The 72,089-nt window shown below is 37.8% G+C and overlaps 4 protein-coding genes across 4 annotated transcripts; 1 reads left to right on the top strand and 3 right to left on the bottom strand.

Moving 5' to 3' along the window:
- Nucleotides 1–16,401: 16,401 nt before the first annotated feature.
- LOC125170233 (olfactory receptor 6C4-like) lies at nt 16,402–17,331 on the bottom strand. Its single transcript, XM_047866639.1, has one exon. It carries the CDS (start codon nt 17,329–17,331, stop codon nt 16,402–16,404), a length of 930 nt encoding a protein of 309 aa, XP_047722595.1.
- Nucleotides 17,332–40,212: 22,881 nt separating this feature from the next.
- Nucleotides 40,213–41,138, bottom strand: LOC125171020 (olfactory receptor 2AP1-like). Its single transcript, XM_047868050.1, is given in 4 exon segments — nt 40,213–40,259; nt 40,262–40,456; nt 40,459–40,511; nt 40,513–41,138. Coding segments are annotated over 4 exon segments (921 nt in total).
- Nucleotides 41,139–47,252: 6,114 nt separating this feature from the next.
- Nucleotides 47,253–48,191, top strand: LOC125170752 (olfactory receptor 6C2-like). The gene has a single exon (XM_047867467.1). It carries the CDS (start codon nt 47,253–47,255, stop codon nt 48,189–48,191), a length of 939 nt encoding a protein of 312 aa, XP_047723423.1.
- A 9,009-nt stretch (nt 48,192–57,200) lies between these two features.
- LOC125170260 (olfactory receptor 6C4) lies at nt 57,201–58,127 on the bottom strand. Its single transcript, XM_047866709.1, has one exon. It carries the CDS (start codon nt 58,125–58,127, stop codon nt 57,201–57,203), a length of 927 nt encoding a protein of 308 aa, XP_047722665.1.
- Nucleotides 58,128–72,089: the final 13,962 nt, after the last annotated feature.

Here is a 72,089-nt window from a genome sequence, read left to right as displayed (position 1 = left end):
TGGAATATAAAAACAAAATAGTGCACCAAATTCATAGAAAAAAGGATCAGACATGTGGTAACTAAAGGTGGAGGGTGAGGGATGTGGGTGGGAACTGGAGGAAGATGATCAAAAGGTATGAATTTCCATTTATATGATAAATAAGTACTAGGAATGTAATGTACAATGTGATGACTGTAGTTAACACTGCTGTATGTCATATAGGAAAGTTAAGAAAATACATTCTGGGATGCCTGGGTGGCTCAGTCAGTTAAGTGTCCAACTCTTGATTTTGGCTCAGGTTATGATCTCATGGTTTGTGAGTTTGAGCCCTGTGTTAGCACAGAGCCCGCTTGGGATTCTCTTTCTATCCCTCTCTCTCTGCCCCTCTCCTCTCACTTAAAATAAATAAGTAAATTAAAAATAAAAGAAAATACATCCTAAGAGTTCTCCTAAGAAGTAGAAAAAGGTTTTCTTTTTGTTTCTTTTATTCTTTTCTTTATATTGTATTTCTATGAGATGAAGGACTTTAGTTGAATCTATTGGGATATACATCACACAATATATGTGAAATTTGATTAAATTTTATTTGTGATATTTGATTAAAATCATCATGCTATACACCTTAAACTTACACAGTGATATATACCAACTATTTATCCATAAAACTCGAAAAAATTAGACACCACAAAATAGAACCACACAGAAATCCTGAGGCTAAAAATACAATGAGAGAACTGAAAAATTCAATAGAAAGCTTCAACAGTAGACTCAGTCATGCAAAAGACAGAATCAGTGAATTCAAAGACAGGTTATTTGAAATTGGGCAGTTATTTGAAACAAAAATGAAAATGAGTGAAGTAAGCTTATGTGATTTGTAGGACACCAACAAGCAAAGTAACATTCCCATTAAGGGAGTCTGAGAAGAAGAGGGAGGGAAAGAATGCTTATTTAAAGAAATTACAGCTGGGGTGCCTGGCTGGCTTAGTTGGTAGAGCATGCAACTCTTGATCTTTGGGTTGTGAGTTTGAGCCTCACGTTGGGTGTAGAGATTACTTACAAATAAAATCTCAAAAAAAATTATAGCTGAATACTTCCTAAATCTTAGGAAGGACATGCACACCAGGTACAGGAAGCTCAAAGAACCCCAAGCAAGATCAACTCAAAGAATACTCCAAGACACATAAAAATGTTAAAAGTCAAAGACTAAGAGAATCTTGGAAGCAACAAGAGAAAAATAATTCATTACATATCTAGGAACCATAAGGTGAACAGTGGATTTCTTTGCAGAAAACTTGTAGGCCAGGAGTGAATGGGTTGATATGTTCAAAGTGCTAAAAGAAAAAAAACTGCCAATAAAGAATGCTATATCTGGTAAAATTGTCCTTTTGAAATGAAGGAGAGGCATTTCCAGACAAACAAAAGCTAAGGGAATTCATCATCACTAAATGGTTTTTATTTTGTTTTGTTTCATTTTTTTTTTTTTACAAGGAATGCTAGGAGATATTTAAGTTGAAATGGAAGGACTCTAAGTAACAACATGCAAACATATAGAAGTATAAAAATCATTGGTAAAAGTAAATATATGGCCAATTCATAATACTTTAATGCTATAATTGTGGTGCATAAATCACTTTTATCTCTAGCAGTAAAAGATAAAAGATAATAATATTAAAAAACAACTATAGCTACAATAACATGGAGTGTTCTCTAAATGTCAGTTTATATCCAGTTGATTGACGGTGTTGTTCAGTTCTGCTATCCTTGCTTATTATCTGTCTACTAATTATACCTATTACTGAGAGAAAGTATGAAAGTTATCAATTCTAATTGTGGATTTTCTCTTTCTTCTTTGAGATTTACAAGTTTTTACTTATATAACTGTGTTAAGTACATATACATTTAGGATATCTTTTTGGTGAATTGACTTCATTATGATTATGAAACATTTCTCTTATCCTTTGTATTTTCTTTGTTCTGAAGTCTATTTTGTTGTTATTAATATGGTTATTACAGCTTTCTTTTGATTAGTGTTTATACTTTTTCCCATTCTTTACTTTTAACCTACTAACTATAATATTTGAAGAGAGATTATTGTAGACAGCATGTTATTAGGTTATTTAGAAAAAATCCATTCTGACAATCTCTATTTAATTAATTAATTATTATTATTAGTTTTTAATTTACATCAAAGTTAGTTAGCATATAGTGCAATAATGATCTCAGGAGTAGAAACCAGCGATTCATCCCCTACTTATAACACCCAGTGCTCATCCCAAGTGTCTTCTTCAATGCCCCGTGCCCATTTAGCCACCTACGAGCCCTCCAGCAACCCTCAATTTGTTCTTGATATTTAAGAGTCTCTTATAGTTTTGTCCCCTCCCTGTTTTTATATTATTTTTGCTTCCCTTCCGTTCATCTGTTTTATACCTTAGAGTCCACATGAGTGAAGTCATATGATATTTGTCTTTCTCTGACTAATTTCACTTAGCATAATACCTCTAGTTCCATCCACCTTTTTGCAAATGGCAATATTTCTTTTTTTTTTTTTGATTGCTGAGTGATACTCCATTGTATATATATACCAAATCTTTTTTATCCATTCATCTGTCGATGGACATTTGGGCTCTTTCCATACTTTGGCTATTATTGATAGCACTGCTATAACATTGGGGTGCACATGTCTTTTCAAACCAGCACACCTGTATCCCTTGGATAAATATGTAGTAGTACAATTGCTAGGTTGTAGGGTAGTTCTATTTTTAATTTTTGGAGGTACCTCCATATTGTTTTCCAGAGTGGCTGCACAAGTTTGCATTTCCACCAGCAGTGCAAAAGGTTTCCCCTTTCTCCACATCCTCACCAACATCTGTTTTTCCTGAGTTGTTAATTTTAGCCATTCTGAATGGTGTGAGGTGGTATCTCAATGTAGTTTTGATTTGTATTTCCCTGATGCTGAGTGATGTTGCGCATTTTTTCATGAGTCTGTAAGCCATCTGGATGTCTTCTTTGGAGAAGTGTCTATTCATGTCTTTTGCCCATTTCTTCACTGGATTATTTGTTTTTTGGGGGGTGTTGAGTTTGATCAGTTCTTTATAGATTTTGGGCGCTAACCCTTTATTGAATATGTCATTTGCAAATATTTTCACCTATTCTGTTGGTTGCCTTTTAGTTTTGCTGATTGTTTCCTTCGCTGTCCAGAAGCTTTTTTGTACTGATGAGGTCCCAATAGTTCATTTTTGCTTTTGTTTCCCTTGCCTCCAGAGACGTGTTGAGTAAGAAGTTGCTGTAGCTGAGGTCAAAGAGATTTTTGTCTGCTTTCTCCTCTAGGATTTTGATGGCTTCCTGTCTTACATTTAGGTCTTTTATCCATTTTGAGTTTATTTTTGTGTATGGTGTAAGAAACTCATCCAGATTCATTCTTCTGCATGCCACTGCCCAGTTTTCTCAACAGTATTTGCTGAGACACTGTCTTTACCCATTGGATATTATTTCCTGCTTTGTCAAAGATTAGTTAGCCATACGTTTGTGGGTCCATTTTAGGGTTCTCTATTCTGTTCCACTGATCTGAGTGTCTGTTTTTGTGCCAGTACCATACTCTCTTGATGATTACAGCTTTGTAATACATTTTGAAGTCTGGGATTGCCATGCCTCCAGCTTTAGTTTTCTTTTCAGGATTGTTTTGGCTATTCAGGGTCTTTTCTGGTTCCTTACAAATTTTAGGATTGTTTGTTCTAGCTCGGTGAAGAATGTGATAGGAATTGCATTAAATATGTAGATTGCTTTGGGTAGTATTGAGATTTTAACAGTATTTATTCTTCCAATCCATGAGCATGGGATATTTGTCCATTTTTTTGTGTCTTCTTTGATTTCTTTCATAAACTGTCTATAGTTTTCAGTGTATAGATTTTTCACTTCTTTGGTTATGTTTATTCCTAGGCATTTTATGGTTTTTGGTGCAATTGTAAATGGGATCAATTCCTTGATTTCTCTTTCTGTTGCTTCATTATTGGTGTATAGAAATGCAACCAATTTCTGTACATTGATTTTATATCCTGTGACTTTGCTAAATTCATGGGTCAGTTCCAGCATTTTTTTGATGGAATCTTTTGTGTTTTCCATATAGAGTATCATGTCGTCTGTGAAGAGTGAAAGTTTGACTTCCTCCTTGCCCATTTGGATGCCTTTTATTCCTTTGTGTTGTCTGATTACTGAAGCTGGGACTTCCAATTCCATGTTGAATAACAGTGGTGAGGGTGGACATCCATGTCATGTTCCTGACCTCAGAGGGAAAGCTCTCAGTTTTTCCACATTGAGGATGATATTAGCAGTGAGTCTCTCATATATGGCTTTTATGATCTTGAGGTATGATCCATCTATCCCTACTTTCTTGAGTGTTTTTATCAAGAAAGGATGCTGTATTTTGTCAAATGCTTTCTCTGCATCTGTTGAGAAGATTGTGTGATTCTTGTCCTTTCTTTTATTGACGTGATGAATCACATTGACTGATTTGTGGATGTGAGCCAGTCTTGCATCCCACTTGATCCCACTTGATTGTCATGAATAATTCTTTTAATATTGTTGGATCCTGTTGGTTAATATCTCGTTGAGGTTTTTTGCATCCATGTTCATCAAGGATATTGGTCTGTAGTTCTCCTTTTTAGTGGGGTGTTTATCTGGTTTTGGAAGATAATCTCTATTTTAAATGGCATGTATGGATCAATTACTTTTTTTTAATCAATTACTTTTAATGTAATTATTGGTGTGTTTTTAGAAGTAACTCCAAGCATATCAATAATTACATTAAATGTAAATGTAATTATTTACATTTGTTTCCTCTGTTTTAGTCCTTCACTTCTCATTTCATGCCTACTTTTGCATTATTTGAAAAATTTTTTAATATTCCATTGAAATTCATTTATTTATTATGTTTTGACTATGTCTTTTTTTCAGATTTTTATTTAAATTCTAGTTAGTTAACATACAGTGCGATATAGCTTCAGCAATAGAATTCAGTGATTGATCAATTATATATAACACCCAGTGCTCATTATAAAATGTGCCCTCCTTAATACCTGTTATCTACTTAGCCCATCCCTCACCCACTTTCCTCCATAAACCCTCAGTTTGTTCTCTATCTTTAAGAGTCTCTCATGGTTTGTATACCTCTCTCTTTTCCCCCCTCCCATATGTTCATCTGTTTTGTTTATTTAATGCCACATATAAGTGAAATCATGTGGTATTTGTCTTTCTCTTACTGACTTATTTCATTTAGAATAATACACTCTAGCTCGATCCAAGTCATTGCAAATGACAAGATTTCATTCCTTTTGATGGCTGAATAACATTCCATTGTATATCTATACCACACCTTCTTTATACATTTATCAGTATGTTTTTCAGAGTACAGATCTTCAACCTCTTTGGCTAGGTTTATTACTAGGTATCTAATTGTTCTGGTGCAATTATAAAAGGGATCAATCCCTTGATTTCTTTTTGCTGCTTAATTATTGATATATAGAAATGCAACCTATTTCTGTACATTGATTTTATATCCTGTGACTTTGCTGAATTCATGGATCAGTTCTAGCAATCTTTTGGTGGAGTCTTTAGGTTTTCTGCATAGTGTATCATGTCATCTTTGAAGAGTGAAAGTTTGACTTCTTCCTTGCCAATTTGGATGCCTTTTATTTCTTTTTGTTGTCTGATTGCTGAGGCTAAGACTTCTGTATCTCTTTGTTTAATTAAAAATTAAAAAAAAAGATTATTTATTTTTGAGAGAGAGAGAGAGAGACAGAGAGAGACAGAGCATGAGTAGGAGAGGGACACAGAGAGAGGGAGACACAGAATCAGAAGCAGGTTCCAGGCTCTGAGTTGTCAGTGCAGAGTCCAATGTGGGGCTCAAATGCATGAGCTGTGAGATCATGACCTGAGCTGAAGTCAGATGCTTAACCGACTGAGCCACCCACGTGCCCATCGTTGTTTAATTTTTTTAAAGTAAGTTCTGAGAAATTACAATATACATGCTTAACTTTTCCTGGGCTACCTAGAATCAAGATCTTACCACTTTAAATAGATGTGGATACCTTAACATCATATAGGTTTCTTTGTCTTCTCCACTTTACCCTTTGAAACACTAATCCCTTGGCTTCCCAGGGGAATTCTACCAAGCAGTTAAAGAAGAGTTAATACTTAATTCTTTTGAAATGCAATTCTTCTGAAACAGTTCCAAAAATAGAAATGAAAGGTAAAGTTCCAAACTCATTCTATGAGGCCAGCATTACCTTGATTCCAAACCAGATGAAGGTGTCATTAAAAAGGAGAATTACAGACCAATACCCCTGATGAACATAGATGTAAAAGTTCTCAAAAAGATACTAGCATATCGAATACAACAGTACATTATAAGAATTATTCACCACAATCAAGAGGGATTTATTCCTGGGTTGCAGGTCTGATTCAATATTCATAAATCAATCGATGTGATAAAATTAATAAAAGAAAGTATAAGAACCATATGATTCTCTCAACTGATGAAAAAAGGCATTTGGCACAATACAGCATCCTTTTTTGATAAAAACCCTCAAGAAGGTAGGGGTGGAAGAAACATACCTCACCATCATAAAGGCCATATATGAAAGAGACCCATAACTAATATCCGCAATGAGATAGATGAGCGGCAAGATGGCGGCTCAGGAGGACGCTGGGCTCACCGCACGTCCTGCTGATCACTTAGATTCCATCTACACCTGCCTAAATAACCCAGAAAACTGCCAGAGGATTAGCAGAACAGAGTCGCCGGAGCCAAACGCAGACGAGAGGCCCACGGAAGAGGGTAGGAAGGGCGGCGAGGCGGTGCGCGCTCCACGGACTGGCGGGAGGGAGCCGGGGCGGAGGGGCGGCTCGCCGGCCAAGCAGAGCCCCCGAGTCTGGCTTGCAAAAGCGGAGGGGCCTGACGGACTGTGTTCCCACAACAAGTGCGACTTAGCGTCTGGGAGGTCATAAGTTAACAGCTCTGCTTGGAAAGCGGGAAGGCTGGAGGACAACCAGAGGGAGAGCTGCTGAGCCCCCTGACAACAGAGCTCAGTTTGGTGGGGAACAAAGGCGCTCGCCAGCGCCATCTCCCCCGCCCATCCCCCAGCCGAAATCCCAAAGGGAACCGGTTCCTGCCAGGGAACTTGCTCGCTCCGCGCAAACACCCAACTCTGCGCTTCTGCGGAGCCAAACCTCCGGCAGCGGATCTGACTCCCTCCCGCTGCCACAGGGCCCCTCCTGAAGTGGATCACCTAAGGAGAAGCGATCTAAGCCTGCCCCTCCTGCCCCCGAGCACCTTGCCTACCCACCCCAGCTAATACGCCAGATCCCCAGCATCACAAGCCTGGCAGGGTGCAAGTAGCCCAGACGAGCCACACCACCCCACAGTGAATCCCACCCCTAGGAGAGGGGAAGAGAAGGCACACACCAGTCTGACTGTGGCCCCAGCGGTGGGCTGGGGGCAGACATCAGGTCCGATTGCGGCCCCGCCCACCAACTCCAGTTATACACCACAGCACAGGGGAAGTGCCCTGCAGGTCCTCACCACGCCAGGGACTATCCAAAATGACCAAGCGGAAGAATTCCCCTCAGAAGAATCTCCAGGAAATAACAACAGCTAATGAGCTGATCAAAAAGGACTTAAATAACATAACAGAAAGTGAATTTAGAATAATAGTCATAAAATTAATCGCTGGGCTTGAAAACAGTTACAGGACAGCAGAGAATCTCTTGCTACAGAGATCAAGGGACTAAGGAACAGTCACGAGGAGCTGAAAAACGCTTTAAACGAAATGCATAATAAAATGGAAACCACCACAGCTCGGCTTGAAGAGGCAGAGGAGAGAATAGGTGAACTAGAAGATAAAGTTATGGAAAAAGAGGAAGCTAAGAAAAAGAGAGATAAAAAAATCCAGGAGTATGAGGGGAAAATTAGAGAACTAAGTGATACACTAAAAAGAAATAATATATGCATAATTGGTATCCCAGAGGAGGAAGAGAGAGGGAAAGGTGCTGAAGGGGTACTTGAAGAAATAATAGCTGAGAACTTCCCTGAACTGGGGAAGGAAAAAGGCATTGAAATCCAAGAGGCACAGAGAAAGCCCTTCAGACGTAACTTGAATCGATCTTCTGCATGACATACCATAGTGAAACTGGCAAAATACAAGGATAAAGAGAAAATTCTGAAAGCAGCAAGGGGTAAACGTGCCCTCACATATAAAGGGAGACCTATAAGACTCGTGACTGATCTCTCTTTTGAAACTTGGCAGGCCAGAAAGAATTGGCACGAGATTTTCAGGGTGCTAGACAGAAAAAATATGCAGCCAAGAATCCTCTATCCAGCAAGTCTGTCATTTAGAATAGAAGGAGAAATAAAGGTCTTCCCAAACAAACAAAAACTGAAGGAATTTGTCACCACTAATTCCGCCCTACAAGAGATCCTAAGGGGGACCCTGTGAGACAAAGTCCCAGAGACATCACTATAAGCATAAAACATACAGACATCACAATGACTCTAAACCCGTATCTTTCTATAATAACACTGAATGTAAATGGATTAAATGCGCCAACCAAAAGACATAGGGTATCAGAATGGATAAAAAAACAAGACCCGTCTATTTGCTGTCTACAAGAGACTCATTTTAGACCTGAGGACACCTTTAGATTGAGAGTGAGGGGATGGAAAACTATTTATCATGCGACTGGAAGCCAAAAGAAAGCTGGAGTAGCCATACTTATATCAGACAAACTAGACTTTAAATTAAAGGCTGTAACAAGAGATGAAGAAGGACATTATATAATAGTTACAGGGTCTATCCATCAGGAAGAGCTAACAATTATAAATGTCTATGCACCGAATACCGGAGCCCCCAAATATATAAAACAATTACTCATAAACACAAGCAACCTTATTGATAAGAATGTGGTCATTGCAGGGGACTTTAATACACCACTTACAGAAATGGATAGATCATCTAGACACACGGTCAATAAAGAAACAAGGGCCCTGAATGAGACATTGGATCAGATGGACTTGACAGATATATTTAGAACTCTGCATCCCAAAGCAACAGAATATACTTTCTTCTCGAGTGCACATGGAACATTCTCCAAGATAGATCACACACTGGGTCACAAAACAGCCCTTCATAAGTTTACAAGAATTGAAATTATACCATGCTTACTTTCAGACCACAATGCTATGAAGCATGAAATCAACCACAGAAAAAAGTCTGGAAAACCTCCAAAAGCATGGAGGTTAAAGAACACCCTACTAACGAATGAGTGGGTCAACCAGACAATTAGAGAAGAAATTAAAAAATATATGGAAACAAACGAAAATGAAAATACAACAATCCAAACGCTTTGGGACGCAGCAAAGGCAGTCCTGAGAGGAAAATACATTGCAATCCAGGCCTATCTCAAGAAACAATAAAAATCCCAAATACAAAATCTAACAGCACACCTAAAGGAACTAGAAGCAGAACAGCAAAGGCAGCCTAAACCCAGCAGAAGAAGAGAAATAATAAAGATTACAGCAGAAATAAACAATATAGAAACTAAAAAAACTGTAGAGCAGATCAATGAAACCAAGAGTTGGTTTTTTGAAAAAATAAACAAAATTGACAAACCTCTAGCCAGGCTTCTCAAAAAGAAAAGGGAGATGACCCAAATAGATAAAATCATGAATGAAAATGGAATTATTACAACCAATACCTCAGAGATACAAACAATTATCAGGGAATACTATGAAAAATTATATGCCAACAAATTGGACAACCTGGAAGAAATGGACAAATTCCTGAACACCCACACTCTTCCAAAACTCAATCAGGAGGAAATAGAAAGCTTGAACAGACCCATAACCAGCGAAGAAATTGAATCGGTCATCAAAAATCTCCCAACAAATAAGAGTCCAGGACCAGATGGCTTCCCAGGGGAGTTCTACCAGACGTTTCAAGCAGAGATAATACCTATCCTTCTCAAGCTATTCCAAGAAATAGAAAGGGAAGGAAAACTGCCAGACTCATTCTATCAAGCCAGTATTACTTTGATTCCTAAACCAGACAGAGACCCAGTAAAAAAAGAGAACTACAGGCCAATATCCCTGATGAATATGGATGCAAAAATTCTCAATAAGATACTAGCAACTCGAATTCAACAGCATATAAAAAGAATTATTCACCATGATCAAGTGGGATTCATTCCTGGGATGCAGGGATGGTTCAACATTCGCAAATCAATCAACGTGATACATCACATTAACAAAAAAAAAGAGAAGAACCATATGATCCTGTCAATCGATGCAGAAAAGGCCTTCGACAAAATCCAGCACCCTTTCTTAATAAAAACCCTTGAGAAAGTTGGGATAGAAGGAACATACTTAAAGATCATAAAAGCCATTTATGAAAAGCCCACAGCTAACATCATCCTCAACGGGGAAAAACTGAGAGCTTTTTCCCTGAGATCAGGAACACGACAAGGATGCCCACTCTCACCGCTGCTGTTTAACATAGTGCTGGAAGTTCTAGCATCAGCAATCAGACAACAAAAGGAAATCAAAGGCATCAAAATTGGCAAAGATGAAGTCAAGCTTTCGCTTTTTGCAGATGACATGATATTATACATGGAAAATCCGATAGACTCCACCAAAAGTCTGCTAAACTGATACAGGAATTCAGCAAAGTTGCAGGATACAAAATCAATGTACAGAAATCAGTTGCATTCTTATACACTAACAATGAAGCAACAGAAAGACAAATAAAGAAACTGATCCCATTCACAATTGCACCAAGAAGCATAAAATACCTAGGAATAAATCTAACCAAAGATGTAAAGGATCTGTATGCTGAAAACTATAGAAAGCTTATGAAGGAAATTGAAGAAGATTTAAAGAAATGGAAAGACATTCCCTGCTCATGGATTGGAAAAATAAATATTGTCAAAATGTCAATACTACCCAAAGCTATCTACACATTCAATGCAATCCCAATCAAAATTGCACCAGCATTCTTCTCGAAACTAGAACAAGCAATCCTAAAATTCATATGGAACCACAAAAGGCCCCGAATAGCCAAAGGAATTTTGAAGAAGAAGACCAAAGCAGGAGGCATCACAATCCCAGACTTTAGCCTCTACTACAAAGCTGTCATCATCAAGACAGCATGGTATTGGCACCAAAACAGACACATAGACCAATGGAATAGAATAGAAACCCCAGAACTAGACCCACAAACGTATGGCCAACTCATCTTTGACAAAGCAGGAAAGAACATCCAATGGAAAAAAGACAGCCTCTTTAACAAATGGTGCTGGGAGAACTGGACAGCAACATGCAGAAGGTTGAAACTAGACCACTTTCTCACACCATTCACAAAAATAAACTCAAAATGGATAAAGGACCTAAATGTGAGACAGGAAACCATCAAAACCTTAGAGGAGAAAGCAGGAAAAGACCTCTCTGACCTCAGCCGTAGCAATCTCCCACTCGACACATCCCCAAAGGCAAGGGAATTAAAAGCAAAAGTGAATTACTGGGACCTTATGAAGATAAAAAGCTTCTGCACAGCAAAGGAAACAACCAACAAAACTAAAAGGCAACCAACAGAATGGGAAAAGATATTCGCAAATGACATATCGGACAAAGGGCTAGTATCCAAAATCTATAAAGAGCTCACCAAACTCCACACCCGAAAAACAAATAACCCAGTGAAGAAATGGGCAGAAAACATGAATAGACACTTCTCTAAAGAAGACATCCGGATGGCCAACAGGCACATGAAAAGATGTTCAGCGTCGCTCCTTATCAGGGAAATACAAATCAAAACCACACTCAGGTATCACCTCACGCCAGTCAGAGTGGCCAAAATGAACAAATCAGGAGACTATAGATGCTGGAGAGGATGTGGAGAAACGGGAACCCTCTTGCACTGTTGGTGGGAATGCAAATTGGTGCAGCCGCTCTGGAAAGCAGTGTGGAGGTTCCCCCCAAAATTAAAAATAGACCTACCCTATGACCCAGCAATAGCACTGCTAGGAATTTATCCAAGGGATACAGGAGTACTGATGCATAGGGCCACTTGTACCCCAATGTTCATAGCAGCACTCTCAACAATAGCCAAATTATGGAAAGAGCCTAAATGTCCATCAACTGATGAATGGATAAAGAAATTGTGGTTTATATGCACAATGGAATATTACGTGGCAATGAGAAAAAATGAAATATGGCCTTTTGTAGCAACGTGGATGGAACTGGAGAGTGTGATGCTAAGTGAAATAAGCCATACAGAGAAAGACAGATACCATATGGTTTCACTCTTATGTGGATCCTGAGAAACTTAACAGAAGTCCATGGGGGAGGGGAAGGAAAAAAAAAAAAAAAGAGGTTAGAATGGGAGAGAGCCAAAGCATAAGAGACTGTTAAAAACTGAGAACAAACTGAGGGTTGATGGGGGGTGGGAGGGAGGAGAGGGTGGGTGATGGGTATTGAGGAGGGCACCTTTTGGGATGAGCACTGGGTGTTGTATGGAAACCAATTTGTCAATAAATTTCATAAAAAAAAATAAAAAATAAAAAAATAAAAAATAAAAACAGCAAAAAAACAAATAATATCCGCAATGAGGAAAAACAGAGCTTTTCCCCTAAGGTAAGGGATGTCCACTCTCACCACTGTTGTTCAGCATAGTATTGGAAGTCTTAGCCTCAGCAATCAGACAACAAAAAGAAATAAAAGCCATCCAGATCAGCAAGGAAGAAGTCAAACTTTCACTCTTCATAGATGACATGATACTCTATGTAGAAAACTCAAAGACTCTACCAAAAGATTGCTAGAACTGATACATGAATTCAGCAAAATTGCAGCATATGAAATCAATGTGCTAAGATAGGTTGCATTTCTATATACGAATAATGAGGCAGCAAAAATAAATAAAGGGATTGATCCCTTTTAAAATTGACCAAAACAATTAGATACCGAACCAAAGCAAAATATCTGTACTCTGAAAATTATAGAACACTTATAAAAGAAATTGAAGAAGGCACAAAGAAATGGAAAAGCATTCCATGTTCATGGATTGGAGAACAAACATTTTTAAGATGTTTATACTACCAAAGCAATCTACACATTCAACACAGTCCCTATTAAAACACCAACAGCTTTTACACAGAACTAGAACTAACAGTTCTAAAATTTGTATGGTACCAGAAAGACCCTGAATAGCCAAAGTAATCCTGAAAAGGCAAAGCAAAGCTGGAGGCATCACAATTCCAGACTTCAAAGTGTATTACAAAGCTGTAATCTCAAGGCAGTACTATACTGGCACAAAAACAGACACATAGGTCAATGTAACAGAATAGAGAACCCAGAAACGGACCCACAACTATATGGTCAACTAGTCTTTGAAAAAATGGGAAAGAGTATTCAAAAGGAAAAAGACAGTCTCTTCAACAAATGGTGTTGGGAAAACTGGATGGTGACCTGGACCATTTTCTTTTAAAAAAATTTTTTTTTTCAACGTTTATTTATTTTTGGGACAGAGAGAGACAGAGCATGAATGGGGGAGGGGCAGAGAGAGAGGGAGACACAGAATTGGAAACAGGCTCCAGGCTCCGAGCCATCAGCCCAGAGCCTGAGGCGGGGCTCGAACTCACGGACCGCGAGATCGTGACCTGGCTGAAGTCGGACTCTTAACCGACTGCGCCACCCAGGCGCCCCGGACCATTTTCTTATACCCGACACGAAAATAAATTAAAAATGAAAAAAAAATTCTAAATGGATGAAGGACCTAAATGTGAGATAGGAAACTATCAAAATCCTAGAGGATAACACAGGAAGCAACCTCTTTGACCTTGGCAGTAGCAACTTCTTACTAGAAACATCACCAGAGGCAAGGGAAACAAAAGCTGAAATGAACTTTTGGGACTTCATCAAGATAAAAAGCTTCTGCACAGTGAAGGAAACAATCAACAAAACTAACATGAAACTGATGGAATGGGAGAAGATATTTGCAAATGACATATATGATATAGGGTTAGTATCCAAAATCTGTAAAGAACTTATCAAACTCAATACCCTAAAAATAAATAATTCAGTTAAGAAATGGGCAGGAGACTTGAACAGACATTTCTCCAAAGAAGGCATACAAATGGCCAACAGACACATGAAAAGATGTTCAACATCACTAATAATCAGGGAAATACAAATCAAAACCATAATGAGCTATTACCTCACACCTGTCAGAGTGGCTAAAATTAACAACACAAGAAACAACAGGTGTTGTGAGGATGTAGAGAAAGGGGAACCCTCTTGCACTGTTGGTGGGAATGCAAACTGGTGCAGCCACTCTGGAAAACAGTATGGAGATTCCTCAAAAATTAAAAATAGAACTACCCTATGACTCAGCAATTGTACTACCAGGTATTTATCCAAAAGGTACAAAAATACTGGTTCGAAGGAGCAGATGCACTCCAATGTTTATAGCAGCACTATCAACAATAGCCACATTATGGAAAGAGCCCAAATGTTTATTGACTGATGAATGTATAAAGAAGGTGTGGTATAGATATACAATGGAATATTATTTGGCAATCAAAAAGAATGAAATCTTGCCGTTTGTAATGATATGGATGGAACTAGAGAGTGTTATGTTAAATGAAGTAAGTCATTCAGAGAAAGACAAATTCTATATGATTTCATTCATATGTGGAATTGAAGAAACAAAACAGATGAACATAGGGGAAGGGGAGGAAAAATAAAATAATATAAAAACAGAGTGGGAGGCAAACCAGAAAAGAGTCTTAACTATAGAGAACAAACAGGGTTATTGGAGGCAAGGTATGTGGGGGAATGGGCTAAATGGATGATGGGTTTTAAGGAAGGCGTTTGTGATGAGCACTGGGTGTTACGTGGAAGTGATTAACTGGATTCTATTACTGAAAACAATACTTATACTGCATGTTAACTAACTTGAATTTAAATAAAATCTTGGAAGAATAAAAAAATTGGGAAGTAGTGCAGATTATATCTAGTACATTTAATATATAGAAAATAAAAAGAAAATTCAATAAAAATAAAACACCAATTCTTAAAAACTTTGGATACTGTTTCTTTTTAACGTTTATTTATTTTTGAGACAGAGAGAGACAGAGCATGAACAGGGGGAGGGGCAGAGAGAGAGGGAGACACAGAATCTGAAACAGGCTCCAGGCTTTGAGCTGTCAGCACAAAGCCCGACGTGGGGGTCGAACTCACGGGCCGTGAGATCATGACCTGAGCCGAAGTTGGACGCTTAACCGACCAAGCCACCCAGGCTCCCTGGATACTCTTTCTTAATTAAGGCATGCTCATCTTTAGGCATCCCTTTCATCTCAGCCTCCTTAGGTTCATCAAAATGATGCTAATGCTAAGGCACACTCATAGAGTCCTATAGGTTTTGACTCTTGCTAACTTGGTTCATGATTCCCACTCTTCTGAGTCGTCCCTTAGGAGGAGACTGGATATTCACTCTGTTAGGGATACCTTTGGTAATAGTTTTCATTTTAATTTCCTGACTGGAAAGAGAGATAGAGTGAGAAATATTAACCCTACAACTGGAAACCCCACAACTGGAACTCCTAACCCTAAAGGAGACAGTTTCAGAATTGTCAGAGCAATAAGGATGAGAAAGAAAATTGTCTCAAACTTGAGAAAAGATGCCCTTTATTGCAAGAATGGAACTTTATTGAAAGATGTAATTACTAGCCTCTTCTGGAAAGAGTGTGGTATTTCTGATAATTTGGACAACTTTTTGAAAGACTTTGATTAATGTAAGAGCTTCACATATACAGCTAAACTTTACCAGAAGCCCAGGATCATCAGTCTTGTGACATCCTAGTAATTTTTATTCAGCTATTCCCTTCTTGTACCCAGACTAACAATGTTATCCAGTGACATCTTTTTCCTATAAAAATTTATCTACCAAGGGGTTACATTTATATCTTTAAAAATCATATTAGAAATTAAAACAGAACTTAAAAAACTATATATTAATTTGCTTTAAGATAATTATAATAAGTACATTTCTTCTTAGCACAAATAATGTATTTTTATTTTAAATAACTATATTCTCAAAATAATGTGCAGAGTTGAATTATCTTACATTTTTGCAACATTTTAAACTGTCAAGCTAAAAAATCTATTAACTAGAAATAAATATGTGAACAATATTTTTGGGAAGAGTTTCCCCTCATTGGCAAGTTTGAAATATAACTTTGGTACCTCTTTACAATGAATTCATTTGAAGCATTGCTTTAATAAGGAGAGGATTAGAGAAGCTTTCTCTATGTTTTCCTGGGGAGAAATTTCATGCATATTGTTCAGATTTTCCTTTGAGTTTGAGGTTTTTACATTCATTAAATACTCATAATCTTTCTGGCCACATCCTTGAAGGCTTGTTTTACTTGTTTGTTCCTTAAGGTGTAAATGAATGGGTTCAATAAAGGGGCAACTGAGTTATTGAGCACAGCTACCCCCTTATTGAAGGCAACTCCTTCTTTAGCTGAGGGTTTTATGTACATGAAGATGCAGCTGCCATAAGAGAGGGAGATGACAATCATGTGGGAAAAACACGTGGAAAAAGCCTTTTTCCTTTGCTGAGCTGAGGGGATCTTGAGAATGGTCCAGATGATGTTTGTGTAGGAGAGAATCACCAGCACCAGAGTGACCACCAAGGTCACAACTGCTAAGATAAAGTCAACCAGCTCCAGGAATCTTGTGTCTGAGCAAGATATTTCTAGGAGGGGTCCATAGTCACAGTAATAATGATTCAGCATGTTGGAGGCACAGAAATCCAGCTGACTGGTCAGGATGATTGGGGATATGATGATTAGGAATCCAGCCAACCAAGAGCAGAGGACCAGCTGGATGCAGACTGTGCTGCTCATAATGGTCATGTAATGCAGGGGTTTGCATATGGCCACATAGCGGTCAAAGGACATGGCAGCCAGAAGGTAAAACTCTGTGGCTCCGAAGAAGATGGCAAAGAAGTACTGAGTGAAGCAGCCAGCAAAGCTGATGCTCTTGTTTCCAGTTGTGATGCTGAACAGCAGCCTGGGAGTAAAAGTGGTTGTAAAGGAAATTTCTAAGAAGGAGAAATTCCGGAGGAAGAAATACATGGGAGTCTGGAGGTGGGAATCCAATAGAGTAAGGGTGATGATTGTCAGGTTTCCAATGATGCTGAATATGTAGGTGAGGAAGAGAAATATAAAGATTACAAGTTGGATCTCCGGGATGTCTGATAGTCCCAGCAGAATGAATTCTGTCAGAAAGGTTTGGTTTTTCATTGCTAACCTTTGCTGCCTATAAAGGTACAGAGGAATAAATCAGTGATGAGAATTGAAGAGGAGCTCAGGAACATTTAGGAGAAGCTAAGTCTTTTCTGTTGAGTCGGTTCAAATATCTATTTTTTGTCAATTTGATTCAAATGAGAGATTTTCTATTGGACAGAGAGGCTGGATCTTCACAGGAATTATTATTTTAAATTTTCATGCAGGAAAATTTTCTCCTTGGTTCCATTTTAGGCTCTTCATGCACTTTCCTAGCCTACCTTCTAAACCAACTCCCAAGTTATCATTCTCTCCATTTTTTATTTTTATTTTCACTTTGAACATTGAGTCTACTTTTGATCTTTCACTACATCTGGTAACTTGGCAGTGATGTCTCATTTCCATCACTCTCTTGGTCTCAGTGTGAGAAGAAAAGCTGTGTTAGTTCACAGTTGAGGAGGCTTTAGGAGGGAATCAGCACTACCATTATAATTGCAGTAACCAAAGATGCCCTCAACTTCCCTTCAATTTTTTGAATTTGTGGACTGTTGTAACTAACATCATCGGTCCGTAAATCTTTGTTGCCAGTGTCAGCTTTCTTTCGGTCTCAGGACTCCTGTCTTAGATGGTTTTAGCAGTGGACCAGGTGCTATATATCCAAGAAGATACCTGATATCATTTTCTTTCATATCTATTGGTACTAATAACCATGTAATTTTACTCTGGCTAGACAAAGAGAACTGAAATCAAAAGTTGCAAACCTCATTTAAGAGTTTGGTGCTGGCACAAAAACAGAGACATATGTCAATGGAACAGAATAGGAAACCCAGAAATGGACCCACAACTATATGGTCAACTAATCTTTAACAAAGCAGGATAGAATATCCAATGGAAAAAAGACAGTTTATTCAACAAGGCTGTTGGGAGAATTGGACAGCAACATGCAGAAGTTGCTTGCGACTAGTTATATCATACTTCAAGAGGTTGAGTATTTTTTAGTTTATTTGAGTAGTTTAGTTGAGTATTTTAGTTTATAGGTGAAGAACATTGTTCTGAATAGTTACATAGCTATTATGATAAAATTTAACTTAAATTTAAAATTCAGACTAAATTTTATTTAACCTTCTCTATAGTTCTCAAATTCTCAGAGCCTTTTTCAGCAGGTAACATACTTACAGTTTATTAATAAGTAAAATTTCCTCTGGCATGATCCTCCACATCTACCTTTCTTTTATCAAGACATTTCTGTCCCTGTACTCATCTTCTCATACCTCTTTTCAAAAGAGTAGATGACTCTTCTTGTGTCAGAGGCCAGTCTCTTTCTAACTCTTGAAAATACAAACAAGTGGGGCGCCTGGGTGGCGCAGTTGGTTAAGCGTCCGACTTCAGCCAGGTCACGATCTCGCGGTCCGGGAGTTCGAGCCCCGCGTCGGGCTCTGGGCTGATGGCTCGGAGCCTGGAGCCTGTTTCCGATTCTGTGTCTCCCTCTCTCTCTGCCCCTCGCCCGTTCATGCTCTGTCTCTCTCTGTCCCAAAAATAAATAAAGGTTGAAAAAAAAATTAAAAAAAAAAAAAGAAAATACAAACAAGTAACAAACATATTTATTTTACCATCTTCTCCATTAAAAAGCATTTTATGTACATTTACTTGGTTATAACTATGATAATAACTGCCATCACTTGAGTTGCCAATCCTTGTCATTATTTTATTTGATTCCCATAATAACTCTTTGAGATAGACTATCTCCATTTTGCAGATGAGGAAAGGGAGCTTTGGAGCAGTTGATAAATTGTTCCAAATCCCACTAGTGTCTTGTGGGGCCAGAATTATGTCCCGGTACTGCCTGATCCTTAGTCTGCACACTCAACTACCAGGTTGTGCTGCTTTCCCATCCTCATTCAGGAACAGAATGATTTGAACTATTATCTGAATCTTACAGATGAGATAATGTGCATTAATGATATTGTGAGGATAATAGTGGTGATGATGATAAACTGAGGCTGGTAAAATTTTAGTGGTTTGGCCAAGCACACATAGCTGCAAATTCTTCTATTTTATAATACACATGCACCAGACATGCTTCTTTGTTTTTTAACATATTTATTAAGCAGAGATTTCATATTCTTAAAAAAATTTTGTATTTTTATATTTTGTCTCAATATTGTCTTTGATTTTTTTCCTTCTAATATTTTCTTAATTTCTGCCTTTAACTAATGGCTTCTTCCTAATTTTTCATCCTATATCAAGATTCTAATGATGTTTTCTTACTCTGGCTTTACATTCCTCTAAACACATTTTTCAGAAGTTGTTGCTGGCTTTAGTTTTAAAATGTGTGAAACGATTCTGTCTTATACTTGCCTCATACCGTTAGGCCTGGATTCCTGTTTCATTTTCAGTCCCATATTTTTAAGTCTCTATAATACATTTTCTTTTGGATATATTCCCCTCAAATTAAGCTTAGGGGAAGTTAGGGAACTAACAGGAACTTCCAAGAGCCAGTTTAGGATAAAGTTGCTTGAATACAAAAATTGATTTTTTTCCATTTCCTTTCTCTCTTCCACTGATGAGTGGAACACATCAGGACACATCATGAGTCTTACCTGGTTCTGCTGAAATTTTGAATGTTAAAATATATCTCAGCGTCTTATTTTTTTCCTTGTGATAAAGCCTATTTAAATTTCCAAACTCCTTGATAGGTTTTTTGGTTAAATGTCAAGAAATTTAATTTTGAAAAATAGTAACTCTTAAGAGTCAGGGTTCAGTAAGTGTTGGTTCTCTTGCCCTTCCCCTGCTTTTAAGGAACTTACAGTCTATTTTTAGAAAGATGTCATATACATAAAATAGAAAATGGTTAATTATTGAATAGAATGCATCATTACATTAATTCTTACTTAAAAAATGTTATTTTATAAAAACTGACAGTTTTATCACTCCCAAGTTTTCTTTCAGAAGGTAGTTGAAAAAGTTCTGTTTGTAGACCATTGATCTAAATTTAATTTCCTGTACATTTATCCATATAAATCCTAAAGGAGATTTCTAGTATTTTCAGGCAAACTTTTAATAGGAAGATAGTCCTTACATTAACCCTGAAAAACACCTGGCTCAAGCTACTAGAGCCTTTCTCTGTTTCTATAGCCAAGACACTATAGAAATGGGAGTTTATCTCTTCCTCCACTTCTGGCAGATCTCCTTGTGCAAATAGAGACAGAAAATCAGTAAATTGAGTCCATTTGCTAGGCACTATCATCTGAGTAAGACAACCCGTGAAGAGTGTAATTAGCATTTGTGAGATGCTTTGTGGAATTAAAAAAATTGTGGTAAAAAACATGGAACATAAAATTTACCATCTTAATCATTTTTAAGTTCAATAGTGTTAAGTATATTTACTTCAGTGTGCAACAGATCTCCAGAACTTTTTATCTTGTAAAACTGAAACGCTATAGCCATTTAACAACTCATTTTCCCCCTTCTTTCCTGCCTCTGGCAAGCACCATTCTACTTTCTGTTTTTATGAATCTATTTTAGTTAGCACATATAAATAAAATCATACAATATTTGTCATTTTGTGACTGTTTTATTTTGCTTAGTGTAATTTTCTCAAGGGATGTTCTCCTTTTTAAAGGCTGAATAATGTTGCATCATGTATACATATCATATTTTGCTTACCCAGTCATCTACTGATGGATGTTTGGGTTGCTTCTATTTTGGTTATTGTGTATAATGGTGCTATAAACATGAGTGTGCAAATATATCTTCGAGATCCTACTTTCGGTTCTTCTGGGTATATACCCAGCAGCCTGTATTGTTGGATCATATGGTAATTCTCTTTTTAGTTTTTTGGGGAACCACCATGCTGTTTTCCATTGTGGCTATACTCTGTGGAATTTTTACATCAAAATGAACACCTGAATATCTGTGACACAGCATAAATGCAGAGAGATGCCTGATTCTAAGATAAGAATTAATGTAAATGATGCATTTTATTCAGGCATTAACTATTTTGTGATATATATTAAGCAGATATATAATTAAGCATATATATCTGTATATATCTATCTCTGTATATATCTATCTCTGTGTGTGTGTATACACACACACACACACACACACACACACATACACACACCATCTTTCTAAGAATGGACTATAAATTCCTTAAGAGCAGGGGAAGGACAGGAGAACCAACACTTATTGAATGATTGTAGTGTTGGTTTATGCTAGGCATATTATAAATATATTATTCCTCTTTTTTGGTATTCTTTTATTCTCCAATAACAGTGGCAAAAACACACAGTATGGTCAAAATACATATTTGTTAAATAAATGAAAAAAAGATAGTGCTCTTTTTTCTCTTCCCCTCCTTAGTTTGTTCTCTTTGGTAATTTACCACATAAATTGTATATATGTTTTTGCTTTTTGGTCTAGTAACTAACAGGAACTTCCAAGAGCCAGTTTAGGATAAAGTTGCTTGAATACAAAAATTGATTTTTTTCCATTTCCCTTTTCTCTTCCACTGATGAGTGGAACACATCACAACACATCATGAGTGTTGCCTGGTTCTGCTGGAATTTTGAGCTGAGAGCCAGGCCTCTAATGGCAAGGTGTTTTTTTTTATTTTTTTATTTTTATTCTTTAGAGATTATTTTTTTCAGTTTGTGCTCTTCCATCACCAAATAAGAAAAATCTGTATTTCTTTTCTTTGTTATTGAATTTTGAAATGCTTTAATAAACGTAGTTAGGGCACACAACTCCCTCATGCTTTGTTTTCAGGATACTTATCTGTCTCTCATGGAAAGAGAAACCTCAGACATCAAATGATTTCAGGGGGGCTTTCATGAACTACTTTAAATTTTTAACACTGACTCTACTCTTAGGGAGAAGTGTTCATCTGCACCTGGACTCCCCCATCCTGTCTATCTAAGCCTCTTGGATAGGCTGAGTCATTTCCTTGGCCCCAATACAGAACCAGGAATTCCAGATATTTTGTTGTAATATTCTTTTTCAATAAGGTCAGTGATTGTTCTAAGAAAGAGGCCTCAAATGTCTTTGGGCATCCTATTTTTGTTCTGATCTTCTAGGTTCCCTGAAATAAAGAAATCCTAAGACCCTGAATCCTAAGCCCTCTACCCCTGGGCTGTGTGCCTATCTGGAACACCAGAGAGCCATCTTTGCTGTTGTTCCCAAGAATGTACTAATCTCGAGGATGTGTAGAATGAGCTAATGTCATCCAATGATGTGAATGTCCAAGCTCTTGTGCTTCCTTGCCTTCATTTTCGGTCTTTGATGAACAACTTTATGTTATCATTCAAAAGTTCACATTTACATTCCATATAAATTCTGTAATAAATTCACTTCAATAGTTTTATAATATTGTTTGTAGATGTAAAAAGTTGGAAACAATTTGAATTTCCACCAATAGGGAAATGATGAAAACATTTTGGGATATCCAAACTACAAAATGCCAATAAAAATGAATGGCAAAGATTTATGTGAACTCATTTGGAAAGATATATTTTTTATATTGCTATGTGAATCAAGCAAGCTGCTGAACTATAGTGTATTGTGTGATCCCCATTGGGTAAAAAAAGATATATCTCAATATCTCTATATCTTATATATGATATAAAAGTATATTTTTATATGCATAGTCACATAGATCTGGGAGAGTAAAGGATCAGTATTATCTTTATGAAGTTAGATGAGGAAGTGAGGGACATAGGGAAAGCTGTCTGTTTATACTTTGTACTGCATGAATGCTATAAATTATTTTTAAGAATTGAATTTTAGGTGACATACAATGTTATATTAGTCTCATATACAACATAGTGAATTGACCATTCTATACATTACTCAGTGCTCACCACAATGAGTATAGTTACCATCTGTCATCATACAATGTTTTCTCAATATTATTGACTATATTCCCTATGTTCTACTTTTCAGCTCCATGACTTATTTATTTTATAACTGAAAGTTTGTAACTTTTAATCCCATTCACCCATTTCACCCATCTTACCAATCCTCCCTGCTGGCAACCACTAGTTCTCTATTTATGAGTCTGTTTCTGTTTGTTTTTTAGACCCTACATATAAGTGAAATCATATGGTATTTGTATTTCTCTCTCTGATTTATTTCACTTAGCGTGATACTGTCTAGATTGGAACCATCAGCAAAATGAAAAGGCAACCTAGTGAATGGGAAAAGTTAGTTTTTAATAAAAACCCCCACACTCATATGATTTCATGCTCCATAAGCACAAACAGGTAACATTGATATAGCTATAAAATGCAAATATACTTACACTTGACTTTCAGGAAAAGTGTGAGATATTACCCATACATGTCCGTGGGATGAATCACAATTTAGGAGTCTGAAGTGGATGAACGGTGGCATAAAATTGAACTTGTTTGCTTTCCCACCTGTACTTATTGACCTAATTGTCCACAAATTTCACAAACTTATGAAAATTTAGTAGGAAAAACCCTACTCATCCTGCTCTATATCAGCTTAACTGTGCCACTTTTTCATTCTACATTAATTTAAAATGCACCCTGGACACCCTTGAGATAAGATTTATTTAAATTGAGCATAGTTGGGGCGCCTGGGTGGCGCAGTCGGTTAAGCATCCGACTTCAGCCAGGTCACGATCTCGCGGTCCAGGAGTTCGAGCCCCGCGTCAGGCTCTGGGCTGATGGCTCAGAGCCTGGAGCCTGTTTCCGATTCTGTGTCTCCCTCTCTCTCTGCCCCTCCCCCGTTCATGCTCTGTCTCTCTCTGTCCCCAAAATAAATAAAAACCGTTAAAAAAAAATTAAAAAATAAATAAATAAAGCATATTTAAGTAGTGATAACGGGAAGCATCCTTCTTCAAAGCCTTTTTCCTTTGTTCTGACTTGTTTGAGCCTGGGTATGTGCTCCTTATGATTTTATAGCAGAATGAAGCATATTTTAAGTGTTCTATTCAGAAGAGACCTCAGCACAATCATTTGAGGACAGAAGTTAAAGATCCCAGGAGACCAACATTTAGAGCATACTAATAAACTCTATTTTGTTGAAAACTCTGGAATTGAACTTTTAATAAAGGGTTGGGGAAGAAGTCCAAAGGGACTCTGAGGAAGCTAATAGGAGAACATCAGTGTAGTACAAAAGCCTTGTGGAAACTTCAGTAATGATAATAATTAAAAATAATAACAGGCAATAGAAAACAACATGTTTTTTGAACAGTTTATTACATGCTGTGCATAATGCTAAATAAGATACCTTTATTACATTTATGTATAACTCTAGACAATATAACGTAATTATTTGCTTGATGTGTAGAACACTGTATGTCTTCCCAAAGGTAAGATAGTAGCACTTGGGGCATTTGCTTTCTGTTGCTGTGGTGATCTTCATATTCGTCAAATAACATGAGATATGGAGGAGAGGTTAATATTTTTCCCAGTAGCCCCTTTTCTTTCCCGTCAGTCTTTTGTGCCCTGATAACTATTCTGAGATGGAAGACTGGAGGCCCTGTATCCTTCTTCCATTTCCTAAGTCTTGAAAAAATCCCTCTTCTACTTCCTGACTGACACTCTTGCTCAAACTTCTTCAAATCCATTATCAAAGTCTAAATATTTTATTTTATTTTAATTCCAGTGTAGTTAACATACAGTGTTATATTAGTTTCAGGTGTACATTATAGTGATTCAGCAATTCCATATATTACTCGGTGCTCATCAAGATGTTTCTTAATCTCTCTTAATCCTCATCACCTATTTCATCCATCCCCCACCCACGTTCTCTCTGATAACCATCAGTTTGTTCTCTGTAGTTAGAAGTCTGTTTCTTGGTTTCTCTCTCTCTTTTTCTCCTTTGTTCATACGTTGTGTTTCTTAAATTCCACATGTGAGTGAAATCATATGGTATTTGTTGTTCTCTGACTGACTTATTTCACTTAGTGTTATACTCTCTAGCTCCATCCATGTTGTTGCAAATGGCAAGATTTCATTCTTTTTATGGCTGAATAATAGTCCATTGCATATATATACACACACCAGATCTTTATCCAGTCATCTATTGATAGACACTTGGGCTGCTGTCATAATTTGGCTATTATAAATAAGGTTGCCATAAACTTAGGGATACCTGTATCACTTTGAAATAATGTTTTTGTATTTTTGGAGTAAATACCTTGTAGTGTGATTACTGGATCATAGAGTAGATCTATTTTTACTTTTTGAGGAAACTCCATACTGTTTTCCACAGTGGCTGCACCAGTTTGCATTCCCACCAATAGTGTAATAGGGTTCCTTTTTCTCCACATTCTTGGAAACACTTGTTTCTTGTGTTTCTGATTTTAGCCATTCTGACAGTTGTGAGGTGATATCTCATTGTAGTTTTTTAAAGTTTATTTATTTTAAGGGGAGAGGGGCAGAGAGAGAGGAGGAAAGGAAATCCTAAGCAGGCTCTGTGCTGTCAGCGTGGAGTCCCATGTGGGGCTCGATCTCACGAACCATGAGATCATGACCTGAGTCAAAATCAAGAGTTGGATGCTTAACTGACTGAGCCACATAGGCGCCCCGCCCTGCTTTGTAGTCTTGATTTGCATTTCCTTGATGATGAGTGATGTTGAGCATCTTTTCATGTGCCTGTTGGCCCTCTGGATGTTTTCTTTGGAGAAATGTGTGTTCATGTCTTCTGCCCATTTTTTAATTGCATTATTTATTTTTTTGGTGGTACGTTTTATAAGTTCTTTATATATTTTAGATACTTCGCAAATACCTTTTCTCATTCTGTAGGTTGCCTTTTAATTTGGTTGATTGTTTTCTTCAGGTGCAGAAACTTTTTATTTTGATGTAGTCCCAACAGTTTATTTTTGCTTTTGTTTCTGTTGCCTCAGGAGACATACCTAGAAAAATGTTGCTACAGCCGATGTCAGAAAAATTACTGTCTGTGCTCTCTTCTAGGATTTTAATGGCTTCATGTCTCACATTTAGATCTTTCATCCATTTTGAATTTATTTTTGTGCATGGTATATGAAAGTGGTCCAGTTTCATTCTTTCATATGTTGCTGTCCAGTTTTCCCAACACCATTTGTTGAAGAGAATATCTTTTTCCCATTGCATAGTCTTTCCTGCTTTGTTGAAGATTAATGTGCCATATAATTGTGGGTTTATTTTTGGGTTTTCCATTCTGTTCTATTGATCAACGTGTCTGTTTTTTGTGCCAGTACCATACTGTTTTGATTACTGTAGCTTTGTAGTATAACTGGAAGTCTTGAATTGTGATACCTACACTTGTGTTTTTCTTTTTCAAGCTTGCTTTGGCTATTAGAGATATTTAGTGGTTCCATACAAATTTTAGGATAGTTTGTTGTAGCTTTGTGAAAAATGCTGTTGGTATTTTGATAGGCATTGTACTAAATGTGTAGATTTCTTTGGGTAGCATAGACATTTTAACAATATTTGTTCTTCCAATTCATGAGCATGGGATATCTTTCCTTTTCTTTGTGTCATCTTTAATTTCTTTCATGAGTGTTTTATTTATTTTTTATTTTTTAAAATGTTTTATTTGTTTTTGAGAGAGAGAGAGAGAGCTCGAGTGGGGGAGGGTTAGAGAGAGAGAGAGACTCAGAATCCAAAGCAGGCTACAGGCACTCAGTTGTCCACAGAGCCTGATGTGGGGCTCGAACTCATGAACTTTAGGATCATGTCCTGAGCCAAAGTCAGATGCTTAACCGACTGAGCCATCCAGGTGCCCCTCTTTCATCAATGTTTTATAGTTTTCAGGGTACAGGTCTTTCACCTCTTTAATTAGGTTTATCCCTAGTTATTTTATATTTTTGGTGCAATTGTAAATGGGATTGATCCCTTGATATCATTTTCTGCTGCCTCATTATTGGTGTATATAAATGCAACAGATCTCTGTACAGTGATTTTGTATCGTGTGACTTTACTGATATCATTGATCAGTTCTAGTAGTTTTTTGGTGGAGTCTTTGGGATTTTCTATATAGAGTATCATGTCATCTGAAAATAGTGAAAGTTCTACTTCTTCCTTGCTGATTTGGGTGTGTTTCTTTTTGTTTTCTGATGGCTGCACCTAGGACTTCCAGTACTCTGTTGGATACAAGTGGTGAGAGTGGACATCCTTGTCTTGTTCCTGACCTTAGGGGGAAAGCTCTCAGTTTTTTCCCATTGAGTGTAATGTTCCTTGTGGATTTTTCCTCTAAGGCCTTTATTATGTTGAGGTATTTTCCCTCCAATCTTACTTTGTTGAGGGTTAGAGTGAATGGATGTTGTACTTTGTCACATGCTTTTTCTGCATCTATTGAAATGATCATATGGTTCTTATCTGTTCTCTTACTGATGTGATTTATCACATTGATTGATTTGTGAGCTACCCTTGCCTCCTGGGAACAAATCCCAATGAATTGTGGTGAATGATTTTTTTAATGTATTCTTGGATTCCATTTGCTAGTATCTTGTTGAGGATTTTTGTTACCTATGTTCATCAGAGATTTTGGCCTGTAGTTCTCTTTTTGCTTTTTGGTACCTTTATCTGGTTTTGGTATCAGGGTAATGCTGGCCTTGTAGATCGAATTTGGAAGTTTTCCTTTCTTTTCTATTTTTTGGAAGAGTTTGAGAATAGATGTTAACTCTTTAAATGCTTGGTAGAATTCACCCATTAAGTTCTCTGGTTATGTATTTTTGTTTGTTGTAAGTTTTATGATTACTGATTCAATTTCATTGCTGGTAATCAGTCTGTTCAAATTTTCTGTTTCTTCCTGGTTCAGTTTTGGTAGTTTATATGTTTCTGGAATTTATTTGTTTCTTCTAGGTTGTTCAGTTTGTTGAACAGGCATATCATTTTTCATACTATTGTCTTACAGTTGTTTGTTATTTCTGTGGTGTTGGTTATTTCTTCTCTCTCATTTCTGATACTGTTTTTTGGTTTCTCTCTTTCTTTCTCTCTTTTTGATGAGTCTGGCTAGAGGTTTATCAATTTTGCTTATCTTTTTAAATAACCAACTCCTGGTTTCTTTGATCTGCCTATTGTCCTTTTTTTTTGTTTGTTTCTATATTATTTATTTCTGCTCTAACCTTCATTATTTTCTTCCTTCTCCTGGTTTTGTGTTTGTTTGTTGTTGTTTTTTTTCTAGATCCTTTAGGTGTAAGGTTAGGCTGTTGAGATTTTTTTTTTTTTGCCTCTTGAGGTAGGTCTGAATTGCTGTAAACTTCCCTCTTAGACCTGCTTTTGCTGGATCCCAAAGGTTTTGGACCAATGTGTTTTCATTTTCAATTGTTTTCATGTAACTTTTGATTTCTTTCATTTCTTGGTTGACCCATTCATTGTTTAGTAGCATGTCATTTAATCTCCACGTATTTGTGTTCTTTCCAGGTTTTTTCTTGTGGTTGATTTCTAGTTTCATAGAGTTATGGTCAGAAAAGATTCATGGCATGACTCAGATCTTTTTGAATTTGTTGAGACTTGTTTTATGGGCTAACAGGTCATCTATTTTTGAGAATGTCCATGTGCACTTGAAAAGAATGTCTATGCTACTATTTTAGGATGGAATGTTCTGATTTTATCTGTTAAATCCATCTGGTCCAGTGTGTCATTCAAAGCCACTATTTCCTTGTTAATTTTCCGTTTCGATGATCTGTCAGTTGATGTAAATAGGGTGTTGAGGTCCCCTATACTATTGTATTACTGTCAGTCAGTTCCTTTATCTTTGTTACTAACTGCTTTATGTATTTGGGTGCTCTTATGTTGGGTGCATAAATATTTACAATTGTTGTATCTTCTTGTTGGATTGTTATCTTAATGATTATATGGTGTCCTTCTTTGTCTCTTGTTACAGTCTTTATCTTAAAGTCTGTTTTGTCTGGTATATGTATTGCTCCCCTGGGCTTCTTTTGACATCCATTTGCATGATAAATGTGTCTTTTTCCTTTCAATTTCAGTCTGCAGGCATCTTTAAGTCTGAAATGTGTCTCTTGCAGGCAGCATATAGATGGGTCTTTTTTTTTTTTTTTTTATCCACTCTGTCACCTTATATCTTTTGATTGGAGCATTTAGTTCTTTTAAATTCAAAGTAATTATTGATAGATATGTATTTATTGCCATTTTGTTACTTGTTTTGTGGTTGTTTTTTGTAGTTTTTTCTGATTCTTCTTTTGCTGACTTTCATGGTTTGTTGGCTTTCTGTAGTGATATATTTGGGTTTCTTTCTCTTTATTCTTTGCATATCTATTACTGGATTTTGATTTGTGGTTCCCAGTAGGTTTGTACACACATTAGAGTCATTATTTAAAAAAAAATTTTTTTTTTCAACGTTTATTTATTTTTGGGACAGAGAGAGACAGAGCATGAACGGGGGAGGGGCAGAGAGAGAGGGAGACACAGAATCAGAAACAGGCTCCAGGCTCTGAGCCATCAGCCCAGAGCCTGACGCGGGGCTCGAACTCACGGTCCGCGAGATCGTGACCTGGCTGAAGTCGGACGCTTAACCGACTGCGCCACCCAGGCGCCCCTAGAGTCATTATTAATTGTGATGATCCAGTTACCCCAAGTTTGGTCAGTGGGAGCCCCTACAAACTGGCTTCTGTGAATTTTTTAGTTTTTCCCAATATTCTTTGGGAGATTTCTTATTTTATAATACAATAAGATGTCCTATCTTATTTGTACTTTCTTTTTACTAGCACTGAAATCAGTTATTCATCCTAAGAGCCCTAGTTTCTTTGGTGGAGGATGGTTTTTAGAAATCAAGATTAGGGTGGTTTAGATGTGAGGTGTTCTCATTGCTACCAGAGTGCCATTGCTTATAACAGACAAAGCTAGGAAATATATATATTGACATACACATGTACACGTGTGCACACAGATACATATTCATAACTCTTTCTCTCTTTGTTTATATATATTAAACACCATGAGTTCATGTCAATTCTAATCCAACACCACTGGATTAAGTCTAGCCCCCAACTTTCTGTATTTGTAACTCACTTTTATGATAGTGAGAAAACTGGTTCCTACTATTCTTAGTATATTTACTTTGCTCAGTTCCCTGGTATGTAACCAATTTCTTTTCTGGCTGAAAGCCCAGCCCTAGACATGCTGCCTCCTTCTCCAAGTTATTTCTGACTTTGACAAAGATTATGATGTTTTAAATGAAAGATTGAGGAAGTTGAGAGCAACCAATGTATGTGTTGAGTGTCCAAAGTGAAGCTATTCAGTTTGTGTGATAGGAGAGACATACTATTGTTATTCAAAAATATCTGTTATTCCTTTCTGGGTATTATAATATCCCACCCTGTTGACATCAGGCTTGGCCTTATGGCTTGCTTTAATTAATGTTAATTAATTAAATGTGAGTGGAAAGGGTATGAATTACTTTATCACAGTGTTCCAGACAGAAGCTTCTCCATTAGTGTGGATACGTGAGTAAAAATAATATGCAACGGAGCTTCAGTTGTTCCACAATGGACTTGCATAATGAACAAGAAATAAAGCTATGTCTTTGTGCAGGTTGTTACTGCAACATAATGTTTATAGTCAGATTGATATGTCTGGATTTGTATATTGGAGCCCAGGGAGAATTTTGATAGTCATTGCATCAAAAATGTAGATTACTATGGGTACTATGAATATTTTAACAATGTTAATTTTTTTATGCCCATGAACAGAGGATCTTATCATTTATTTATGTCTTCTTCAATTTCTTTCATTAGTGTCACATAATTTCAACATGTAGTTCTTTCATATCCTGGTTAAATTTGTTCCTAAGTATTTTATTGACTTTTATGCCATTATAAATGGGATTATTTTCTTAATTTCTCTTTTTTTTTTGAAAAAATTTTTTAATGTTTATTTATTTTTGAGACAGAGAGAGACAGAGTATGAATGGGGAGGGGTCAGAGAGAGGGAGACACAGAATCTGAAATAGGCTCCAGGCTCTGAGCTGTCAACACAGAGCCCGACACAGGGCTCGAACCCAGGGACCGCGAGATTATAACCTGAGCCGAAGTCGGCCACTTAACCGACTGAGCCACCCAGGCGCCCCTCTTAATTTCTCTTTTGATAGTTCATTGTTAGTGTAGAGAAATGCAACTAATTTTTGTATGTTGGTTTTGTATCCTGCAACTTTACTGAATTTATTGATTAGTTCTAACAGTTTTTTGGTGGTCTTAAGGGTTTTCTATATATAAGATCATGTCATCTGCAAACAGATCATTTTACTTTTTCCTTTCTGATTTTCACACCTTTTCTTTCCTTTTTTCTTTTCTTCTTTCCTTCCTTCCTTCCTTCCTTACTTCCTTCTTTTCTTGGTTATTATTATTGTTATTCTTGTTAATTGCTCTGGCTAGGGCTTCCGGTGTTATGGCGAATAAAAGTGGTGAGAGCGGGCACCATGTCTTGTTCCTGATTTTAGAGCAAAAGTTTTTAACATTTCACTGTTGAATATGATGTTAGCTGTGGGATTGTCATATATGATTTTTACTATGTTGAGGCATGTTTCTTCTTTACCCACTTTGTTGAGAATTTTATCATGAAAGTATGTTGTATTTTGTGAAATACCTTTTCTGCATCTATTAAGCTGGTCATATTACTTTTTATCCTTCATTTTTGTTAATGTGTTGTATCATATTTGTTGATTTGTTTGTGTTGAACCACCTGTGTGTCCCAGGAATAAATCCCACTTGATCATGGTATATGATTCTTTTTAGTGTCCTGTTGATTTAGTTTGCTAGCATTTGATAAGAATTTTTGCATCTAAAGTCATCAGGGTTATTGGCTTGTAGTTTTCTTTTTCTGTAGTGTCCTATCAGTGTAATACTGACCCCATAAAATGGATTTGGAGTGTTCCATCCTCTTCAATGTTTTGGAAGGGTTGAAAGGGATTGGCATTAATTGTTTAAATGTTTGGTAGAATTCACCCATAAAACCATCTGGTCCTGGGCTTTTTTTGTTGGGAGGTTTTTGATTACTTGTTATTGGTCTGTTCATATTTTATGTTTCTTTATGATTTGGTCTTGGTAGACTGAATGTTACTAGGAATTTATCCATTTCTTCTAGGCTGTCCATTTTAATGGCATATAATTTGTCATAGTAGTTATCCTAATCTTTTGTATTTGTGTGGTGTCAATTTTAATGTTTCCTCTTTCATTTATAATTTTATTTATTTGAGCCCTCTCTCTTTTTTCTTGGTTAGTGTAGCTAAAGCCTTGTCAATTTTATTTATCTATTAAAAAACTAGCCCTTAGTTTGGTTAAATTTTTCTACTGTTTTTCTTGGTTTGTTTCATTTATTTCTGCTCTGATATTTGATAGTTCCTTCCTTCTGCTAATTTTGGACTTAGTTCTTTTTCTAGTTTCTTGAGGTGTAATGTTAGTTTTTTCTATTTGAGATCTTTCTTTTTTCTTAATGTATGCATTTATAGTTACAAATTTTCTTCTTAGAATTGCTTTGCTGCATCTTTGCTGCAGTTTTAGAATGTTGTATTTCAGCATTATCTAATTTCTTTTTTTTTGATCCACTGGTTGTTTAGGTGTGTATTGTTTAATTTCCATGTTTCAGTGAATTTTCTAGCTTTTATCATGTTGATTTCTAGTTTCATACTATTGTGGGTGGAGAAGATAATTGATACAATTTCCATCTTCTTGAATTTGTTGAGAGTTGTTTCTTGGCCAAACATATGATCTATCCTAAAACTGTTCTGTATAAATTTGTGAAGAATGTGTATTCTGCTATTATTAGATGGAATATTCTGTATATATTTGTTAGGTCTAGTCTATTTGGTTTATAATTTAGTTCAAATCTGGTGTTTCTGAAAGATCTCTCTTTGGATGATCTATCCATTGTTGAAAATGAGATATTAAAGTTTTTAAACTATTACTGTGTTGCTGTTTATTTCTTTCTTCAGTTTTTGCTTTATATATTTATGTGCTCTGATGTTGGGTTCATACGTATTTATAATTGTTATATCTTCTTGATGAATTGACCTCTTTATTATAACAATGACTTTTGTGTCTTGTTAGTTTTTCACTTAAAGTCTATTTTGTCTTATAGAAGTATATCTACCCCTGCTTTCTTTTGGTTTCCATTGCATGGACGACTTTTTTCTATTCCTTCACTTTGAGACTATGTATTGTCTTAAAGTTTAAGTGAGTCCCTTGTAGACAGTAATATAGCTTTGCCTTTTTTTCCCTTCCCCATTCAGCTTTTTGGTTGGAGAATTTAATCCATTTATATTTAAAGTCGTTATTGATAGGTAAGGACTCAATAATGCATGTTATTAATTGTTTTCTGGTTGTTTTGTCATTCTCTTGTTTCTTCCTGTCTTGTTCTTTTCTATAGTGGTATGTTTTGATTCTCTTCTGTTTATATTTTGGTGTACCTGGTGTATATTTTTGTGGTTAACATAAGGTTTAACATAAAACATTTTATAGACATAACTGTCTATTTTAAGCTAATAACAGCTTATCTTTGATCACATACATGAACTATGCCCTTTTACTCCCTTTCCAATTTTATGTTTTTAATGTCATAATTTACTTCTTTTGTATTGTGCATCCATTAAGAAATCATTGCTGCTGTAGTTATTTTTAATACCTTTGTCATTTAATATTTATGCTAGAGTTAAGTGATTACCATATCACTGTCTTATAGTATTAGAGCGTTTTGAATTTTATTATACACTTACCTTTACCTTTTATGTGTTTTACATATTCCTGTCTTTTAACGTTATTAGTTACATCCTTTCATTTCAGCTTGTAGAACTCCTTTAGTATTTCTTTTAAGACATATCTGGTGGCATGAACTCCCTCAGCTTTTGTTTCTTGGGTGGGAAAGTCTTTATTTCTATTTCATTCCTGTTGGACAAACTTGTCAGATAAAGGTTTCTCAGTTGGCAGTTTTTTTCTTTCAGCACTTTGAGTATATTATCTCATTCTCTCCTTGCCTGTAAGATTTCTGCTGGAAAATTGCTTATAGTGTTATGGGGATTCCCTGTTTTTTTTAATGTTTATTTATTTATATTGAGAAAGAGAGAGAGAGAGAGAGAGAGAGAGAGAGAGAGAGAACAGGCGAGGGGCAGAACCTGAGAAGGAGAAAGAGAATCCCAAGCAGGCACTGTGTTATTAGTGCAGAGACTGACATGGGCTCGACCTCATGAACCATCTCAAGAACCATGAGATCATGACTTGAACTGAAATTAAAGTCAGATGCCTAACTGATTGAGCCACTCAGTTGCTCCAGGGATTCCCTAATTTTTGAGGATTATTTTCTTTTTCTGCTTTTAAGCTTCTTTTTTTGTTCTTGGTTTTATCATTTTGTTATAATGTGTCTTGGCAGGATCATTTTAGGTTGAAATTTTGGGGGATCTATGAGCTTTATGAACTTGGATGTCCACCTCTCTCCCCAGATTTAGAAAGTTCTTAGCCATTATTTATTTACATAAATTTTCTACCTCCTTTCCCCTCTCTTTTCCTTCTGGAACTCCAATAATGTGTAGATTGTTTCTCTTGATGGTATCTTATAATTCATTTCTTCACTTTTTTTCATTCTTTGTCCTTTGGCTTCTCTGACTGGATAATATCAAGTGAACTGTCTTGAAGTTCACAATTCTTTCATCTGCTTTGTCAAGCTTGATTTTGAGGCTCTCCATTGAATTCTTTGGTTCAGTAATATTTGATTCTAGGTTTCTATTTCTTTGTTGAACTTCTCATTTTGTTCATTCATAGTTTTCCTATTTTCTTTTAATTGTCAATCTGTGGTTTCTTGTAGTTCACTAAATTTTTTAAGATGATTATTCTGAATCTTTGCCAGACAGACCATAGATCTCCATTTCTTTTTTTCTCTTTCCAAGTTTTTTTAAAAATTTATTTTGAGAAAGAGAGAAGAGAGCAAGTACACACAGCAGAGGAGAGGCAGAGAGAGAGAGAGAGGGAGAGAGAGAGTCCCAAGCAAACTCTGCACTGCCAGTGCAGAGCCTGATGTGGGGCTCGAACTCATGAACCCGTGAGATCATGACCTGAGCGGAAATCAACAGTGGCACACTTAACTGACTGAACCACCCAGGTGCCCCATCTCTTTCCAAGTTTTTATTTACATTCCAGCTAGTTCACATACAGTGCAATATTAGTTTCAGGAGTAGGCTTTAGTGATTCATCACTTACATACAACACCTGATGCTTATACAAGTGTCTTCCTTAATACCCATCACTTATTTAACCCATCCCTTATGTCCACTACCCCTCCAGTAACAATCAGTTTGTTCTCCATGGTTAAGAGTCTGTTTATTGGTGGGGCGCCTGGGTGGCTCGGTCGGTTAAGCGGCCGACTTCGGCTCAGGTCACAATCTTGCGGTCCGTAAGTTCGAGCCCCGCGTCAGGCTCTGGGCTGACAGTTCAGAGCCTGGAGCCTGCTTCCGATTCTGTGTCTCCCTCTCTCTGACCCTCCCCCATTCATGCTCTGTCTCTCTCGGTCTCAAAAATAAATAAACGTTAAAAAAAAATTAAAAAAAAAAAGAGTCTGTTTATTGGTTTGCTTCTCTTTTTTCCCCTATGTTCATTTGTTTTGTTTTTTTAAATTCCACATATGAGTGATATCATATGATATTTGTTTTCCTCTGACTGACTTATTTCACATAGGATTATACTGTTTAGCGACATCCACGCCATTGCAAATGGCAAGATTTCATCTTTTTTTTATGACTAATGTTCTGTTATATATGTTATATATGTATATGTATCTATATATCCTATATCTTTTTAAAACTTTTAAAAAACTTTTTAATGTTTATTTACTTTGAGAGAGAGACAGAGAGTGAGCAGGGAAAAGGCAAAGAGAGAGGGAGACACAGAATCTGAAGCAGGCTCCAGGCTCTGAGCTGTTAGCACAGAGGCTGACATGGGACTTGAACCCATGAACTGTGAGATCACGACCTGAGCTGAAGTTGGATGTTTAACCAACTGAGCCACTGAGGCGCCCCTATCCCACATCTTCTTTATCCTTATCAGTTGATGGATTTCTTCAGGGTCAGTTATTGAAGCTTTATTAGTTTCCTTTGGTGGTGTCATGTTTTCTTGATTATTCATTATCCTTGTGGCCTTGTGTTGGTGTTTGCACATTTGAGGAAGTAGGCACTTCCTTCAGTCTTTATAGGCTGGCTTTGGTAGGGAAAACTCTTCACCAGTCAGCCCATCTAGAGATTTGGGTGGGCCATCTGCTGGAGTCCCTTTGGCAGGCAAGACTCTTGTCTGGTTCATCAGGTGGGCTGGACTGGTGCCTGGGTCCATGAGAGTGGGGCTGGGTTCCCTGGGTTGAGCCTTAGTACCTGTTTGTAGTAGTGTTCCTGGGGTCTGGGTCTGTGTGGGTGGGACTGAATCCTGGGTTTGAAGAACTGACCAGGGGCTGGGACCACTGGGATGCGCCTGTGTCTGTGGGCTGGCTGGAGCATGGGTCTGTGAGAGATAGCCTGGAGGCTGGGTATATGGGGCTGCCTGGTTCTAGGGTGGGCTGGGTGCATGGGTCTGTATGAACTGGTCTAGAAGAAGAGTTATGAAAGCTGGCTTGTACCAGTGGTGCATCATCAGTGAAACTGTGCACTAACTTCACTCTCTCTTTCCCTTGGGAAGGGTGTCTCTGTCAACTGGGTTGCCCAGTCTTGGGGGATGGATGATGGGGGGTACATGAAATTGCTTTCCTACCCTTTCAGTGTGTCTTTTCTTATTTCTGTGCTTCATCTAGGTGCTGTAAATCCTTACCTGGAATTCTTAATTCTTTGAATGTATTTTTGCACATGGGGTTGTTCAAATTGATGCTTCTGGGAAAGGATGAACCCTAGAAATTCCTATACCACCATTTTGCTGCTGTCATTCTCGAACGTTGATAGAGAAGAGAAGAGGACTAAGAGCTGAACCTTGGGATGTGCACTTCAACTTTAAGAGATTGGAGAAGAGATGGAACCGTAAAGGAGACTAAGATGCGCAATCAGTGAGGTAGGAGGAAACTAAGGGAATTGTGTATCTTGGGAGGCAAGTTTATAGAGGAGAAAGTGATTGGTTATGTCAAATGTTGCTGAGGTAATGTGAGATGAGGACTGACCATTGGATTAGTAATATGGCAAGAGATAGACCATGGAGATTTTCAATTTCTTACAGCAACTCATTTAAAAAAAAGTTTACATATTTATTTTGAGAGATTGAGAGTATGCAAGTGGGGGAGAGGGGCACAGGGAGAGAGAATCCCAAGCTAAGCATGGAGTCTGACACAGGGCTTGATCTCATGACTGTGAGATTATGACCTGAGCTGAAATCAAGGGTCAGGCACTTAACCAACTGAACCACCCAGGCGCCCCTCTTACAGCAATTTAACTTGTAGTCTCACTTTTATAGCTCCAAAGCCAATAACTTGTAAAAACTGCAAAGAAGTCTGAGAAGGAGTAAGTAGTGAAAGTAGGAAGAAAAACAGAGTGTGATATCTCAGAAGCCAAGGGAAGAAAGTGATTCCAGAAGGAAAGGGAGATATACTGTATAATGCTGCTGTTATGTTACATGAAATGAGAACTAAGACATAGCCAGTGGGTTTGACAACATTGAGGTTGTGGTTGACCTTGACAGGAGCAGTTCATTCCTGTGATGGCAGAAGCCTGTTTAGACTGGATTTAAAAAAGAATGTGAAGAAGTACATAGTGAGTATCCCAACCTTCTGAGAAGTTTTTCTATCAAGAATAACAGGGAAATAGGAGGAAGAGAGAGGAAAGAGAGCTGAGGGGGCATGCAAAGGACCATTTGATTGGTTGTGAACTGTAGAATCCAAGCCAGAGAAGGAGTTATGAGTGTCAAATAATGAATGATGGTAGAATCATTGGGAAGCCATTTGGGGTTGAAGAAGTTTTGGAAAGAAGGAAGGAAAGAGGGAGTGATTTGGGAAGATAGAAAGTTACAGTCATGCTAGGTAGCTTGGAATTGAGGTTTTAGAGGTAGTGTAGTTATTGTAAATGACAAAGCCTAGGGTAATAATGTGGGAGTGGGTGGTTAACAAGGCCACTGGAAGTGATGATGTCAAAAATCAAGAGGCCAGAGTCTTGTCTGGATCATCTATGTAGTTATTCAAGTCACCAAGAACGGTAAGCAGTTTAAGTGGTAGATTAGAAGTAAGCCAGTTGCTAACATTTCAGTGAACCAAGGGCATTTGAGGGAGAACAAGGAATGGTATAATCTGATGGCATGTGCTTTAAGGGAGCTACAATTTTTGAGGAGAAGGGAGGCAATAATCTGTAAGAGTCAATGGGGAGCAAGAAGGCACATACTCCATCTCCAGCATCAGAAATATGTGGAGTGAAAACAGCCATTGCTTGAGGGAACTGCATAAGAAGGTTTTCAAAGGATAGGAGGTTTCAGTTAGAGAAGGACTGATGTGAAGAGAATTTTCAGAGGAGAAGTTGAGGATCTAAGGGATTAAAAAAATGACAGATCACTTGGGGGTTGAAGGGTTATAGGTAGCTTATAATTCTGGTGGTGGTTAAGGTAGACAAGGAGTAATAACAGGATGCATATAGTCCTGTAGTTCTCTTTGGGGAAGGAACATCAATTCCAATTATAACCTCTTCAGGGGTTGGTTTCTTAGTCAGTGGGCAGGGTGGCCAGATCCAGTTCGTGTAATGCCGTTGTAAGTTATAGTAAGGAATTTGGAATTTAAGCAATGAGAAGCCATCAGAGGGTTTTAAGAAAGAGAATGACATGATAAGATTTATATTTTAAAAAGATCAAACCTCAAGAAGCTGTTTTTCTCATTCTGTCTCACTCCAATTTTCATGGCAGTAGTTAGCTCTGCCAAATTTCTGTAGCCAATCCTGTTTCAAATTGGCTGCCATTTGGAAAGAATGTCACATATTCTAGCCTATAGAGTGTTCTCACCTTTGCACACAAGTTCTTATGGTATTTTGTCCCTTCACGTGTGTGTGAGATCACACTTCTTGGATGCTTTGCAGTTGTTAACTTGTTTTAACCAGTGGATTTTGAGTGGAGCATGTAATTACAGGTTTGAGACATTCTGTGTCTCTGTGTTTCCTGTTGTGATCCTTAAAGCATGGCACTTAGAGATGGCAGCCTAATAAGCAGATGTAGGAAGAGCACAAGAGCAGAGTTCACTGCTGATCCACATAGGATATATAGGATGAAAGATTATAAACTTTTGTTATTTAAGCCACTGAGATTTGGAGATGTTCGCTACTATAGTGCACCAGTACACCACCTCTCTTAATTGCATTTTAATAGGATTAAAGACTTAAAATCAAATAATTTAATCCTTTGTAATTATTAAGAGATAAAAGATGGGGAATATATTCTTTTAAAAAAGGTATGTGTGTCTCTTCGACTTCTGAAAATTCCTAGATCTGCTTGACTTCTGCTAAATTCCTAGATCTGGCTTGAAATCCAGATGCCTTGACATTATGGGCATTTAATTTATGCAAAATGAGATTTAACTTAATTAAAAACTATAGCTATCATCTTCACAAACCTTTTCCCCCTTCTTTTTGTATCATTGAAATTAATGACATTTACTCAATCCTTTTGGATTGAAATTCTGTGCTCCTAAAAATAATATTCCTTCTACCCAGATTTCTCTTTCTCTATTTTTGCTTGTTTGACTTACTCCTACTTGTTAAGACTGAGTTTAAATGGTATCCCCTCTGAAAACATTTATTGACTGTAGCTCAGATTGTGCTACTTTTTCATCTATAAAATAGCCTTAATAATTTCCTTATATGAAAACTTAACAGGTTGTAATTTATTTATTTCCAGGTCCTTCTCACTGGCCTGGAATTTAACTCTTTCTTGGATATGTAGTAAGTTGGCAGAGGGCTTGGTACACAGTAAGCACTCAACCATTAAAGCTTCAATTCTGAAATTCTTTAAAGATTCACAAGCTTTTTGACTATATCCTTGAAGGCTTGTTTACCTGTTGGTTCCTTAGGGTATAAATGAAGGGGTTCAATAAAGGTGTGACTATAGTAATGAGTAGAGCTACTCCCTTGTTAACTGTGTTCTTTTTTTTTGCTGAGGGGTTAATGAATGTGAAGAAGCAGCTTCCATAGGAGGGAGAGATCATGGTCATATGGGAAGAACAGGTGGAAAAGGCTTTTGTCCTTTGCTCCCTGAGGGGAGCTTCAGAATAATCCTGATTATGAACATATAGGAGAGAGTCAGCAGTCAGAGTGACCAGTAGGGTCACAGATGCCACAAGAAAGACAACCTTCTTGATGAGGCTTGTGTCTGAACAGGAGAGTTTCCAAAGGGGCTCATAGTCACAGAAATAATGATTCAGCCTGTTGGATGCACAAAAGTCCTGTTGACTCATCAGAGGGATTAGTGGTATAATAACCAGTAACCCAGCCAGCCAAGAGTAGAGAACCATTTGGGTACCAACTCTGCTGCTCATAATGGCCATGTAATGCAGGGGTTTGCATATGGTCACATAGCGGTCATAGGACATGGCAGCCAGAAGATAAAACTCTGTTGCCCCAAGGAATATTGCAAAGAAATACTGAGTGAAGCAGCCAGCTAAACTGATACTCTTATTCCCTGTTGTGATGCTGATCAGGACCCTGGGAATGAAAATGTTTGTGAAGGACATTTCTAATAAAGAGAAGTTCCAGAGAAAGAAATACATGGGAGTCTGAAGGTGGGAGTCCAGCAAGGTGAGGATGAGGATAGTCAGAATTCTGATGATGCTGAGTAAATAAGCAAGGAACATAAAGGTGAAAACCACCACCTGGAGTTCAGGGACATCTGTTAGACCCAGCAGGATACATTCAGTCAACCTGGTTTTATTTTTCATTGTTGAAAAATTTTGAGTCTGAAGAGAAAAAAGTGATGATAATAAAAGGTGAGAAAGGAAGAGGTGCTCTGAAATGGACAGGTGAAATGTGAAGAGAACAAAGAGTGATGGACAGTGAACTTTTCCTCTGATGACTTGACCCAGACCAGTGGCCCATTTGAATGGTGTTGTATCCTTTCCAGTCTCGTTTGCCCTGAATAGAGAAGTTCTTGCCATGATTTTCCCACATGGTACTCTCCCCAGTGCCAACATGAGGCAAGTCCCTTCCTCACAGGTGATGTTCAGAAAGTTTGTGGAGTGAGTTAGAAAAGGAGTGCTTCCAGCAGCTGCTCCCTTCCAGACTAGTTACTATTTTCTCCCCCTGTATTCGCTTTCCATACTTCCCATTGATTCTATACATTGCTTTACTTTGTCTACTTAACTTTTCTTAGAATTGCTGTTTTTCTTACTCTTTCTGCTGTTTATTTTTTCCTCATATAATTATAGTAGTCTCATTTAAAATTTGTTTTTAAAGTTTATTTATTTTGTGAGAGAGACAGAGTATAAGCGGGGGAGGGGCAAAGAGAGAGGGAGACACAGAATTGGAAGTAGACTCCAGGCTCTGAGGTGTCAGCATAGAGCCCCGTGTGGGGCCAGAACTCACAAACCATGATATGACCTGAGCTGAAGTCAGACACTTAACCGACTGAGCCACCCAGGCGCCCCTCTTTTTTTTGTTTATTTTTGAGAGAGAGAGAGAGTGACAGAGTGCAAGCGGGGTAGGGAGAGAGAGAGAGAGAGAGAGAGAGAGAGAGAGCAGAATCTGAAGCAGGCTCCAGGCTCTGAGCTGTCAGCCCAGAGACTGATACAGGGCTGGAACCCAGGAACCCTGAGATCATAACCTGAGCCAAAGACGGATGCTTAACCGACTGAGCCACCCTGGAGCCTCCAGGGTTTTCTAGGAGATTCTATATTTAAGCATTTCAAGAGCATTTCAAGTCTCTACTGATTTGTGAACTTATGTGATTTAAGAGTCACATTATGTAGGAGTGTCTTTACTGATTTATTCAAGAAGTTTTCTGTGTGTTGTTATAAACATTTATAAAGCAGTAGCTTTCAAGAATTTTTTACTATAATACATTCTACATTCTTTATCATTTTCTGGCATACATCTGTATCTAACCTCGGTAATAGTTCTACAGAACACTTCTTACTTACTATATGGGATACAATGTGATATTTTTTGTTTTATTCTATTTAAAACATTTTTATTTCAAATGCTGGTTGCAACCCATTAAATTGATTCCAATCCACTAATGGCTTGCACTCCACCGTTGGAATCAGGGATCAAGAGAAGTTACACCATGTTCTGGGTGCCTTTCCCCTCCTGGTTACCAACCTGCAATCTTCAGGGAGTGGCTGAGTGTTCACATCTGCATCAGATTCAGGCTTCACAACCATAGAGAAGTAAAATCAATGAAGTTATAAACAGGGAACATACTTCTTCACTTGACTATCATACTAGTCATAGTGGGATTCTATGAGGTGAAATTCTTAGAGGTGAATAAAGATTGTAAGGCCACATGATTAAAAAATAATATATTCGCATTTTCTACATTATCTGCCACTAAGTCCTATCCTGCATTTCATGGAAATAACAAAAACTTCCGCGGCTTCTCATGTAGAAATAGTCTTCTGTTGTCCCTTATTAGTATAGTGGGTATTTACCTGTTTCTATTCTTCCACTAATTCAGACAGGAGCTGAATCAGAGTTTTTGGGTAGTCTATCTTCTCAAAGTGGACCAATAAATAGGAGATCAAAAGAAGGATGAGGAGCAGAGTAGTTCTGGATGAAATGAGGTTGTTGATTTTTCTCTTCTGGGTGAAATGAGATTGCTGATCTCAGAAGGCAGATTATGTGCTCCCCCTCCCACCCCAGATTTATACTTTACTCAGAGTGACACAGGTTATATTCTCTCTCTTGAGAGCATGCACTGGGGAAGCAACAGAATGAGGAACACAAGTTGCCTCTGGAATCCTTGTTTGGAACAGGCTAATGAATGTCCTTTGTTGACAATTTTGGGAACAAATTCTGAACATATGGTTAAGGGATGAGGGTCCAGAGAGACTAGCTTAGAGGTGGGGTTGGGAGGAGCAAGGGAGCTACAGCTGAAGAGAAGAGGAAGACTATGGAGTCATACATTTGTCTTCCCCATGAGTGGGAATAGCTGCACTTGACCATGGATAAAGAACTTAGCCAGAACCATTTGCGGGCCACACAGTCCTGAAAAAAGTCCCATTTTCTAAACATCACTAACCTAGTTGTAATTAGCCCATCTATATACTATTGGCTAAAGATAGTAAGCAGTAATTTTCATTTTTTTTTGCAATACCCATGCAGAAATAAAATACAGAATAGATAAAAGTGGAATGCTCAGATTGAGGTAGGAGTCTTACATTGGCCTGTGAGTTACTTCTGAGAAAACACTTGAACATTTTCGGTTGAAGGCAGTGAAGAACTTGTTTTATATATGTGTGTATACACACACACACACACACACACACACACACACACATATATGGCTAACCTTTTGCCACCCGAAGGTGCCTTCACAGCAGTTAATTTAACCAAATGTAACACAGTGACCCACTCTCTCTTGAATGACACAAGAAATTTCATGTCTCTGAATGTCTCTTTCCTATTCTGTAAAACGGAGATCATAATGCCCATTAAGTAGGCTTGTAATTGTTAAAGACCAATAGTTGGTATATAGTATATGCCCCACAGATATTTCCCATTTTCTCTTCTCCAGTGATGGAATCACTATAAAAGTGTATCTGGAAATAGTTCAGTTGTTTCTTTCAAATATGTTTATAGAGATGAAAGCAAAAATAAAAATGTATTCTGAGCTTTTGGGTGCATTTTTCTACATGTATCTATTTTATATGTATATATATATATAATCAATTATATTGATAATATATATATATTATCAATTATATTGATTGAATCTTCATTTTAATTACTCATTTCTTTGTTCTATTAATTACTGAGATACAGATATTAAAATCTTTTTACTCTGTGTTGCATCTGGCTATTTCACCTTGTGGATATATGTGCCTTATAGATAGATATATAAGAAATATTTGGCCTTTGTCCCTCTTCCTGGCAAAGAGCTCCTAAAACTCTTGGAATTTCCTGATTGATAGGGATGTCTTTTACTTTGAATTTATGCTAGTAAGGTGACTTAGGATGAGGACCCTAGTTAGCCTTAGAATGTGGCTGGTCATCAGAAAGACCACATGACTAGAGGACTGGAAACTTTAGCCCCATTTACTGTTCTTTGGGGAGGGCAGAGGGGGATGGAGATTAAGTACTATTAAAAAGTTGAACAAGGTTATTTGGGGAGGTTCTGTGTTGAGGTGCCAGGAGGGTGGTGTGTTAGGAGAGGGCATGGAAACTCTGTGCCTTCCTGATCCCCCATCCCCCATGAACCTCTTCCATTTGGCTGTTCCTGAGAGGTATCCTGTATAGGAAACTGGCAGTAGTACATACACCACTTGCATATTACTATGGGCAATATTTGGAAGGACGAACATTAGAATAGTAATGTTTCTTTCTGGATGTTGCAGTTTCTATGAATTTTTTCACTTTTCATATCTGTCTGAATTTTTCTATAATATTTGTTATGTAATTTAGACAAGAAGGCTATCTTCTTACTCATTACATTTGTATGAATCATGTGTAAACAAATGACTAAGAACAGATAGCTTATTTGTCAGTGCAATCTTATTATTTTATGCTTGGACTGTGTTTATTGCTATTATTGCCTCTTTTTCTCTCTAAAGACATTATCCCTATTGTGCTTGGCTTAGGATTTTTTTTGTCAAAGTAAATTATACTTTAAATTCATTAGAGACTTTGAATCAGGGCCTCCAAGGACTTTTTAAAGTAGCTTTCAGCATGCGTGTTTGGATGGAGGAAATAAACAGGGTCATAAGTGTAAAAACATGTTTGTCCAGAGAAAATCAGAACACCTACTTTTGCAGAGCTAGAGAGGCTTCTGAACTCCTCCTTGCTCTTTAAAGTTTATTATTTTCCTTCCAGTTTCCTAGCATAGAAATGTTTCCCAATTTTAAATTAGAATAGTATTTTTTACAAATTCAGAAACCATGTGTATACATATATGGTTAATATAGGTTGTTGGGGGGCCAGGGATTAGGAATATACTTAGCTGATACTATTAGTATGTTTTTGCTCAACTCTGAGGCTCACTAAGGTCATTTGAGGTATAGCTTCCTGGTGATACAATGAGGAATGTCAAAGGTGAGTACTGGCACGTTTTCAAGCCAACTGTCACCAGATCAAAAATGTGGGGGGGGCGACCGACTTCAGCCAGGTCACGATCTCACGGTCCGTGAGTTCGAGCCCCGCGTCAGGCTCTGGGCTGATGGCTCAGAACCTGGAGCCTGTTTCCGATTCTGTGTCTCCCTCTCTCTCTGCCCCTCCCCTGTTCATGCTCTGTCTCTCTCTGTCCCCCCAAAAAATAAAATAAACGTTGAAAAAAAAATTAAAAAAAATAAAAAAAAATGTGGGAAGGATTCATCCAATTCATCTTTAAGTTGGTGAAATCCCATGTACAGTGATTTGACTGGCAGAAACAAGTTTATAATCACTCTCTCTACACCTCTCCATTTCTCTGTCTGTCTCTTCTCATCCATCTATCTGGTATCTATCTATATTTATATCCCATATGTCTCAATTACCACTGGTAAACATTCTATTTTTTTTATATCCACCATTTTCCAGTACTGGTATCACCTGTTTGCAAACCATTTGTCTCATAAACCCAGGGTAACGCCCCTTTTTCTATCATGATATCTGTAACCTGGCAAGGTAGTATAGTAATCTGTAGTTCATGGGAGTTGATTTTATGTATTTATGTATTTATTTATTATTTTTGGAGAGAGAGAGTGAGAGCGCATGAGTATGAGTGGCGGAGAGGGGTAGAGGGAGAGAGAGAATCCCAAGAAGACTCCGCACTCAGTGTGGAGCCTGATATTTGAAAGTGGAGCTTCATGTATGGGGCTCAATCCCATGACCATGAGATCACGTCTTGAGCTGAAATCAAGAGTTGGACACTTAATGGACTGAACCAAAGAGGCACCCCTATATTACTTAATTAAAATTCATAGTAATCTTATGATGTAGTATTCCTGTTAACTCTTCTTCATATTAGGAATTTGGAGAACAGAGAGATTAAATGACTTGCTTAAGGTCACTCAGCTAGTAGAAAACAGATATGATTTGATCCCAGACAAACTGTTTCAAGGTCCATACACTTAATGCCTGTGCATCACTGAAACATGTATCACACTTCTGTTGGTTATGAAGGAGGGAAAGCAAAGTATGTTTTGATAAATCCTTCAGCTATTTGTAACTTTACCCATGGTTTTCAAATTATATTAAAATAATCATTCATTAAAGCCTTCTCTGCTGAGGACAGGGATGGAAAATAAAGGGATAACAGACAAACTTAGAAAGTCAGGAGAAAGGACTATTGAAGGACTGGTTTCTGGGAGAAATCTAGTTGACCTTTAAATAATGCCTAGTTCACTAGGAGAGGGATCTGGCGAATCTAAGTAGGGCATAACGAACATCCTCCATATATTTTGCATTTTATCAGGCACCAAAACATAAAGCAAAACAGTTTTAGGATTTAGCTTTTGAGTACAAAAGTTTTAGAATAAAGGACTGTATGACCCATCAAAGTATAGCTCAAAGCAGTCAACTCCTGATCTAATAGGGGAAATCTCAACCAAAGTATGGGCTTAAAAAATGAATTGGAAACAAGTGCTGTGAACTGGGAGACCTGGAATATTTGAAAACAATTTCAGTAGCAGCAATTTTCAAGAGAAACTTCCCATAGCTTAGCTTCCCAGTGGTATATTTCAGTGGAGCTGAGAGAATTACCTCATCAAAACCTGATTATCAAGTTACAGAAGGAAATGAATGTGACTTGGTTTGCTTGGTATTGGTAGTCACTGTCTGATCCTGTCATATTGTGACATTGCTCCTCAGATCCGATTTCTGTGACTTTTCTGTGAAGATTGGGCAGTAGTATGAAGTCAATGATGAGAAACCATTCGGCAATAACAATGTTCATCATACTGGGTTTGACAAATGACCCACAACTAGAGATTCTGGTTTTTATCTTTCTGTTTATCACATATATGATAAGTGTAATTGGGAATCTGACCATAATTTCTCTCATCTTGGTGGATTCTCATTTAAAAACATCTATGTATCTTTTTCTTCAAAATTTCTCCTTCTTAGAAATCTCATTCACAACTGCCTGTGTCCCCACATACCTGTACATGATATCAAGTGGGGACAAAACCATCACCATCAAGGCCTGCTTCAGCCAAATCTTTTTTATTGTTCTCTTTGGAGCTACAGAATTTTTCCTCTTGGCTGTGATGTCCTACGACCGCTATGTGGCCATCTGCAAACCCCTGCATTATGTGACCATCATGAACAACAGAGTCTGTTGGAATCTTATCCTGTCTTGTTGGGTGTCTGGCTTATTGATTATCTTTCCACCCCTTGGTTTGAGCCTCCACCTGGAATTCTGTGACTCTGATATTGACCATTTTGTCTGTGATGCTTCTCCGATACTGAAAAATTCATGTTCAGATACGTGGTTCATAGAGCAGCTGGTCATAGTCTGTGCTGTGTTGACCTTCATAATGACCCTTGTGTGTATAGTTCTGTCCTACATATACATCATTAGGACAATTCTAAGATTACCTTCTGCCCAGCAAAAGAAAAAAGCCTTTTCCACCAGTTCTTCCCACATGATTGTGGTTTCTGTCACCTATGGCAGCTGCATTTTTATGTATATCAAACCTTCAGCTAAGGATGAAGTGGCCATTAATAAGGCAGTTTCTCTGCTCACTACATCTGTTGCCCCTTTGTTGAACCCCTTCATTTATACTCTGAGAAATACACAAGTAAGGCGGTCTTTCCATGACATCCTTAAAAGACTTGCATTTCTTTCAAAGAAATATTAGATTCACATATTGGGAATTTAAATTGAAACAAAAACAATTTATCATATACTGACATGATATCATATATTACAAACAATCTATTGATTTAGTATATAGATGGTTATTAAGTTATGGGAGTTGTGCAATTCTCATAATATTGAGGAACAATAAAGAAAATTGGGAAGATAATCTAAGGAAAAATTGTGATAGGTGCAGCATTATGTAGATGGATATTTTTCTTCTTTTGTGAAATGTGTATGTCTTCCTAATCTACATTTCAATCAACTCTTTTTAAATGTTATTTATTTATTTATTTATTTATTTATTTATTTATAAATAAAGCATGAGCAGAGAGAGAGGGAGAGAAAATCCCAAGCAGGTTGGAGCAATCAGTGCACAGCCCAATGTGGGGTTTGATTCCGTGAACCATGAGATCATGACCTGAACTGAAATCAAGAGTCGGATGCTGGGGCACCTGGGTGGCTCAGTCAGTTAAGCATCCGACTTCAGCTCAGGTCATGATCTCACAGTTTGTGAGTTTGAGCCCTGCATCGGGCTCTGTGCTGACAGCTGAGAGCCTGGAGTCTGCCTCAGATTTTATGTCTCCCTCTCTCTCTGTCCCTCCCCCACTCACACTCTGTCTCTGTCTCTCTGTCTCAAAAATAAATAAACATAAAAAAAAAAAAGAGTCAGATGCTTAACCAACTGAGCCACCCAGGTGCCTCTCAACTCTTTTTAATCTTGTCATGTATACCTTAACCATTACTCTTGTGTGTTCAATCTCTTCCATTCTTGTCACTGCTTTCCCTTCCTTGCAACACTGCCTCTTTCAAAATATTTTCTCTTTTCAAGAGCATAAGAACATTGATTTTTAGGAAACACAAATTCCCTTCACATTCAACTCCACTTTGTTAATGCTGCCTCACAATAAACATGTGGATTTGAACAAAATTGTAATCCTTGTTCAATTGTAATCCTTGTCTCTTGTAATCTGAAGTTATTAAAACATGTGCAAAAAATCATTAACATAAAAATGTAGCCAAATAGTCTTTTATGATAATTGATAGGCTTTGTCTTCTGAGTAATTGTTCCAAAAGCAATTACTGAAGGCAGGTAAAACACATGAATCCTTGACTTGAGGGCATCAGATTGTGGCTGAAACAATGAGGACCAGAGGGGCTGAGATTATGAAAAGGGTAGAATGGTGGAAGGATGAACTAATTGTAAATAGCGCTTTGGCTCTTGAGGGCATTTTTAGATTCATGACTCGGGTGGATTAAAGATACTTGCAAGTTCTTCGTTACTTTCCAGATCAGAAGTTGTAGTTTCTTTCCTCTCCCCTTTCATCTTGACTATCTTTATGACTTGATTTTGACCATGAAAATGTAGTAGAAATGAAGGTGTAGTACTTCAGAAATTAGGTCTTTGGAGATCTGTAGCTCTCATCTTTTTTGGAACAAACGCTTTGGGGAAATCTGTTGTTACGTGAGGAGTTTGAATACCCTGAGATTGTCATGCAGTGAGGAGCGAAATACTTGCAGAGAGGCTACATAGAGAGAAATACCTGATAAGGTCCCATCTCTTTCAGCCATTGTAGCTTTGGTGACATCTAATGAAGAACCCACCTTGGACATCAGCTCTGATGAGTCTTCACATGATTCCAAATCAATTCACCAACGATTACGGCTACATGAAAGACCCATATGAGAACCACCCAGCTGTTCCTGTCCACTTCTAGAACTGCAAGTGATAAAAAAAAAATGTTTTATCCACTAAAACTTAGAGTGATATGTTACACAGCAATAGATTGGAAGAATAAATATTGTTAAAATGTCAGTACCCAAAGCAATCTACATATTCAATGTAATCCCTATCAAAATAACATCAGCATTCTTCACAGAGTTAGAACAAACAATTCTAAAATTTGTATGGAACTAGAAAGACCCGAATAGCCAAAGTAATGTTGAAAATAAAAATCAAAGCTGGAGACATCACAATCCCTGACTTCAAGCTGTATTACAAAGCTGTAATCATCAAGACAGTATGGTATTGGTACAAAAAGAGACACATAGATCAATGCAACAGAATAGAGAATGCAGACATGGACTTACAAATGCTTGTTCAACTAATCTTTGACAAATCAGGAAAGAATATCCAATAAAAGAAAAGACGGTCTCTTCAGCAAATGGTGTTGGGAAAACTGGACAGTGACATGCAAAAGAATGAACACGGACCACTTTCTTACCCCATACACTACTTTCTTATACCATACACAAAAATAAAATTAAAATGGATGAAAAACCTAAAGGTAAGTCAGGAAGCCATCAAAACCTTAGAGGAGAAAACAGGCAACAACCTCTATGACCTCAGCCTCAGCAACTTCTTACTAGACATATATCTGGAGGCAAAGAAAACAAAAGCCAAAATGAACAACTGGGACCTCATCAAGATAAAAAGCTTCTGCACAGTGAAGGAAACAATCAGCAAAACTAAAAGGCAACAGGTGGAATGGGAGAAAATATTTGCAAGTGACATATTCTGTAAAGGGTTAGTATCCAAAATGTATAAAGAGCTTATCAAACTCACCATCCAAAAAAGAAATAATCTAGTGATGAAATAAGCAAAAGACACGAAGAGACACTTTCCCAAAGAAGACATCCAGATGGCTAACAGACACATGAAAAGATGCTCATGGTCACTCATCATCAGGGAAATACAAGTCAAAACCACAATGAGATACCACCTCACACCTGTCAGAATGGCTAAAATGAGCACCTCAGATGTTGGTGAGGATGTGGAGAAAGGGGAACCCTTTTGCACTGCTGGTAGAAATGCAAACTGGTACAGCCGCTCTGGAAGACAGTATGGCGTTTTCTCAAAAAATTAAAAATAGAACTACCCTACAATCTAACAATTGCACTACTAGATATTTATCCAGAGGATACAGGTGTGCTATTCTGAAGGGACCCAGGCACCCCAATGTTTATAGGAGCGCTATCGAGAATAGCTAAGGTATGGCAAGAGGCCAAATGTCCATTGAGTGATGAATGGATAAAGAAGATGTGAGATATATATATATATATATATATATACACACATATATATATTATACACAATAGAATATTATTTGGCATTCAATAAAGTATGAAGTCTTGCCATTTGCAACAGCATGGATGGAACTAGAGTGTATTTTGCTAAGTGAAATAAGTCAGTCAGAGAGAGATAAATATGATTTCACTCATATATGGAATTTAAGAAACAAAACATGAACATAGGGGAAGTAAAGCAAAAATAATATAAAAACAGAGAGGGAGACAAACCAAAGGGACTTTTATTTTTTTTTTTTTAATTTTTTTTTCAATGTTTTTATTTATTTTTGGGACAGAGAGAGACAGAGCATGAACGGGGGAGGAGCAGAGAGAGAGGGAGACACAGAATCGGAAACAGGCTCCAGGCTCCGAGCCATCAGCCCAGAGCCTGACGCGGGGCTCGAACTCACGGACCGCGAGATCGTGACCTGGCTGAAGTCGGACGCTTAACCGACTGCGCCACCCAGGCGCCCCCCAAAGGGACTTTTAAATACAGAGAACAAACAGACGGTTGCTGGAGGGGTGTTGGTAGTATTTGGGTTGAATGGGTGATGGACATTAAGGATAGCATTTGTGATGAGCACTGGGTGTTATATGTAAGTGAAAAGTCACTAAGTTCTACTCCTGAAGCCAACACTACACTATATGTTAATCTTGACTTAAAAAAAAAAAGAAATAAAAATGCCTGGTTTATTTTATTTATTTTTTTATTAAAATTATTTTTATTTGTTATTTTATTTATTTTAGCCACCAGTATTCTCAGGATAACATTAGAGCAGAGTTAGAGCAAGGAAATAATAGAAACACATGAGAGCTGACCCACCACACTTCAGCATTGGTTCCTCTATCCTCTATTCCTTCATCCCCAGCGGTTATGGACTACAGATACAAATCTAAATACGTAGTATTCTCCCAATGCTTCCCCTTGCAAACAGTTAAAATAAAATTCAAAAGAAAAAAAAAGAGTATTTTTTAAGATGGCAAGTTAGGTAAGAACACTTCTATAATACTTGGGCCATCTGGCCTAAGGATCTTGTTTGTCATTTCTCTAAATTTATCCAGAAGGTCACAAATCAGGGCCTAAACTTCTATTCCTATACATCACTAGATAGTAGAGCTAAAGCCTATACATATGTAATGAGTTCAGAAGCCAAAATCTCTGAGCTGTCAGCACAGAGCCCGATGTGGGGCTGGAACTCACAAACCATGAGATAGTGACCTAAGCCAGAGTTGGATGCTTAACCAACTGAGCCACCCAAGTAGCCCTATTTAATTTAATTTAGTTTTAATTTTATTTATTTTTTTTTTTGAGAGAGATAGCGAGCAAGTAGGGGAGGGGCAGAGAGAGAGGGAGACAGAAACCCAAGCAGGCTCCATGCTGTCAGCACAGAGCCCTGTGCAGGGCTTGAACCCATGAACTGTGAGATCATGGCCTGAGCTGAAGAGTCTGACGCTCAGGTGAATGAGCCACCCAGGTGCCCTCCAAAAGTCTGGTTTCTTAAGGTTTATATTTTCCTTATAGATCCCATTTCAGCATACTTAGAAATATCCAGCCTTCTCTATTATAGGAAATGTATTATTATTTCCTATTATTCCACCCCTTCTCTACCTGTAACTCTTATTATATAGGTTTATTTTGGCATCTGCACTTATCTTTTGTTGTCTAATTACCTAACTACCTATTTTTCTATCTAATATAGTAACTTTATTGTTTTCAGTTATCTATCTAGTCTCTTTATCTTTTTTTTTTTTTTTTTTTTTTGCTTTATGGGAGAACACATCAGATCTGATTTAGCTCACTATTTTTGTTTTTGTTTTATCTCTCCAGGTATTTATCCTCATTGTTTTATTATTTATTTCACTCATTATATTTTTCAACAGTCTTTTCACCCAGTTTTTAAAATAATGCTTTGTCCTTGATTTTGACAGTATCATTCATATCTTTTTTAGAAATTATACTTACTTTAAATTATTATTGTTTCTGATCCAGTAATTCTTTGCATCATATGTTGTGTGGTGTGTAATTTTGCACCTCGCTGCCAGTGGATATATTCCTAACATGGGTGGTGATTTTGGCTTCTGAACTCATTACATATGTATAGGCTTTAGCTCTACTATCTAGTGATGTATAGGAATAGAAGTTTAGGCCCTGATTCGTGACCTTTTAGATAAATTTAGAGAAATGACAAACAAGATCCTTAGGCTAGATGGCCCAAGTATTATAGAAGTGTTCTTACCTAACTTGCCATCTTAAAAAATACTCTTTTTTTTTTCTTTTGAATTTTATTTTAACTGTTTGCAAGGGGAAGCATTGGGAGAATACTACGTATTTAGATTTGTATCTGTAGTCCATAACCGCTGGGGATGAAGGAATAGAGGATAGAGGAACCAATGCTGAAGTGTGGTGGGTCAGCTCTCATGTGTTTCTATTATTTCCTTGCTCTAACTCTGCTCTAATGTTATCCTGAGAATACCGGTAGCTAAAACTGTTTCTTTCGATTCTTGTGTCCAGGGGTGACAGGAGGGATAATGCCCACTAACTTAAACATTTAGAAACTGAACATTCCAAAGTTTTAGCTGCAGAATCGATAAATGCATTCCTCTGTTTATCTATAACTTCGATTACATTCCAAGTATGTGCTAGCATAAAGCCAGCTTAATGAACAGTTTCAGAAGTTGTCTTTTTTTTTTTTTGACAAGCTCATTTAGAAGGTAGTATGTTTCTTTCCAAATTAATTTCTAAATGCTGATATTATGAAGGCTGGGTGAAGTCCTTTTTTTTTTTTTTTTTTTTTTTAAATTTTTTTTTCAACGTTTATTTATTTTTGGGACAGAGAGAGACAGAGCATGAACGGGGGGGAGGGGCAGAGAGAGAGGGAGACACAGAATCGGAAACAGGCTCCAGGCTCCGAGCCATCAGCCCAGAGCCCGACGCGGGGCTCGAACTCACGGACCGCGAGATCGTGACCTGGCTGAAGTCGGACGCTTAACCGACTGCGCCACCCAGGCGCCCCGAGTGAAGTCCTTTTTAAAAAAATTTTTAGGGGCACCTGGGTGGCGCAGTCGGTTAAGCGTCCGACTTCAGCCAGGTCACGATCTCGCGGTCCGTGAGTTCGAGCCCCGCGTCGGGCTCTGGGCTGATGGCTCGGAGCCTGGAGCCTGTTTCCGATTCTGTGTCTCCCTCTCTCTCTGCCCCTCCCCCCCGTTCATGCTCTGTCTCTCTCTGTCCCAAAAATAAATAAACGTTGAAAAAAAAAATTAAGAAAATTTTTTTTAAAAAAAAATCTTTATTTATTTTTGAGAGAGAGAGAGAAAGAGAGAGAATGAGCAGGAGAGGGGGCAGAGAGAGAGGGAGACACAGAATCCGAAGCAGGCTCCAGGCTCTGAGCTGGTAGCACAGAGCCCGATGTGGGGCTCGAACCCACAAACTGTGAGATCATGACCTGAGCCGAAGTCAGACGCTTAACCGACTGAGCCACCCAGGCACCCCTGGGTGAAGTCCTTAAAGTGTTCTTCAACTTTGACTCACACCAAGTATCCTCCTTCCTTATCTTGTGTGCTTCTAGGGCACATGGAGTTGAGGTAGCTAGGTCCTAATAATCTGTTGCCAAATGTTCTGATTGGCTTTATCTGAAGTGTGGATAAGACCCTCATTGATCTGGCTATCCTAGGATGCAACTGGACATAAGAGAAATGTAAGCAAGCTGACCTTGGTGCAGAGGGATTACACCTAGAATGGCCAACATTTATATAGTCCCAGTCATATTAAACCAATCAATTTAGCATCTCTTTTACTAATTAAGCCCCACTTTCTTGAGAAGGTATTGCTCACCATTATCATACTGTTAAAATGGGTATCACTTATTAAACATTTTAGTATTGGCTTTTAAAATGTTTTATGCCTATTATATCATTTAGTGTTCAAAACTATCATATACAATAGACATAACTATCCACATTTTAGAATTTGAGAAAAGTAAGCCTTAGAGAGGTCAAATAACCATCCCAAGGCAACTGTTGTAAAACACAAATCTGGGATTCTAACTAAAGCATGTATTTTTGACCACTATATGGCATTATCTTCCACTTCACCATAGATTTGGGTAGAAGTGTGGATCTGTGGGAACATAATGATTGAAAGGTGGCTATTTGATAACATTTCTATATCATTTGATAATAGCTCAGTAAATTTGTGTTGGTTCATAACACTTTTGGGAGCTTCTTGGGTGAAATCTGAAGCTGGCCTCTGTACTCAGAAGGCAGGGAAAGGCTGAAGAAAGAAGCAGGCCATTCCAGGTTGGTAGGTGGCAGTTTTAATGAGCAAAGGGAACTTATGTATGAGGCTTGTCTTGGGTGGCAGCAAGGCAGTTGGATCCTCACAGCTGCCCACTGCTTCTTAAAAGTTTATAAATAGGCTTTAACTGGGTTCAGTCACTTATAACGTGCAGGTGTTCTCCACACCATGTAACTATCTCAAGGTTGTGTTCTTGGAGCAGTCTCTGGGAGTGGGAAAGGCAAGTGGAGCCCACATTCCAAGGATAGGGGAGGGAGGGAGGAGCCTCCAAGTATGGGTCCAGCTTGCGGGTCAATCTGTGGTCATGTCTTTTTGATGATGTTCTCCAACAATTTGTAATAAATTAAAAGGCATCACCAATCTCTATCTTAGTCACCAAAGAAATCCAGATATTCAAAATAGCAATGGCTTTACATAAAAGATGCTTTATTCAAAATATGATGCGCTCTTCAATATTTTTATGGTTCTGGAAATTTTCTCTCATAACAAGTCCAATGCAGCTTGTTTCTTAAATTCCCAAGAAGCATCATTCCACCAAATAATATTACCACATATAAAGCATGTGAACACATCAGATGATGTTTCACTGGTGCTTCAAACAGTAACCAGCATCCTACAATGCATTAGGATATTACTAAAATATTTGCAAGTACTCAGATTTCCAAAAATGTTCTTAGTTCCTTTGAAGTTTAGGCCCATCACCAATTCATATTCAAATTGTTGTCACCTTGAATCCATGTATAGAGTCCTTGGTAGGGTAGTCTCTATTCCCATTTGGTTGCTAACACTCATAGTTTGGAACATTCTAGATATAAAACCATATTAATACTTTATATTCATTTGCAGTTTATGAAACAGGCATCCCTGGCTTATGTTATAAACAAAAGCAAAAACTTGGGGGAAAGTTAAAAGAATGGAGTCATATCACAGAAGGTGTCCTTTCTGATATCTAATAAAAGTAAACAAAAAGGTGAAAATATAATAGCAAAAAAAAAAAATCACCAAAACTACCAAAGAGAGAGAATGGGAAATCTCAGTCATTAACTTAAAAAGATGTCCGTGAAGAAAAGCAATAGATCCTGTGTAGAAGTGGAAGACTTTTAACCTTGGCTCTAGAATACTCTTGGAACCATAACTTCTAGAAAATGGATGGGTAAGTTGATAAAAATCTTGAGGGTTTTCACTTCATTTGGAGAACAGTGGACCAAATGTATATCCTTTTTGTTTTCCTTTATGGAAGGATAAAAGTTGTAATGGCTACAGCGAAAGGTGAATGAAAAGGGGAGGAGAATAAAAATTATTGACACTTTGATGGAAGCATAGTTTCTAGGGCCCCATGATGAGGAAAAATGGCAATCCTAGATTTTGGCCTCTCTTCCTCTAAATTCTTATTTTTCCACTCTTCTAAATAAGCAATATGTTTTGCCTCTTGAATTTCAAGTGATTTCTGGAAAATAGTTAATTCTCTCTAACTGTTCTTTTCGTGGATTCTCATTTATCTTTCTCTAATAGCCCCTACCAAGTTATTTTATTTTATTTTTTGTAAGCTTATTACGTAAGTATACAGTTTATATACCTTTCTGTCATACTAGGCTGCAGATACCTTGAAATTAGGATATATGCCTTTGATTGAAATGTATTCTGTTTTTAAAGCTTCACAATCTTTTTGATGGTGTCCTTGAATGCTTGCTTCACTTGCTGATTTCTTAGAGTGTAAATGAAGGGGTTTAATAAGGGAGTAATTGAGGTAATGAGCACAGCTATTCCTTTGTTGAAAGCGCCTTCTTCTTTTGCTGATGGATTAATGTACATAAACATGCAGCTGCCATAAGAGAGGGAGATGACAATCATGTGGGAAGAACAAGTGGAAAAAGCCTTTGTCCTTTGCTGGGCAGAAGGGATCCTCAAAATGGTCCTGATAATGTATGTATAAGAACATGTCACCAGCACCAGAGTAACCACCAGAGTCACAACTGCCAAGAAGATGACCATCAATTCTAGGAGGCTTGTGTCTGAGCAGGCAAGCTCCAAAAGGGGCCCATAGTCACAGTAATAGTGATTCAGAACATTGGAGGCACAGAAATCCACCTGGCTCATCAGGATGATTGGGGGTAAGATAGCTAGGAATCCTCCTAGCCAGGAGCAGAACACGAGTTGTATGCAGACTCTGTTGCTCATGATGGTCAGGTAATGCAGGGGTTTGCAGATGGCAACATAGCGGTCATAGGACATAGAAGCCAAGAGGTAAAACTCTGTTGCTCCAAGGAATATAGCAAAAAAATATTGAATCAAGCATCCAGCAAAACTGATGACTTTATTTCCTGTTGTCACACTGGTCAGAAATCTGGGAATAAAAATGGATGTGAAGGAAATTTCTAAGAAGGAGAAATTCCGGAGGAAGAAATACATGGGGGTCTGGAGGTGAGGGTGTACCCGAGTGAGAATGATGATAGTCAGATTTCCTAGGACACTTAACATGTAGGTGAGGAGCAGAAAGATGAATATCACAATTTGGACCTCAGGTTGATTTGTGAAGCCCAACAGAATGAAATCAGTAAATGTCCTATTTTTCATTGTTGACCCTTTGGAGATCTGAAGGAAAAAGGTGACTGATGAAAAATGAGCTTTCTCAGGGTAGGAGAGACAAAGCTGATAGTAATGAATCATGTCATATATTACTCTCTATTCAGTTGTCCCAAAGCAGTATCACATTGCAGTGGCCTTGGCTCCATGGAAGCCCGATATCTTCTATGTGAATGACCTTAATCCTAAAGTCTTTTTAATTCCCCAGTTGATATGTTTTTGGACACTTAACAGAATCTGTTACAGAATACTTACTCATTTTCCCCCCCAGGAGAATATATTTTGAACCTATCCTTTAATCCCCAAGTGTTTATAAAATCTCCATATTTAAGTCACTTTCCTCTGACTCCATTAGTTTTTCATACTTCTGTACTCTTGGTGGAAGTTTTTCTATCAGATTCTGTTTTTTTGTGATTCCCTTTCTCCTTGTGCTCTTTCCCCTTCCCTGTACCATTTGACACTTCTCTGGCTATCTTCCATAGATCCTCATCTCCATAATTGTCCAAATCTCTGACTTCCTTGTTTCAGCAACCAATAGGAAATTCCCCACATGGATATGGTTGAAGGTTTTGATGTATAAGTGATTTATTCTGCACCCCTATTTCTTTTGAAGCATAAATTTGTAATAGACCTTTAAGACTTATGATCTTTGGTTCAGTATATCTCATATTGTGAGCATATTTTGGTACATGAACAAGGCTATGGTGTCAATAAATCGTATTTATTAGCATTTCTTATATGTTTCTCTGCCATGTATATTTGGAATATATCTCTAAGAATAGAGATCTTGAGATACCCACAGGAAGCATCTCAGTGTGGATTTTGCTCAAAGTCTTAAAGATTTCTTAGTGGCAAACTAAGGATGACAGTTTCTCTCTTCTTGGCATAGAAACAAGGAAGAGGGACTTTTTTGTTTCTGACAATGAGTCCTTTGTAGATAAATTGGTAACCCCCAAGGAAGGAAACTTTGCCAGTGGCATCCTGCATACATTTTTAGATTTTTCTGAGTCAGAAGCAAAGACAATGTAATGTAAAAGGCCCTTCTAATTCACATGCATACAGGTAAGAAAACAATCATATCCTCACAATCATTCTTATCAATCTCCCCATAATTCCATATGCTGTTGGAGGCACTAGGCACTATTAAACATTGACCTGGATTCCCCTACAGCCCTCCCTTCCCTGTTTGTACTAACCTCTGGTCTGTGGCAAGTACTGCATTTTCATCCAGATTTTCGTGACTGATTGACCTCATGATCCACATTTATAGAATAATAACATCAGTGACTTTAAAAACATACAGTGCTCATACCCTTGACAATCTGAATGACTGTAGTGGGACGTTTATTTTGTTGATCCTAAGAGGTAAGTCAAGGATGAAATGTGCCCTGTGAGTCTTGAGTAGTATAAATTTTAACATGCTGTTTATTGGCTTCCTGTCAACATTCTCCCCTTCACTCTCTTTGTCGCAGGAGTCACTGGCCATAGGTGGCTATTTCTTTATTTTAAGAAATTGAATAATAATTGACCTACAATATTCATTATTTTCAGGTGTGCAACATATTGATTTGATAATTTTTTAATGTATTATGAAATGATTACCAAAATAGCCTAGTTACTGTCTGCCACCATGAAAGTTCTTACAACATTATTATCACCTATGCTGTACATTACATTCCTGTGATTTATTATTGGAAGTTTGTCCCACTTAATACCCTTTACCTTTCTTACCTTCCTCCCCCTATCCTCTCCCCACTCTGGTAATCTACAGTTTCTTTTGTAGATCTATAAGTCTGTTTCTGTTTGTTGTTGTTGTTGGTTTTGTTTCTTAGATTCCACATGTAAGCATTCCACTTTTCTCTTAATGAAAATACCCAAGTCTGTGGGGCTTAACTTAGGAAGCATATTACCTTCCATTCTATTAATGCAAACCAGAATCAAATGATACTTCCTGAGAGATAAAGTCCTTCACATGTATAATAAAAGAAAAACAAATAAATGAATAACCCCCTACTACAGCAATGATAGAATTAGGAAAGTGGACTTTGATAGATGGAAAATTCCTTAATATTTCTTTTCTAAGAGAGATGATTTTGAAGTACTTAGAAGGCAGGATATGGGCTTCTTTGCAGTTTCTGTGTTAGGCAGAATGATGCAGGTTTTATCTGCTCTTTTCAGAACAGGCACATGGGGATCAATTCCCTGAAGAAGTTAAACATGCCCTATGGACTTCAGTTCAAAAGCTTCAAATGAACCGCAATTGTTGACAGTTTTAAGAACAAGCTGTAAACATATGGCTGAGGAGAGAAGGTCCAGAGAGACCACGATAAGGGTTCCATGAGAGAATCTGCCGCAGACATGAGGTTTGTGAAGTGAGAGCCATGGAGTGAGACCCCTGAGGATTGGTGTGCCTGGCCTACTCATCACTTCTATTATTTCTCCCTTTAATAACCCAATTTGGCCAGTGGTCAAATGTGATATAAATGAATTCACTTCGCAGTGAATTACCATAACCTTAATGCCATCATAGTTTTCATTAAGATCTGCATTACTAATTTTACTAAAATTAATAGGAATCAGCAACTGGAAAATATTTTGTTGTTATAGATTTGGCTCATATGTTGTATTCTATGAATAGCTCTTTACTTTTAAAGGAATGATACATTTTCACTCATCTACCCATGAGACATTTGCCAATGTTCATTCCTTTACACATCTTAACTACATCCAACTTATTCCAAGAACACAGGTATGGCATTAGGTTGATAACATAATGTCTTTCTGCAAGGAAATTCAAGCTCCAGTCAGGGTTGGGCCACTGCATCCTATAAAATTCAAGGCCTGCTTACTTAAGTAAAATTTCTGGACATACTTGTCAGCTCAGGGATGATCCCTACCTGATGCAGTAAGGAACCAACTTCTCACTGACATCGGCACTTACTACTTTAAAGTAGACTCAACATTTACTGTGTTTATTTGGGTTTCAGAAACAACATCTTTTACATTTACATTTTTTATTTAGATTCATTATACTGTTACTCACAAATTGGCTTACTTTGTTTTTTTGAAAAATATATATTTTTAATTTATTTATTTTTGAGAGAGAGACAGAGTGCAAGTGTGTGTGTGTAGGGGGGGGGGCAGAGAAGAGGGGGAGACACAGAATTTGAAACAGGCTTCAGGCTCCAAGCTGTCAGCACAGAGCCTGGCATGAGGCTTGAACTCATGAACTGTATGATCATGACCAGAGCTGAAGTTGGCCACTTAACCAACTGAGCCACACAGATGCCCCTAAATTGGCTTACTTTGAATGGTCTATCCAATGACAAAAAGCTCTAGAATCTGTCTAAATTGCAATAAATCAGGGGCATCTGAGTGGTTCAGTCGGTTAAGTGTCTGTCTTCAGCTCAGATCATGATCTCATGGTTCATGGGTTCGAGCCTCACATCAGGCGCTATGGTAACAGCTCAGTGCCTGGAGCCTGCTTCAGATTCTGTGTCTCCCTCTCTCTCTGTCCCTCCCCTGCTTGTGCTCTGTCTCAAAAATCAATAAACATTAAAAAAAAATTAAATTGCAATACATTAGGCACTGTCATTTGTGTCCCCCCCAAAAGCTCCTTCATTGTAGAGTCTTCAACAACCTCCTCACATTCCTTCTGGGGTTTTGGGATCAGCTATGGTGGCCATAAGTTGTTCATGGACTTTTGGCAAGAGACTATTTTCCTCGGCCAAATCCTACACACCATTGGGATGGCAACTGTTGGCTGCATTGTGTGCTCTTGAGATAAATGCTTTCACATGTCCTGAGCTTGTGACTCTCTGGACCCAGTTGCCCATTGTGCCTGTGGTCATTGAGTCAGCACTCCACAAACTTGGCATAGATGCCTCATTTTTAAAAAGAAAATGCTACTTATGGAGCCAACCTGGGCCCTCTGGCATATCCCACCTGTAAGAGGAAGTGGTTTCCACATTATCAGTCCTTTGCTAGATGCAACAGTGCCTGAAGAGGTCACCCTTTTCTTCTATCCATTGGCTACCTAACAACCCCATTGGGATTAATTTAGTGAGTAGGAAAGGGAGTTTGTATTCTTTATAGATGTTAGCACCACCATCATGCATGGTAGAACCTACTGAAGAGCTACTGCATTCCATTCCCTAACTGGGACATCCCTAATCAAGGATGGGAACTGTGGGTCAGCACAGTTGTGTTAGCATTAGACAATGTTCTGGCCAACACTTGGCCCCTTCCTCACATTTTTATAGACTTTAGGGCCATTGCCAATGATATGGTCATCTGATTTGACTAATGGCAGCAATAATAATTCCTTATCTGAGGTGTTCCCCCCCTATCTTTCAAGTAAAGAACTTTAGGGATTTTTTGCCTCATAGATCATCAAAATGCAAATCAAGGCCACACATATTCTCCACATACTAAAATTTAGTTTTCAGGGACTCATTATAATACACAGGTAGATAAATTGGTTTTGATTTCTGAGACACATATTGGCACAGCCTCAGATCTGATGCCACTAACTCTGGACTGGTAGGCTTATGAAATATCAGGCCATGGAGAAGCTAATGCTTTGAAGTCCTGAGAAGAATGAAAGGGACTTCCCCTCTCCTCTGCCATGGGTAACGTAGTGACTAATGTACCTTATATGGGAAAATGTGCCACTGTCTACATAATTGATGAGGCTTAATTCCCTGGGGACTATCCGTTAACCAATGGCAAATAGATTTTATGGGGTCACTGACCCTCTGCAGAAGATACTTACTATTCTCTGACCGTGGTGGTACACTTATAAGGGAATATTACTCGTCTATCCTTATAGACGTGTTACCATTGAAGCCACAACACAAGGTACCAACAAGACACTTCTTATTCTCTTCAGACTTCCAGGCGTTATTGATAGTAACCAAGGCACACACTTCAGTTCTCAGAATTCACTGTGTTGGGCTCTTGAAAAGGCATTCAGTAAAACTACCCACCCCCTCCACTCTACCCCCGTGCCAGCCTCAGGCTAAAGGATTTAAGTGCAAGGAAGCTTACTTAAAGAAACCTTGCTAAAATTACATGATTAATACATGGTTTTCCAAATGACTGTCACTGCCATCAGCAACTGTATTTATGCTCAACTTCTGGCAGTTAAGACCCCTTACTTTGTCCTGATCATTGGGCTTACTGGCACTTTATAAATAGAAACCTTCCTGTACAAGACATTTCTGTCAAAATAGTCACTCCTGTTAGGTCTTTGGTTTCATTGTTATATACCCCAGTCATATCCCACTCTCAGGCCTTCCTCCTAACATCACCTGTATTCTGTGTACCTTTTATGCCAATATTTTATTTTGGGCAACAGAACTTCCCTCAGTCTCAACACCAACATGCTCTTTTCCTGCTAATTGTGCTTACTTTGCTCACAATCCTGGGAGTCACAGGCATTGCCTTAGGCACACATAACACCACCACACAAACTTATGTTATTAATGCCTACCAGGAAGTATCAAAGATGCTTTATAAACACATGCAACAGCATTGTACCACATTGTATGAATTTATTGTAAAACTTATTTATCCATTTTTGGAGCACCTGGGTGACTCAGTCGGTTAAACATCCGACTCTTGATTTGGGCTCAGGTCATGATCTCACGTTTCATGAGATCAAGGCCTGCAGCAGGCTCTGTGCTGACAGCGCCGACCCTGCTTGGGATTCTATCTCTGTTCCTCCCTCACTTGTGCTGTTTGTGTCTCAAAAATAAATGAATAAACATAAAAAAACCCACCTTATTTATCCATTTTACTGCTGATAGAAATTTAGGTTGTTTCTGTTTCAGGGAAATTTTGAACAAGTTGTAATGAGCATTTTTGTACATGCATGCTACAGCGTTTTTTTTTTTTTTTTTTTTAATTTTTTTTTTCTCAACGTTTATTTATTTTTGGGACAGAGAGAGACAGAGCATGAACGGGGGAGGGGCAGTGAGAGAGGGAGACACAGAATTGGAAACAGGCTCCAGGCTCTGAGCCATCAGCCCAGAGCCTGACGCGGGGCTCGAACTCCCGGACCGCGAGATCGTGACCTGGCTGAAGTCGGCGCTTAACCGACTGCGCCACCCAGGCGCCCCCATGCTACAGCGTTTTTAGAGAGGTTTGTTCAGGAAACATATCCAGGTTATTTGGTAGTGCATTTAAAATATTCAAATGTATTACTAATTTCTGGTTATACTTTTGATATTGATTTCTGGCTTAATTACACTGTGGGCAGAGAACAAATCCATATTTCCAATCTTTTGAAATTTATTGAGATTTGTGTTTTGATCCTTTCATTATAAAAATGTACTGTTTGTTCTTTTGTTGTTTGTTCTTGAAAAGAAAGTGGATTCTGGATTTGTTGGGTACAATATACTTTCCATATTTTTATTAAGTCAAGATTTTAATCTTGTGCCTTAAATCTGTATATTCTTTGTCATGTCCTACTATTGATTTTATGGCTAAAAAACTCCCCCATAATTATAGATTTAACCATTTTTTCATTACATGTCTACCAATTTTTATTCTGTTAGTTTTGAGGGCTAGTTGTTAGGGGCACAAAAAATTATCAAAGTCTATAGTTAGTTATTATCTTTACCCTCCTCCCAGTCAGCAAAAGGAATGTAGGGCTTTATCTCCATTTCATATATCTTAATTAGTGTGACATTTTTGTTTTATATTTTTATGTTCTATGTATTGTTAAAACCCCATAGTATATGACTGTTACTGATTTTGCAGATGTTCACTTAGATTTACCTATATATTTACCAGTTTAATTGTTATCCATTCTTTATTTCATGTTATTTCTTCCATTTTCACCCTAATATAAAGAGATACCTCAGAGAAATATGGTGTACCCTTTACTAGTTTCCCAAGATAGTAACATCTTGCAAAACTATAGTATAGCCAGGATATTGCCATTATAATCCATTGACCTTTTATAATTTATTATAGTCTGGTTCTTCTCATGGCTAATTTTTTAGTTTTTTACATGTGAAAATCTCTTTAATCTTTTGTTTTTAAAATAAATCTTCTTTTTAAATTTAGCATGCAGAAGAAAAGTACACAAAAAAGAAGTGCCACGATGGAGTAAATATCACATCTAAATAACTAGCACCCAGAAATTCAATTGTGATGTGTGTTGGTGTGCATTGCTTTAGCTTTGTTCTGTTTTAAATCTGCTTGCCTACTTGAATCTGCAGGTTTATGTGTTTTTCCAAATTTGGGAAGTTTTCAATAATTATTTCTTAGAATCGTTTCTCTACTCTCTTAGAGCTTTCTCTAAGAGAGCTCTACTCTCTTATTTCCTTCTTGGATTCCAATTTAGCAATGTTAGCTCTTTTCCAATTGTCCCATGGATGCCTGAAGCTTTTTTTATTTTTAAAAATTGTATTTACTCTCTGTTGTTCCAATTGGGTAAATGCTACTGATCTGTGTTCAAGTTCACTGATCTGTCTTCAGTCATCTATATTAATGAGGTCATCCAGTGAATATTCAAAATTTGTTATTGTATTTCTAGGTTCTGTAATTTCCATTTAGTTCATTTTATAACTTTAATTTCTTTGTGAGATATCTATGTTTTCATTTTTTAAAAGAGAATCCACAGCTGCATTGAAGCATTTTTATGATGGCTGCCTTAAAATTCATGTTAGATAATCCCCAAGTTTGATTCATCCCAGTGTTGGCATCTGTTGATTATCTTTCTTCATTCAAGTTGTGGTATTTTTGGTTCTTTGTGTTATGAGCAATTTTGGATTGTATTTTTGATATTTAAAAAAAAAATTTTTTTCAACGTTTATTTATTTTTGGGACAGAGAGAGACAGAGCATGAACGGGGGAGGGGCAGAGAGAGAGGGAGACACAGAATCGGAAACAGGCTCCAGGCTCTGAGCCATCAGCCCAGAGCCTGATGCGGGGCTCGAACTCACGGACCGCGAGATCGTGACCTGGCTAAAGTCGGACACTTAACCGACTGCACCACCCAGGCGCCCCTATTTTTGATATTTTTGATACTTTATTACAATATTCAGAATCCTATGTAATATATATTTTTTAGCAGCCAGTCTCTGTTGAGGTGAAGCACAAGACCAGGTGAGTGTGTATGTTTGGGCTCTGGCTCAGCCCTGCCAACACCATCCTGAAAAAAGTGGAAATTTCTACCCATGTTGCCTCATGCAGATGGGTGGGGTGGAAGTTCAGCTTCCTTCTCAGCCTTGGTGACACCTTCACACTGAGAGTAGGGCATTGATTCATACTGTCTTTTTGTCAGTGGGAGTATATACTTAACCCAGGCCCTGCTACCATCAGGGAGAGGAAAGCACAGATCTGACTCACACTACTGTTGCTGCAGGGTCGGGCTTCCCAGTTTCATGCTCATCTTTGCTGGCCTGGGGAAGTCTGGCCAGAGGGGCCAACTAATCCATCTCATACCACTTCATCCCACATCATTGATGGTAGTTAGAGGTGGAGGGTCTGCTCCCCACTGGGCCTTGCTCACACAGAGAAAGGGGCAGTGGAGTATCCTCTACCTCTACCTCACACAACATCATTCTGTCTTGTTAATGCCAGATGGGAGTGGAGGCTCAGCTCCACACTGGCCCCGCTTACACTGTAGGGGACAGGAGTGTTGAATAGACCAGGTTTGCACTGAGTCATTCGGTCTTATTGCCCTTAGGTGGGTGTGGAGTTTCAGTTCCCAATTAGACCTCAATGACCGCAAGGATGGAAGAAAGTAGAGTGTAGCCTCAAATAACACCACCTCCAGGTGGGAGTGGAGGCTGGCTCACCACCTACCTAATGATACTACTCTGCAGAAGGATTGGAAGCATTGCCTATTTCCATGGGATGAGAATTAAAGATTAGCTTCCCACTCAGCCCACTGACAGCACCCTGCCTGGGAAATCAGAGTGAGCTGCTTTCATTGTGTAGGGGATGGACCACCTGCTCCTCTCTTGGCTCTGATGACAGTAGGTGATGGAGGAATTAGAGAGCCACCTGCAACAGTCAGCTATCTTCTCAGGCCTGGCATCATTGCTAGGTAGAGGAAATCACTGCAATACCATTTATGCAGGGTGGGAACGTGGAGTTGAAGATCAGCTCCCTGTCTGGTTCCTCTGAAGCTGCAGAGGTTGAAGTGTGTTTTTGTTTGGCTGGAGTAGGGCAGCTATTCCCCAAGGGTTCTCCATTGTTAGGCCACCTTTTTCCTGGTCCTTTGGTTAGGAGAAACAGCCTTTTTGAGGAATTTTTATATTTTTATGCCTGTTGGTGGTTCTGGATTGAAAACTTCTGAATTTCCCTGTGTGGAATATACAAGAGGTGATAGAAAACCCAGAGGTCTCACTGTCGTGTTGTTCCTCAATTCTTGAGGTCCCTAGGTAGTCTTCCTTCTTCTTTCACGTTTCACAGTCTTCTTATGCTTGCTTGTTGTGTTCTCTGAAGGTTTTTTTAGTTGTAAGATCTGTGAAGAATGCTTCTACTCCATCTTTGCTGGAACTAGAAGTAATCTTTAGTTTTTTTCTTAATGTGTATTTATTTTTGAGAGACAGAGAGAGAGAGAGAGAGAGCCAGCAGGGGAGGGGCAGAGAGAGAGGGAGACACCGAATCGAAGCAGGCTCCAAGCTCTGAGCTGTCAGCACAGAGCTCGATGCGGGGCTCAAACTCATGAGCAGAGAGATCATGACCTGAGCCAAAGTCAGTCATTTAACCAACTGAGCCACCCAGGCACCCCAATCTTTAGGTTTTAAGGATACTTCATGCAGTATAGATTCTAAGGTGACTATTTATTTATTTATTTATTTATTTTTGTGTATGTATGCATGCATGTATGTATTTATTTACCTATATTGAGGTATAATTGACATACAGAAATGCTATATGTGTGTAATCATCTTGATGAGTCTGAAGTATACACTCGTGAAAATGTCATGATAAACAATGCCATAAACTTTACTATCATCTCTAAAAGTACCCTTTTTCCCTGTTTTTTTTTCCTTCCTGTGTGCTGAGAATATTTAACATAAGATCTACTGTCTTAACAAATTTTTCAGTATTATTAACTAGAGGTATTGTACTCTATAGTAGATCTCTAGGACTTATTCATCTTCCATACCTGAAACCATGTACCCTTTGATGAATACTCCCCCAATTCTCCCTCTCCTAGCCCCTGCCAACTAGCATTCTACTCTCTGTGTCTATGAATTCAGTGTCTTCAGATTCCACATATAAGTGAGATCAAACAGTATTTGTCTTTCTCTGTGTGACTTATCATGTATTTATATAAATACACTTATCAATACCAAAATCAATCATCATTTATTACAGCATTACTTCATTGTAACTGCATAAGCACATTATTTTCAGGAGGAATTAGCACTTTCCAGCTTAAAGAACTATTCTCTTTCATATCCAATTTAGAAAGGTAAATATTAACATCCACAAAAACTCTTGTTGGAAGCTTGCCAAGGCACAATGCTAGAAAATTCCCAAATTTTATAATCATACCAAACATATCTGTCCTAGAAAAATTTGCTGAACACATTTCTTGGCTCTACGGTGCATAAACATGGTCTCTGATACTCAGCTCAAGTTGAAGATCTTTCCATAAGTTGCTGTACCAAATGTTGAAGTGGTTTAATTTCCATCTGAACTTTTTTTTTCTGCCAGAAATACATCGTTTATTAATGCTTATAATCTGGGCCTTCAGGCTTTTTTTTTCTTTCATTTTTATTCCTTGGCTTTTAAAATAAACTTTTATCTGTCCAGTAAATTTAATTATGACATATAGAAGAAAAATGCTGAAAATGTAGTTAATTATTGCAAAGTGGACTTGTCTGTGTAATCACCACCTAGATAAAGAAACAGAACTTACTAACATCCTGAAAGTTTCCCCTTTACCTAAACAAAACACTCTCCCTCTTTTCCCCAAAGTTAACCCATATCCTGACTTCTAACACCATTGATTGATCTTGCCCGTTTTAAGCATTTTACAAATGGATATCTTATGATATGCATTCTTTCATGTTTGGTTTCTTTCACTCAGCATTGTATTTGTGAGATTTATACATGTTTTTGCATGTGGCAGTAAGGTGTTTATTTTCATTGCTATAGAGTACTCCATTGTATGGATATACTTCATCCATATGTGTATTAACCATTTGGATATCCTCTTTTGTGAAGAGCTGTTCAAATGTGTTGCCTGTTGTGTTAAAGTCATCTGTCTTCTTACTGATTTGTAAGCATTTGAAATATATTGTCTATGCGACCTTTGTAAGTTGTATATTTTGCCTATATTTTCTCACTCTCTGCATTGCTTTTTTACTCTCTAGTGTTTCTTGACAAATGAACCTCATCAGGTTATAAACTGATGTAATGGTAAAGTAGTCCAACTTACTAGACTTTTCTTTTATAATTAGTGCTTTTTGCTTTCAATTTAAAAAATATTCTTTATCCCAAGATCATGGAGATATTCTTCTAGTTCTCACCTAGAAGCTTTCCTATTTTTTTTCACATTTTTTACATTCAAGGTTATTTATTAAGGAGACTGCATGGTAGAGTTGTAGTTAGTTAATTACCACACTCTGTTTTCCAGAGATATAGTCATCCATATCAAAGCAGCAGGTGAGTATGTACTTGACAAGAAGCATATCTTAGAAGGAAATAAATCTGTGTATACAACTTCAGAAATTATTTCTTTTCTAAAAAGTTTTATTGAAGTATAATTGGTATATAAATGCACATATTTAATGTATACAGTTTGGTGTGTTTGGACTTAGGCATATCCCCATGAAACTAATACCACAACCAAGGTAAAAAACATATACATCATTTCCAAAAGTTTCCTTACATCCCTTTGGTTTTTTGAAAAATGTGTTAAGTGCTCACTTAACAGATCTACCCACTTAACAAATTTTTAAGTGCATAATACAGTATTGTTAACTATAGGCATTACATTGTATAGTAGATCTCTAGAGCTTATTCATTTGCATAAATTAAAATTCATACCCATTGAAGAACAACTCCCATTTCTCCACCCCCTAAACTCTGATATGCACCTTCAGTTCTCTACTTCTACGAGTTTGATTATTTGAGATACCTCACATAAGTGAGATTAGACAGTATTTGTCCTTCTGTGACTGGCTTATTTCACTTAGGTAATATCCTCCAAGTTCATCCACGTTGTTCCATTTGGCAGGATTTCCTTATTTTCAAAGGCTAACTAGTATATTATTGTATGTATATAACACATTTTCTTTATTCATCATTAATGGACATTCAGGCTTTTTCATATCTTGCCTATGGTGAATAAGGCTGTAATGAACATGGAAGTGCAGAGATCTTGTTTCTAATGCTTTGGATAAATAGCCAGAAGTGGGATTTCTAAGTTATATGATAATTCTATTTTTAATGTTTTGAGGAACCTCAAAAAATACTATTCTTTATAGTGGCTGCACCAATTTACCTTCCCACCAACAGTGTACAAGAGTTCCAATTTCTCCACATTCTTACCAACACTTTTGTTCTTTTTCATAATAGTCATCCTACCAAGTGTGAGCTGATATCTCATTGTGATTTTGATTTGCATTTCCTTGATTATTGGTGATGTTGTAACACCTTTTCTTGATTATTTCTGTTATTTTCCTTGATTATTGGCAATGTTGTAACACATTATCTTATACCTGTTGGCTATTGGTATGTCTTCTTTGGAGGTATGTATGTTTAGTCCCTTTGCTCACTTTTGAAAAGATTTATTATTATTATTATTATTATTAATTAAACTCTATGTCCAATATGGGGCTTGAACTCATGACCCTGAGATCAGGAGTCACATGTTCCATCTGTGAATGTGTTTTTTTGGAAGAGATTAACAATTAAATTGGTAGACTTTGAGTAAAGCAAATTACCTTTCATAATGTGGGTGAATTTCATCCAGCCAGTTGAAGGCCTTCATAGAACAAAGGCTGACCTCCCTGAGCAAGAAGGAATTCTACTAGCAGACCGCCTTTGGACTTGAATTGCAACTCTACCCTTAGTCTCTGGCTTGCTGGCCAACCTTCAGATTTTGGACTTACCATACCTCCACAACTGCATGAGACAATTACTTAAAATAAATGCCTATTTATACACATCCTATTGTTTCTGTTTCTCTGGAGAACCTAATACACATGATATGGAAAACAGTCCCTGGTATGACACCCAATAATTTCCACCTCCTGGTGTCCATGCCTTTGTGTAATTCCCTCCCTTTGAGTACAGATAGAATCATTTACTTGATTCTAACCAATAAAATGTGAAAAATATAGTGGGACTGTAACTTCTTTGATTTGGTTGTGTTATATGACAATAATAATGTGATGCCACTCCCATGATTATGTTCCATCATATAAGACTCCATCTTAGCAGGCTGAAGCAAAATTCTTTTCCTGCTGGCCTTTAAGAAGCAAGTTGTTATGACGTGAACTGCTTATGGAGTGGGTCACATGGCAGGGAACTGCAGGTAGTCTCCAGGGGCTGAGAGCCTCAGTCAGTAGCAGCAAGGAACTGAATTCTGCTGATAATCGTAGGTACTTGGAAGAGAACTGTAATCTCCAAGAAAGAGGGCAGCTTGGCTGATGCCTTGATTATAGCCTTATGAGACTTTGAACAGAAGACCTAGCTAAGCTGTGTTCAGACTTCTGACCCATAGAAACTGTGAGATAATAAATGTGTCCTGTTTTAGGTCACCTGGGTGGCTCAATCAGTTGAACATCTGACTCTTGATTTTGGCTCAGGTCATGATTTCACCATTTCATGGGTTTGAGCCGTGCATTGACCTCTGTGATGACAGCCTAGAGCCTGTTTGGGATTCTTCCTCTCTCTCTCCCCCTCTCCCACTCGTGCTTGATCTCTCACTCTCAAAATAAATAAATAAATAAACTTAAAAAAATGTGC

The sequence above is a fragment of the Prionailurus viverrinus genome, chromosome B4 (genome assembly GCF_022837055.1).
Source record: "Prionailurus viverrinus isolate Anna chromosome B4, UM_Priviv_1.0, whole genome shotgun sequence".
NCBI classification, from domain to species: Eukaryota; Metazoa; Chordata; class Mammalia; order Carnivora; family Felidae; genus Prionailurus; species Prionailurus viverrinus.
Note: the sequence above shows the minus strand (reverse complement) of the source record. Positions and strands in the feature narration are given on the sequence as shown.

Coding starts and splice junctions, on each gene's coding strand:
- LOC125170752 (XM_047867467.1), top strand. CDS start 47,253: ATGAGAAACCATTCGGCAATAACAATGTTCATCATACTGGGTTTGACA.
- LOC125170233 (XM_047866639.1), bottom strand. CDS start 17,331: ATGAAAAACCAAACCTTTCTGACAGAATTCATTCTGCTGGGACTATCA.
- LOC125170260 (XM_047866709.1), bottom strand. CDS start 58,127: ATGAAAAATAGGACATTTACTGATTTCATTCTGTTGGGCTTCACAAAT.